Source organism: Thalassophryne amazonica, chromosome 10 (assembly GCF_902500255.1).
Source record: "Thalassophryne amazonica chromosome 10, fThaAma1.1, whole genome shotgun sequence".
Classification (NCBI taxonomy): Eukaryota; Metazoa; Chordata; class Actinopteri; order Batrachoidiformes; family Batrachoididae; genus Thalassophryne; species Thalassophryne amazonica.
In genome coordinates, this window is record NC_047112.1 from 13294125 (window position 1) to 13366213 (window position 72089).

The 72089-nt window shown below is 41.2% G+C and overlaps 1 pseudogene; it reads left to right on the forward strand.

Annotated features, from left to right (window-relative positions):
* The first annotated feature begins 45507 nt into the window (after nucleotides 1-45507).
* LOC117518330 lies at nucleotides 45508-58738 on the forward strand (annotated as a pseudogene).
* Nucleotides 58739-72089: the final 13351 nt, after the last annotated feature.

The window sequence follows — 72089 nt, forward strand, 5'->3', positions numbered from 1 at the left end:
TAGACTCTATCGGCTTTGCTCAAAAAGTAAATGAGTCCACCCACCACTTTAATCATATCTTAGATCTTGTTCTGACTTATGGTATGGAAATAGAAGACTTAACAGTATTCCCTGAAAACTCCCTTTTGTCTGATCATTTTTTAATAACATTTACATTTACCCTGATGGACTACCCTGCAGTGGGGAATAAGTTTCATTACACTAGAAGTCTTTCAGAAAGCGCTGTAACTAGGTTTAAGGATATGATTCCTTCTTTATGTTCTCTAATGTCATATACCAACACAGAGCAGAGTAGCTACCTAAACTCTGTAAGGGAGTTAGAGTATCTTGTCAATAGTTTTACATCCTCATTGAAGACAACTTTGGATGCTGTAGCTCCTCTGAAAAAGAGAGCTTTAAATCAGAAGTGTCTGACTCCGTGGTATAACTCACAAACTCGTAGCTTAAAGCTGATAACCCGTAAGTTGGAGAGGAAATGGCGTCTCACTAATTTAGAAGATCTTCACTTAGCCTGGAAAAAGAGTTTGTTGCTCTATAAGAAAGCCCTCCGTGAAGCTAGGACATCTTTCTACTCATCACTAATTGAAGAAAATAAGAACAACCCCAGGTTTCTTTTCAGCACTGTAGCCAGGCTGACAAAGAGTCAGAGCTCTATTGAGCTGAGTATTCCATTAACTTTAACTAGTAATGACTTCATGACTTTCTTTGCTAACAAAATTTTGACTATTAGAGAAAAAATTACTCATAACCATCCCAAAGATGTATCGTTATCTTTGGCTGCTTTCAGCGATGCCGGTATTTGGTTAGACTCTTTCTCTCCGATTGTTCTGTCTGAGTTATTTTCATTAGTTACTTCATCCAAACCATCAACATGCTTATTAGACCCCATTCCTGCCAGGCTGCTCAAGGAAGTCCTACCATTATTTAATGCTTCAATCTTAAATATGATCAATCTATCTTTGTTAGTTGGTTATGTACCACAGGCCTTTAAGGTGGCAGTAATTAAACCATTACTTAAAAAGCCATCACTTGACCCAGCTATCTTAGCTAATTATAGGCCAATCTCCAACCTTCCTTTTCTCTCAAAGATTCTTGAGAGGGTAGTTGTAAAACAGCTAACTGATCACCTGCAGAGGAATGGTCTATTTGAAGAGTTTCAGTCAGGTTTTAGAATTCATCATAGTACAGAAACAGCATTAGTGAAGGTTACAAATGATCTTCTTATGGCTTCGGACAGTGGACTTATCTCTGTGCTTGTTCTGTTGGACCTCAGTGCTGCTTTTGATACTGTTGACCATAAAATATTATTACAGAGATTAGAGCATGTCATAGGTATTAAAGGCATTGCGCTGCGGTGGTTTGAATCATATTTGTCTAATAGATTACAGTTTGTTCATGTAAATGGGGAATCTTCTTCACAGACTAAAGTTAATTATGGAGTTCCACAAGGTTCTGTGCTAGGACCAATTTTATTCACTTTATACATGCTTCCCTTGGGCAGTATTATTAGACTGTATTGCTTAAATTTTCATTGTTACGCAGATGATACCCAGCTTTATCTATCCATGAAGCCAGAGGATACGCACCAATTAGCTAAACTGCAGGATTGTCTTACAGACATAAAGACATGGATGACCTCTAATTTCCTGCTTTTAAACTCAGATAAAACTGAAGTTATTGTACTTGGCCCCACAAATCTTAGAAGCATGGTGTCTAACCAGATCGTTACTCTGGATGGCATTTCCCTGATCTCTAGTAATACTGTGAGAAATCTTGGAGTTATTTTTGATCAGGATATGTCATTCAAAGCGCATATTAAACAAATATGTAGGACTGCCTTTTTGCATTTACGCAATATCTCTAAAATCAGAAAGGTCTTGTCTCAGAGTGATGCTGAAAAACTAATTCATGCATTTATTTCCTCTAGGCTGGACTATTGTAATTCATTATTATCAGGTTGTCCTAAAAGTTCCCTAAAAAGCCTTCAGTTGGTTCAGAATGCTGCAGCTAGAGTACTGACGGGGACTAGCAGGAGAGAGCATATCTCACCCGTGTTGGCCTCCCTTCATTGGCTTCCTGTTAATGCTAGAATAGAATTTAAAATTCTTCTTCTTACGTATAAGGTTTTGAATAATCAGGTCCCATCTTATCTTAGGGACCTCGTAGTACCATATTACCCCATTAGAGCGCTTCGCTCTCAGACTGCGGGCTTACTTGTAGTTCCTAGGGTTTGTAAGAGTAGAATGGGAGGCAGAGCCTTCAGCTTTCAGGCTCCTCTCCTGTGGAACCAGCTCCCAATTCAGATCAGGGAGACAGATACCCTCTCTACTTTTAAGATTAGGCTTAAAACTTTCCTTTTCGCTAAGGCTTATAGTTAGGGCTGGATCGGGTGACCCTGGACCATCCCTTGGTTATGTTGCTTTAGACGTAGACTGTGTTTCATAATTATTGTATGGCCTTGCCTTGCAATGTGGAGCGCCTTGGGGCAACTGTTTGTTGTGATTTGGCGCTATACAAGAAAAAAGTTGATTGATTGATTGATTAAAGTGGTGGGTGGACTTATTTACTTTTTGAGCAAAGCCAATAGAGTCTAATAATAGATTAAATGCAGTGTTGAGGCTGTCATTCTCAGCATCTGTGTGGATGTTAAAATCGCCCACTATAATTATCTTATCTGAGCTAAGCACTAAGTCAGACAAAAGGTCTGAAAATTCACAGAGAAACTCACAGTAACGACCAGGTGGACGATAGATAATAACAAATAAAACTGGTTTTTGGGACTTCCAATTTGGATGGACAAGACTAAGAGTCAAGCTTTCAAATGAATTAAAGCTCTGTCTGGGTTTTTGATTAATTAATAAGCTGGAATGGAAGATTGCTGCCAAACACTGTACATAATACTTGTACAACATAATACTTTATTATCACAATCAACATTTTTGTTTAAAAAATATCACTCAACACAACTTAAAACAAAATCTGCTGAGGTAGAGGGCTGACAAACCACAATACAAGGGTGCGCTGCTCCGTGTTGTGTGACACAGCGCAGCACTGCTCTTACAGACAGAGAGTAGACTTTGATGAATCTGCGTGCGCAGCAGTCAGTGCGTGCGGGAGAGAAAAAAAGCTTGAATATTGATCTTTTTACACGACGATCGTTCAATATCAATACCAGCATTGGCATCGATATTAGGATTGATCCGCCCACCTCTAGTTTAAACTCAAAATCAGCTTCTTAGTAGCTGAGAGCGTACAGGAGGCAAAATTTAAAGTTATCAGTTATCTGTAGCTTCCGATAAGTTTTTAGACAGTTTATTGGTTTAGCATTAAAAAAAGATAACTTTTCAGTTAGCTGATTACCAATTATCAAAGCTAACTTTTAGGTTAGCTTTGCCCACCACTGGACAGACCCATGGTTGCTATTACACTCAAATAGAACGTCATAGGTGGTCTTTCAAACTATACCACTGCATTTGCCCTTGAGTGAACCTGAAGGTCAGCCATGGTTGGTGAAGTTTTGATCATTAACAGTGATTAAACATTCCCAGATAGGCCTGCGGTTACTTTTAGACATGAATATGAATTCATATGTGGCTTCCAATTTCACATTGAGTGACCTTAAAAATATGAGACCCAGGTTTCTGTGATTACATAGAATATCATTTTTTTTCCTTTCTCATGCAGTATCCCTGTGGTGGTGGGTTTTGCACTCAAGAGTGCCACTATCATATTTAAAATGTAGGATTCCTGGGTGCATTATGATCTGCAAAAGGGTTAGCACTGGTATGATTTTTTTTTTTTTTTTTTTTACATATATTTTTTCTCCTTTTTTAACCACAGAGGTTGCAGAGCTGCAGCTGTTGATGTGTCATCAGTTGTCTTTGGTCAGCATTCCCGTAACAAATTGGACAATTTGGCTTCCCATCTCTCAGCTTTTTCCTGCGTTGGTTGAACTGTCACCTGGATGGATCTTGTATGCCTCATATTATTTTCACAATCTACATTTTGAAGAATATGCAGTGTTGATATACTGCATCATATTTGCCCTCTACACCAGCCCTGATCCAAGACTGCCACACATAGCATCTGACAGCCCCACCTATTGTCTACATTTAAGTCATTAGAGGGTAAATTAAAAAAAAAAAAAAAAAAAAACCTTGCAAGATTGTTGATGATATTCAGAGGAATGTAAAATGTAAATGTCAGCTGTAAATTTGCAAAAATATCAAAGTGCATTAAGGCAGCAACACATATCGAAGTACCGTCTGCCTGGTTGGTAAAGCAGTTTTCAAGATTCCATGTTTTAAATAGGCCAAAACAGCTGCTTCTTCTATTAAGGGTCATATTGTGTAAGAATTTCTGCAGATTTATCAAGCATTCATACATATGCATAGATGTGTTCTTAAACCATGTGCATGAACATTTGTACACAAAGTATGGAATTTATCAAATTGAACTTACTTAGAAAGGGGTATAATGGCATTGGGTCCCAGATGTCGGCCACTCAGGAAGACAACCAATCCATCCCACCCATGAACATTACCATTGACCTGCTGCAGCAATGCCAAATAAACATGCATTCTTGGCCTTATTCAGCCAATGGTCTCATCATGCAAGTGATACTCCTTATTTCAGTTTCCTCAAGTAACTGTTTGTTTGAAATAGTCATTGCAGCAGTACACAAGGATCCTCTCAAGACACCTTGCACCAAAGACATTCAGTCATCCCTTAGGTCACTGGGTTGCATCCAAGTCTCACAAGCATCAGACTTGGGCAGCCAGTACACAGATATGGGTTTGATTCCCAGCCCATGACCTGTTTATGTCCTTGAACAAGACTGCATCATCTCAGTCCACTCAGCTGTGAAAGGGGACCAGCCTTCACAAATGAAGTAACGTATAATTGATGGATTTACATTTGTCCTAGAGAGAGTTGTAGACTCTCATCCACTTCAAGCGACAGATTCTAGAGATCAGCACCAAAGGTCCTACAATGTATATAGGACTTCCATCTTCTTCCACTCATGCTTACAAGACAACATTCTCAAGACAGATTTGCCAAACTCTTTTTCCAGAATAACATTTAACTGAACTTTAGGAGATGAGCACTATGTAAAACCAACTTTCAACTTCATCTGCTGATTTCAGAAGAAGGAAATAATATACCTGGGCAAGAAATGGTTCAATTTCATTTATTATTTATGTAGCATCAAATCACAACATAAGTTGGCACAAGGTGCTTAACAAGGGTAAGGTTGAACCTCAACACCCCCCCCCCCCCCCACCCACCACCACCACCGAGTGAGCACAGTAGTCAGGAAAAACCCCTTCTGGCTTTTATTTTTTATTTTTATTTTTTTATTTTTTTATTTTTTATTGTAAAAAGATTTGGGTCATCAAACTGATTACTTAAAGATGGGGTCCCAAGAGGCAGTTACAGTACCGACAAAATCTATCTGAACTCTCATGCCCCCCCCAATGCCCCTAAATAAACCAAATCATTTTGTGAACTTGGTATTGTAATTTTTTTTTTTTTTTATATCATGCTGAGTTGTTTGAAATATTAATTACCGTTGCAATCTTGAATACCAGGCTGGGTCATGCTGGGTTACATGTTAACTATCTCCTTTCTTTGAAAACTGATGGCCTGACCATTTTTTCCATCACTGACTGTTGCTGCTACAGTAATTAGTTTTGAACCTGACATGGTCTCTTTTGTCGCAGTGTGAAATGATTAAATGAGTGCATTTTCAAATCTCCTGAACGATCAGGAGTATGAACCTTTTCCACATGCATGCTGATTGTTGCTGGTACATGATAGTGTGTGCTGACAAAATACTCATCTTCAACTGCTTAGCCAGGACCGGGTTGTGGGGCTGACAAAATGCCTCATATTTTAATCTGTTCTGCTTTTGGAAAAACGAGATAATACTACACACAGGCATGAAGATAGGAAGGCTTACAGCAATCCGATATTTGACCTTGAGCTTTATCCCAATTTTTGAACTATGGACTTTGCAAGGGCATTGGCCCTCTTAGTCTAAATTGGGTTGAAAATCACATTTTTGGGGTTCTTGACCTTTGCCAAAATGAATTCATTAACGACAACAATTTTGGGATCAACCTTCACCGATATACCAAGTTGGGTTGAGTTTGGCAAAATGTTGACAAATTATACAGTATTTTTTGTTTTTCTGATGCCTGATTTTGTTTTTTCTCTCTGTTTAAGGTGCAGCTCCATCCAGAGATGGGAGATGTATTTGTGCTGGAGACCTTCCTGTCCTGTGCACTAACATCATTTCCTGTATATTCGTTTTGTGAATTGTTCTGTAATTTATGTCTGTAGCATGGCCCAAGCAGAGGGTCACCCCTTTGACTCTGGTCTGCTTGAGGTTTCTTCCTCAGAGGGAGTTTTTCCTTACCACTGTTGCTCTGGGGGTTGGTAAGGTTAGACCTTAATTGTGTGAAGCACCTTGAGGCAACTCTGTTGTGATTTGGCACTTTGAAAATTGACCTAGGTGTATGCCAAAAAAAACAAATATGATCTTTGACTCCAATGATTCACCCTAGGCAACTTGACCTTACTGGGTAACTCTGACATCCACCTCTGAGTGTGTCAATAGAGGAGGACAAAATTTGACCCCAATTACAGCAAACTAATCAGGAGGGCAGGCTTTGACCTATGACCTTGAAAATTTAATCAGTTCTTGCCCATCAGGATATGAATCTTCAGTAAGAATTTCATAACAATATATGAAAAATTGTGGGCTCCATACTGTTCACAAACATACAAAGAGACAGGCAGGCAAACAAACAAACAGGGGCAAAAACATAAACTGTGACCAATTTCATTGTTGGAGGTAATTACGTGTCTCATGTGGCTGGTGACAGATTTTCTACTAGTACTTTGCTTAATGGGTTAATTTGTATGAGGTAATTAGCTTAATTTGTATCAGCTCTCAGCAGCATTTTACATTTCAGTCAGAGTTGAGTGCAAAAGATGAATGCGGAGCAAGATGCTGTGCTTGTGCTCAAGTAAAAAAATAACTTATGAATCCACAAATAACACTCAGAGTGCCATTGTACATGTTGTACTAAAAATCAAAAAGATGCTATAGTAACAGAAAATTACAATGTTCTGCTCTTTCATTAGTCTCAGAGAGTGGAAACAGAGCAGAAATGGACCAAAGTCAACCTTAACAATGTGTCCTAGAGATGGATAACTATTGAAAGCAAAGTGAAAGAATTTCAATAACCCAGAGCTCCAAATCAATATAAAGCAGCTGCAAAAAGCAAAGACAAACCTCCCGCTGTTGTGTTCAATGTGACCATGTGTAAATATATATAAATAGGACTTTGTGCTTAATCAATATACTGAAATACCTCCAATAACCATCAAAAGCCAGGCCAGTTTTTCAGGATTCTTTTTGTTTTTTTTCCAACCCTTATAGCTGTTGACACCCACCTGGTTGAAAAACCAGCCAATCTGTCACCAACCTTTTGGGCAAGAACCCCCTGTCAATAATTTTATATTTTGGCAGTTGATTACATCATCCCCAGGAAAATTGTGTATGGTCCAAATGATGGATCAGTCCATATATTTATATTGTATATAGAGTTTCAGACAAAAGTTTCAATATTTTTTGCCATTTCAACAAAACCTTTACTCATTAGGACCACCACAGCTGCCCCTTGGTCCCCCTGGCCAGGCAACATATCTGATTATATTGATATTTTTCTTTCTTTTTTATGGTGATTAGCACCATGGGGATCTCAAAAAGGTATGTGGACACACTTGGATCCCATTCATGGATTCATGGCACCCTACAGGTGGGGTAAACCCTAGATCTACAAAGTTGACAAAGTGACAAAGTGACAAAGTTTTTGTATTCGGCTCACAAAATATTCAAATAGAAAAAAATGAACAATTCCACAAACAAACACAGACAAAACTAGTGAGTCCGAAAGGGTGTGGGCTGAAGCAAAGCTTATTAGCGCCCACCCCTGCTAGTACAAGTCCAACAATTCTAATCAGTCATATTTACATAAATATAAATTCACTACTACATGTCGACACACAGACATACACATCAATATACTATTCACTTATAATTATATTTATATAGTACCAGATCACAAGAAAGTCGAATCAAGGCACTTTACGCCAGTAAGGACTAACCTTACCAACCCCCAGAGCAAGCACTAGGCAACTGTGGTGAGGAAAAACTCCCTATAAGGAAGAAACCTCAAGCAGACCAGGCTCTTGGGGGTGACCCTCTGCTTGGGCTGTGCCATATATACCTATATACATACGTATATACTTTACAAACATAAATATATACATACATATACACAGTCACTTATATACATATACACCTACCCATATCTATATATCTACATACGCATATACATATCCACACATTCAAATATACAATAAGTCCCACTTATAAATTGAACATTCCATATAAATCAAATTATATTAGCTTCTTTATGATACTTAGACATGATGTTCTTTTTGAGTAGTTTCTTAAATCTTACTAAGGTACTACTAAAGTTGTCATCATATTTATGAAAAATTACCTCATATAATTAGGTATGGGTCATGGAGCTCAGAAGCAAAACACTACTGCACCAAATATAGATTAGGTAGTTCTGACACATTTCAAAAAAAGTGGGGACCCTTAAAGGCCCCTCTACTCTAATCATGATCTTCTTAGACCTTAGCCAAAACAAATTATTTTCAGATGTCCAATTCAAATTTGGTGAGATTGCCGTGAATATTATTCAGTTGATCATTTGTAAATCTGTATTTCCCCTTCTGGCCCTCAAACTTGGATTTGGTTTGTGTTTAAGAATTATCACGAGTGACCCTTAAGTTAAACTATGTGAGAATTTGTGATTCTTTTTCCATGAGATATTTTAATGTCTTTCCATCACCCTTGCTTGTTAGTTGCCTTGCTTGACAAAACAGGAGTGCAGATGAATGAATAAATGTTTCATAAGAACATGTTTTCCAATATTGGGCATATTCTTATTAATGAAGACAGCAGGGCAAAAGTTAGCATGCTTATAGTCGGGGTGCCTGAGGGAGTACAGCAATCACTCTCCTATCAGGGCTTGATCTAGCCACTGTGACCAGATTACATGGAGGCTGAACCCAAGAGGCTGCCTTTATAATTACTTTAGTGATTGGAAAAATAAAAGCCCTCTAACAAGCTCTGTCAATCAAGCATGTACTGTTTTCCACAGCAGTTAATGTTGAGAGAAATGCCTTTTTGGTCTTACTCTGCAGCTTTTCATGGTTTACCTAAAGTTCGCCCATTCAACAATCAGGCAAACAAAACAGTGGAAAATGCATAAAGATTACACATTCATAATGATGAGTTTCAGCTTCAGTGGGTCCAGTGCATTAATAAGAGTTTGCAAATAAGTGTTTGTCTGTCAGCGTGCATATGCATACATGCGTGCATATTTATGCATGTTTTTTTTAGCCCCCGGGTCCAACACAGTTGAAACAAATTAGTTGTGCGACTCCCTGTTGTGCCTTGCTCTGACTAATCCCTATTGGAGGCCTTGAAGGTCTGCTCTTTTGGAGGTGAGACTCTAACTTGATAGCAGAGCTTGGCAGGAAGAAAGGAAGCCTCTCGCCTGCTGGCATTGGCACTGATTAGGTGCCGTGTGTCATATTCTAAACCAGTGCATATATCTTTTACAAGAGCACAATATAATGCAGGGCAAATAAGACCCAACATGCAAGATGGCATTCTGGGTAAAGGAGGACACCTTATTGCCAGCGTGCCACAGGCTACGCTGTGTCTGCAACCCATCATGGATAAAGTTTGATGGAGCGCTCAGTCAGGTCATTCTGTGCAACATCCTCCCAACCATCAATCCGCTGTCTGCGGAAAACACCTCATTTGTCAAGCGAAGAATGATACCATTGTTTATAATAACAGCAAGGTGAGCACTGAATGACTCACTCTGTGCTACGATGATCCAAATGCACCTCAGGTTACAGCAGCATGGAAGTAATTATGGGTTTATTTTTGTCTTTGACACTGATGTACAGACACTCTTGATGTCAAAGCGAAATGCCATCCAAACATTTGAATTGGAATTGTTTTTCTTCAGTGTTTGTGGACTTAATCAGAATCTTCATTTCTTTTTGATTTGGTTTGTTGTTTTGTATTTGGTCTACTTGGACACAGTTCTGATTCATGACAAGTTGGACTTTCCAGATACTTGCAACATACATCGATTTGATGCAACCTGGACACATCATCAGTGACGTTACCTGGGGTCACGGAGTGTTTCAGGACTTTCAAACATCATACACTCTCACCCAGGCAACCCAGCTGGGTTTGATAAGGCCCCAGCTTGTGTCCAGGTAGTGATACCCTACCCACGGCTCTCCTCACCTAATCCATAGCCACCATGAGGCAACTTCTGCTCCCTCGGTGAGCACCTTGATGGCCCTTCCCTTGGCCCTTGTGATGAGGCCCTACACAGAGAATGGCCAGCGAACCCTCTCCTTGTTAGCTTGGGCCCATTTTACCCGAAGATGTTCTGATATTCTGCATGGGTTTGGGGCCTGTGCCACCCAGGCGGCACCAGACCTGGAGCCAAACCACGGCAACCAGAACCTCTGAGTCTCACCAGGGGTGTTCCCTGAGTGCTGTGTCACTGCTACGTACTGCACAGATCTCATCTTGGCCTGGTGGATTTTCAGGTCCCACGGGTTTCTGCACACTTTCCAACAAAGGAAAACAGATGAGTTGAAACCAGGACATGGTGACAGTAGGGCAACTGGCCACATCCTCCCCTCCTACTGGAGGATCCCAAGGTGTCCCAAGAAGGAGCCAAACATTGTACACACCTTTTTTTTCTGTATTATCAGCTCTTTCATTTGACAGTGTGTATGATCATCAAGAACCAGCTTTGGTGGGCGGCTCACAACCTTAGGGCCTGGTCCCACTGGCGTTTAGGAGGATTTGCGTATAGATTGCGCACAAAATTGGCTCATATTTGCTTAACATCTGCAATATGTGTGAAACATGCTTGTATGAGTCGGCCGACACCTGCACACGTCCGCAATTATCCGCAGAGGCACGTTTTTCCGTTGCCAGGATTTTTGGCTGCGGATGACATCCGCCTTACATACTCAATACATACACAATACATACTAAATCTATGTGCTGTATATTCGCCGTCATCTGCTGATATCCGCAACTGACAGGGATTTGTGGCTTGGCAGGGACTGGGACAGTGTGTAAAATGGATATTTTGCGTGCCCATCATGTCCACATCATGAACTAAAATAAGTTGCAGCGACTGCATACAGATTGGCCATGGATAAAGCGTTTTTATTACGTCTGCTTTGCATCTGATTTGTGGTGGATGCAAATCAGATGCGCTGTGTTCACAGCTTTGTTCTACCGGCTGCCACGCGCTCTGCGCTGGATGCTGTGTATATAAAATAATTATTTTGTGGTGGATTAATCATTTTATTCTGCAAATTGGCTGTTGAAAACGGCTCTAATCACCTCCTGAATCACATAGGAAGCTGCAGTCCGAGCCGTTCGCGCACGGAAAGTGGAAAGCATGCAGAAAGCATTTTGAGCCGTCTGAAAAGGTAATTATTTAACTTGTTTACATTGTTAAGGCTTGATAAAACAGTTGTGTGTTTTTTCCTTCTTGTGTGCAGCTGTTACTGTATTTATTTTTATGTTTATAACAGATTTAACTTGTTATAATCCTTGATGCGATCCACTGACATCACCACTCGCTTTGTTCACTGCTTCTTTACTCCACTTGACCTGCATGTCATGTTCGAGATTAGAACGCGCCACATAGCACGACATTTGTGTGTGAAAGATTTTTTGAACATTTCGGAATTCTTCTGTGCGTAATAGCATACACCGGTGCCCCACTGGCATCCTGTCTGCACCTGTTAAAGACGAGTTTACTCTCCAGCACAACACATCACGACCTGTATCGTGAGGAAAAGGCAGTGCACTTTAACAATCAACTTGTCCAATGCAGATGCAGTGCACACGCAACATGTGCGTGATGCATTCATAATATACCCGTAATACTGTTGTGATAATCGCAATGCATCGGATCCGTTTCCTCACTACATGCATTATATAACCGTGATTGTTCATCATATATTTGCTATATATTATTAATATATCCGTAATTCATACATTTGTCATTTTTGGCCATTTTTGTTGCGGACGACAACGAATGCCCGTAATTTGTATACTCAATTCATGCACAATTAATCCTCTCCCCAGTGGGACCGGGCCCTTAAGATGGATGAGTTCCCAAGCAGATCTTCTAATCCCAGCTAACTGAAGGAAAAATGGTCTAGAGGAGGGCAGAAGAAACACTATAAGGACCTCCTGAAGCACAAACTGCTCCACTGACTGGAAGACCTGGGAAGAACAAGTGAGGGACTAACACAGCCAGTGAGCAATGATCCTCACGGAAGTGCAACTCTTGGAAAAAATGTGGACAAATAACTCAGAGGAGAAAGAGGAAGGACAGATATGTAGATTCTGACCAGCAGAAGATTCTCACAGCAACCATATGCAGCGTCTGTCAAAAACAGTACGTGCCAAGACTGGGCCTGTCATCTCCATGTCTACCATCCTATCTGGGAATTGAAGAAAAGACCATCTTCCTTGCTACTGATGGATTGCCATGAGTGCATTTATTATTATTATTTATTTATTATTATTGGCGAGCTTATTTTCTTCACTGCTCTGATTGAGAAAATCCTATTAATATTTATAATCATTACTAATAAAGAATGCATGACCTCGTACTCCTGAAAGTACATTTATCTCTATAGCACATTTTTGTTGTGCCTCAAGATCTCTTCTGAGGTCAGTGTCCAACAAAAAGCTCCAGGATGGCATCCTCATCACATGCCTGAACTTTGTCAGCTGACTCCCTTTTCCCTCAAATTCAAGAGTTTGTCTCAAGGTTCCTCTTTACTCTATCTCTCGGTGGCAGTACAGCCATATAAACTGACTGCTTGTGTCTGACGTCTCATTTTACGTTCACCAAATGTTCAAGGCAATAAATGACGATTGAAACTCAAACTCTCCACTATATCCAGTTTGGCTTCTCCCTCACAACAAAGTATTCATTACATTCCTGATGAGACCGACTCAATCTTCCCGTCAAGGTCTTGATCCATTTTTGCCCTCACTGATGAACCAGACCCCATCAGTATCACATGTAACCTTTTGAATGTGTGATCATTTCACAAATTGCACCATTCCTCAAACCAGCTGGTTCCGCGCCACGGTTACAAAGCTGCCAGAAACAGAGAAATGACATATACTGTCATTTAAATCACTTTGTAGAGTTCTGTATTAGATGGTCTGTCTTAATTATTGAAAATTCTGTGCACGCTCTATATACACCATTTAACACTGGAAATTACCAGTTTATCCTCACCACTCTCCAAAACCACCCAGCCCAACAAATCCAATCAGACCACAGAGGACAAAGTTATGCATGCACTTAAGCTATAAATAGCACAAGAATGATTTACCCTTGAAATGGACGGTCTTGAAGAAAAGAAAGGAAGTCACTTTCTCAACATCAACCCTTTACAGCTAAAAACAAACCATGATAATATATATATATATATATATATATATATATATATATATATATATATATATATATATATATATATATATATATATATATATATATATATTAGCTATTACACCTAGGTAAATAAACACATCAAAAGGAGACAAAGAAAATAAATTAAAAAAAAAAAATACAACCAGCCGTGATGAAATTTGGATGCAACAATGTAATTTTGCCCGAGTAGCACTCTGAGACATGAGGGAATACTTACCCTTCCATCTTCATCCTGTGAGATGGCTGCCACTGCTGCAGCACAGATTTGGGTAAATCGGGACAAAAACATACGGTAGACAGAGAGATGTGTTCCTAATTTATTCAGGAAATGATTCAACAACAGACAAAGCCATTCCACATGCAAAAGTAGTGACCCCATTATTTTGCAAAACAGAGTGATTGTCATCAGTGTGCTTTGGGCGAAGCCACAAAAGTTTACGATGTTTCAAATTCTTATTTCACTGCAACCTGTTGGCACCCGAACCATGGGGTTGGAAGTTAAGACCCCATATGAAAAATGGTCTCAATATAAGCAATCATAAAGCCCGAACACTTGGATCAGTACTTTGAAGAACACAGTTATGGAGTTAAGTGTGGGAGCTCATAAAGTTCATGAAGCCACAGTGAAATTGGTTCTTCAGTGAGATTTTTGCATTTTGGTGGAACGGGATAATGATGCTCACTTTATGAATTTGAATCCTTCTGAGACACCCAATAAATAGATCCAGGTCCTTTGAGTCTTTGAGCCAGTGGCACAGAGTCGGCTGGACTGGAAAAAAGAAATTCGCTTAAATATGTACAATGGTTGCACATAATCAGAAAGATAAGAAAACAAGGCATCCACACTCGTAGAGTGTAAACCTCCGCCCACACTAGTTTCTAATTTCACAAAGTTTTACCTTGGAAGAAATTTTCAAGGCCAAAGTCCAGTTAGAAGTGGATTTTCATGAGCTACAATATAATACAAAATATAGAAGGGCTTTTCAATGTTAAAAAGAATCAAAAATCCACTAAATCTGCAAGATGGCTCAGATGCGGAACAAATTTGGTCTATTCTTTGACAGAATCACTCATTGTAACAAATGAGTGACTGAGACACTTTTGATTGAGATATAATGCAAAACGCACACCACATGGGCTTTTCAACATTAGATTCAAATATCCACAATCAGGATCTGATCCAGATCACACTCTGTCAGGTGATAGTGAATGACAGTCTGCACCTCACTTTCAAATATGACAGTGATTGGGGCACATTTGATTAATATATAATGTTAAATATACATTAAATGTGGCTTTCAATGTTAAATTTCTGTAATCTGGATCAAACTTTGTCAGTTGATAAAGGATACCTCAGAAATATGAAAGAAATCTGATCTTTTTTTTTTTTTTTTTAGAGTTACAATTTTTTTTTTGGTCAGTGTTAAAGATAGGGATTTTTTTTCCTGACTTTGCTCTTTGACCAGCTCTTGCCTATCCTCCAGGCTGTTCACAAACAGACAAGCAGGGGCGAGAACGTAACCTCCAACTTCATTGGCGATGATAATTATTTGAACACATTCTGGTCATGTGCAACTGATTTACATATTTATTCATATCATGTAAATTTAGCAGACCTTTTCTCCAATATCTCCAACTACAACTAAATATAATTGTGGTAGTCTACTGTTTATCTATACTTGGATTTTGGAAACTTAACTTTGCGCTACATCTGGTTAAAATTTTTGAAAAAAGAACTATTATGCGGGAAGCATGGTGGCAAGAAGGTTGTGGGGTTGCTTCTCACCTGTGGCCTTGCTATGTGAAGTTCACATGACACGTTCTACCTGTGTTTGTGTAGATTCCCTCCAGCTTCCTCCCACATCCAAAGACATGCAGGTTAGGTGAACTGGAAACTTTAAATTGTACGTAGGTGTGCTTGCGGGTGTGAATGTGTTTGTTTGTCTATATGTGGTCTTGTGACAGACTGGCATCCTGCCCAGGGTGTACCCCGCCCCTTGTGTTATGACTGCTGGGATAGGCTCCAGCACCCCCCCCCACCGTGACCCTTAATTGGAGTAAGCGGTTGAAGATGAGTGAGTGTGAACTATTAGGCTGTAATGTTAATTCTAAATGTCAGTGTCATACAGCTAAAGTTCATTCCACCAAATCTATATTTCAGTATTTGTCCAATACTCAACTGGATGACGTTATTAAATCAGCATTTTAATCAATGTCTCCACCTATTAAACTACCACTACTGTGTGTGTGTGTGGGGGGGGGGGTGCTGACTGTACTGAAAAGTAAGGATAAAAGTAGGATATGAACTTTGGTTGCACCTGATCAGAATGTCTCTAAATAACAACATATTTTTTTAAAGCTGATGTTCAGTTTTTAGACATGAAAAATGCAAAATCTAATATGGCCAGCAATATCCCAGATAGCAGCTAAAAATATACCAAATGCATTGCCATATTCTGTTTTCCAAAGAAGACTCCTTTGATTGTCTTAAATCCCAAGTATGCTGAGTCCTTGTAATTTTTGTTTCAACAAAATACAAATCAGACAGTTAAGGGGATGACAAGATGACAAGTACATTTGTGTTGACATTTTCAGCAACTGAGGAAATAATTATTTCTTATCTGAAAATGTTTGACATAAGAATAATTGTTCAATACAGAACGTAGTTTTTAAAATCAGAAAAATATAGTTACCATTTGCTCAAACAAACCCCCCTCCCCCTGTGGTAGTTCTGATCCCCCCTATCACTGCAACCACCATTATAGTCTTTCTAATTTGTCTTAGCTGTTTTTTCAACGTAACTTCTAAAGGGCATGAATCATCTTTTTTCTTTGGGGGGGGGGGGGGGGGTGTTTACTTATTTATTGAACCACAGGCTACAGGTGATTTTATGTTCAGCTGACAGCACATTCCGGAACGCTGAAGTCTTGTTTGTGTTACAATACCCTTACACGAACTCAAATATAAATCCATATCAACTTACCATCTGAACCAACAGCTTTTCCATTATTACATTATCTTTATAATCCAGATCCTATAGGTCGCAGACCTCCTTGAGTTTTGTTGAGGAGTGCTGAAGTAAAGACCAGAAAATTGGCTTGTTGCAGCTAAATAGCAGTCATGTGACTCTTCAATTGGTGAAATGGGTTTGTGAAAAGTCTGGAAACACTTTCGTATGACCTTTTTGATTGGTACATTTTTCATGTATGTAACCTCTTCTACAGATATACAGACTACAGTAAATAGTCTTAATTATTTAATCCTGCCAGTGTGATTAATAATTTTTCTTGGTTCTGCTTGTCATTTGTGAAAACTGGGTATCAGTCTGACTCTCTAAAGCAGCGTGGCAGCCTTCATGTTTTGACATAAATGGGAAACTGAACCAAATGTGAGCCCGATCAAAGAGCATGTCAAAGAGCATTAAGTTTGTTTCTGTACCAGAGGTGTTGGACAATGCCAAGACCTTTGTTCCTCCTTCTTCCGGTCTTACTGTATAGTAGTGAGACTTGATCTTGATCTAAGGTGACAACTGGATGTCTTCAGTATGTCATTCCTGCAGAGAATCTGTGGGTACCACTTGATTAACTTGCAGTCAAACAAATGGTTAATTGCTGAGGCTCTAAGGTGCACTGCATGTGTTGTGATGGAACATCAGCAATGACGGTACAGTTATGTGGTGCAACTCACTGAACACAGCCCAGCGTGCAGGTGCATCAGTGCAGCAAGTGGAAAAGGCCAAGGTGACGCTCGTGCATCACCTGGCTGCTGCAGATAGATGGATAATTTTGAGAGGTGGCTTGCTTGAGCGGTTGCCAACCGCAACCCAAGGCGATTCTGTTGTGTGGAGGATGCAGTGACACACATGCTCCCAGAGCTGATTTATGTATTTATATTCAAGTTAATGGTATAAGTTTAAAGAGAACACACTCCAAATAAGAGCACAGAAAATATTTATTCCAACATGTGAATATTCAGTTTATCTTTTTAATGAATAAGTCATATTACTTATTCATTGTTCTGGAAAATCTCCAATCGGGGAGGATTTTTACTGTTTCCTCATAAACGGCTATGGATGTTTATTTTTCAGGATGTGTTGTACAGTAAAAACAGTGAACTCAGGGGGCAGATAATATTTAGTGTGATTTCACAGACTGTATTCAATAATGGGCCTTTGGTGAAATCTCAAGGCTTCCTTCCACCCACTCGATTATTTCAGACTATTTCAATAACTATATAAGAGAATCGGTGCCTCGAGGCAGAATAAATAAATCAAGAACAAAAGGCTAGAATAAGAAAACTGATGAAAACTGATGAATTTATCTCCCCTCTGGAGATTCAAACATAAGTAATTGACGTTGTGTTGGTGTTTTAGCTCTAATAGTGAGTGAAGTATTCCTGGTTGTGCAAAGAGGACATTGGATTGTGCTATATTTCCACCTGTGTCCGCCTGTTACTTGGATTTCTTAAAAAATAAATACATTTGGGAAATATTATTTAAAGATGAATGCAGAAAAAAAAAAGAATTGGATACATTGTAGTGCGAATCTACGATCAGAGTCAAGAGAATGTTTTCATATTTGTTAAATTTCACCTGAAATGATGGAAAAACAGAAATGAAAGTAGAATTTCCTGCAGATATCCTGGAAATGAAGAAAGTGACCATGGTTAGGTTAGAGGTTTAGAGACTGATTGTTGAAAATATGATATTCTGAGTGCCACTTTAGTTTGTTTTATTGCAGTGTTATGTCAAGTCTACCTAGATTTACGATCAGATGCCGTAGAGGAATGGTTTAAAGTCGACTTTCCTTCAGTTTATACATTTGATGCTGCAAATATGAATAATTGCACTTGGATGTGTAAAATAGAAACTATAGCATCAATAATAAATTAATTTATTTCATTTTCTCCGGTTTTGCCAATGCACATCACATATGGATATGCATGTTGATTTGGCACAAAGGTTTGCACTGGTTGTCCACCCTCTATCTAACTATATAAATCCCCCCCCGGGAGGGTGGTATGTGTGTTTCTCATGCTCGGGTCCTCTACCAGAGGCCTGGGAGTTTGAGAGTTTCGGTCCAGTATCTTAGCTGTTCATAGGACTGCACTCTTCTGGACAGAGACCTCTGATGTTGTGCCTGGCATCTGCTGGAGCCACTCTTCCAATTTTCAGGTTACAGCTCCTCGTGTTCTGATTATCACTGGGACCCCTTTGAACTTTACCTTCCACATCTGCTCCAGTTGCTCCTTCAGCTATTTCATTTTCATTTATTTATATAGAGCCAAATCACAAGGTTGCCTCAAGGAGCTTCACACAAGTAAGGTCTAACCTTACCAACCCCCAGAGCAACAGTGGTAAGGAAAATCTCCCTCTGAGGAAGAAACCTCAAGCAGACCAGACTCAAAGGGGTGACCCTCTGCTTGGGCCATGCTACAGACACAAATTACAGAACAATTCACAAAACGAACATACAGGAAATGTTGCTGGTGCACAGGATGGTTTCTGGAACAGATACCACACCCATCTCTGGATGGAGCTGCACCTCAAACAGCCCTTGGTACTTCTCTATTTTCTCGTGCTCCTTCTTTCTGATGTTGCGGTCAGCTGGTATTTGCCATATCAATTGCAACTGTGGAAAGTAGAGGTGGGCGGATCGATCCTAATATCAATAATATTGATACCAGCGCTGGTATTGATATTGAATGATCCTCGTGTAAAAAGATCAATACTCAAGCTTTTTTTCTCTCTCGCATGCAATGACTGCTGTGCACGCAGATTCATCAAAGTCTACTCTCTGTCTGTAAGAGCAGAGCTGCGCTGTGTCACACAACACGGAGCAGCGCACCCTCCCCCCTCTGGTCTTTTGTTGTTGCGCTGTCACGCGACTCAGCTGCACCAGCCAACAGCCATGCAGGTAGGCTCAGCCTGGCCTGTCCACTCAGCGCTCTCCTCGAGTCAGCGCTCTACCTCAGGAGATTTTGCTTTAAGTTGTGTTGAGTGATATTTTTTTAAACAAAAATGTTGATTGTGATAATAAAGTATTTTGTTGTCATGTACAATGTTTGGCGAAATTCTATCCTAGGTCTTTTGGATCCTTTGGATCTATGAAGCTTAAATATGAAAAAGTATCGGTATTGATATCAGCGATACTGGGCCTGTACTTACTTGGTATCGGATCAATACCAAAATTCCCAGTATCGCCCAATTCTAGTGGAAAGTCCACACAAGCCTGCAGAAAAGATTTTGCATGGATGCAGTTGAAGCAGACACTTCTTCTCTCTCTCTCTCTCTCATGATCTCGCTGTCTCTCTTGCTCGGATGTGTTAGATGTAAATAATGTCTCAAATCCGGGTGAATGTGAGGCATTATTTGTAAAGCGCTTTGAGTGTCTGATGCAGATGGAAAAGTGCCTTATAAATGCAGTCCATTTACCATTTATGTAGCTGAATAAAGCATAGCAGTTCAAAAAATATATCAAAATGTACCCATGGGGTCTGCTTCGTCCCCATTAGATTTAAGAACCCACGAGGCTTCAGTGTGACTTGGATTGCATTACCAGTGGTTTTGTACATCCCTGTTTGGAACTTCATAATGCTGAGATTGTCATAAATAATTTGGGGTTCCCCAGAATCTTCACACTGTCACCCAAGAGCATCATCAGAAGATAAGTTCTGTACAACAGAAATGCACAAAAAGTCTGCATTGGCTAATTGTGGCTATGTCATTAATTATTCCAGTCACAACTCCCCCCAGTGTTGGGTTTATGCTTTGCTGAAGCTTTAGGAATAATAGCCTTGCCTTGTCTCATTCCCCCCTTTTCTATTCACACACTCAAGAAAGTCTTATCGGTGAGAAAGTTGTAGGATTGTAGAGTAGTACAAAAGTTTTAATGATGAAAGTGCCAGCAGCAAATTGCAACATGATTCAGTGGAGTCTGCAAGAGGCTTTTTGACAGATGAGACAACCATCAGGAAAAAAGGGGATAGAACCATTCCAGTCGGGCAGATTTTTCCTCAGGAAGAGGAAATAAATGATGTTAGCAATTTATTACCTAAATGCCACTGCGACTTCGCACGGTGCCTTTCATGATTGCAGGGAGGACACTTAAACCATTTTATGGAATCCTTGAGAATTTAAAATCTTTGCTTTTTTAATATACATCAGGGTTTTCTTCTATTTGTGCAGTTCCATTATTCATCTGCCTGCTAATGGAATTAGTCTCCTTAATGCACGGTCGAGCCTTTTTCTCTTCGGCATCCATCAAGCTCACTCTTTTGATGAGAGACAAATGGACGCGCTCACGTTTACTATACATAGACACCTACAACTAATATTTGCACGTGGCACCATTAGATAAACAGTTGCTTAAGTGTGCAATTCTACAGCTCATAAAGACTCTTGGTATCCATTAACGTGAGGTAATTAGTTGTAATTTGCATCGTTAAAGACAAAACAATAGCGTAATCATTTATGAATACTCAATCAGAGGGTAATTACCCAGTCTTGATCTGCATCTTCAGGCTGGAAAAGAAACCACGCAAGACTCTTTGTTGTTTGAAGAAGGGACGGCCTCCGTTTATTCTCTCGCTCGTCCTCCCCCAAACACACTTTCTCAGCTTTAACAAACCCTGAAATTCAGCCTTTTAATGGCTGCTGGCTCACTTAGTTCCTTTCTTTTGTTTAATCTAGAAAAAAGGAGAAGGCAAACAAAAGTTTGCCTTTTTGTTGTAGCCTGTAGCAGTGTGTCTGCAGAAAAAAAGGAAATTATTTAGGGTGTGGAAAGTACAGTATACCCACAATGAATAATTTATTCAGTGGATGTTTACAGTACAAATGTGCACAGTTGGGGTCATACGTTTCCAGACACTCATCATGAGGTTTCAGTTTGAACTGTTCATTTTCTGTGGCAGAATGATTGGAAAAATGCATCTTGAAAACAAAAATAAATAGTGCACGAGCTTTGCTTTGGGACTCTGAAAAGTGACACAAGGTTAACATTAAAGAATTATTCAATGCACCATCATGGCAGGGGTATGCATCCCTCAAGGTACATAATATTATATATATATATATATATATATATATATATATATATATATATATATATATATATACACTCAACAAAAATATAAACGCAACACTTTTGGTTTTGCTCCCATTTTGTATGAGATGAACTCAAAGATCTAAAACTTTTTCCACATACACAATATCACCATTTCCCTCAAATATTGTTCACAAACCAGTCTAAATCTGTGATAGTGAGCACTTCTCCTTTGCTGAGATAATCCATCCCACCTCACAGGTGTGCCATATCAAGATGCTGATTAGACACCATGATTAGTGCACAGGTGTGCCTTAGACTGCCCACAATAAAAGGCCACTCTGAAAGGTGCAGTTTTGTTTTATTGGGGGGGGGGATACCAGTCAGTATCTGGTGTGACCACCATTTGCCTCATGCAGTGCAACACATCTCCTTCGCATAGAGTTGATCAGGTTGTCAATTGTGGCCTGTGGAATGTTGGTCCACTCCTCTTCAATGGCTGTGCAAAGTTGCTGGATATTGGCAGGAACTGGTACACGCTGTCGTATACGCCGCTCCAGAGCATCCCAAACATGCTCAATGGGTGACATGTCCGGTGAGTATGCTGGCCATGCAAGAAGTGGGACATTTTCAGCTTCCAAGAATTGTGTACAGATCCTTGCAACATGGGGCCGTGCATTATCCTGCTGCAACATGAGGTGATGTTCTTGGATGTATGGCACAATAATGGGCCTCAGGATCTCGTCACGGTATCTCTGTGCATATAAAAAGGCCATCAATAAAATGCACCTGTGTTCTTCGTCCATAAGAGACGCCTGCCCATACCATAACCCCACCGCCACCATGGGCCACTCAATCTACAACATTGACATCAGAAAACCGCTCACCCACACGACGCCACACACGCTGTCTGCCAACTGCCCTGGACAGTGTGAACCGGGATTCATCCGTGAAGAGAACACCTCTCCAACGTGCCAAACGTAAGCGAATGTGAGCATTTGCCCACTCAAGTATATATATATATATATATATATATATATATATATATATATATATATATATATATATGAATCTGGTTTGTTAGTTAAACAACTGTGATGATGTAGCGAGGTAAAAAGCAATCAGAGCAGCTCTGCTGAAATTTCCAATTTGCACCATTCAGATTCAGAATAAACCTATCTGGCTCAAACCAGATTGCCAAACCCAGTCTGAAGTGGAGCTTAATGATTGACATGAATAATGCACAGCTCTGACAGCTGGAAAAGACAGCAACTCAGGATCTTTTGGGGGCACATAAGACCAACAGGTCAATTCTGAGCATGGGCAGTGTCTGGGGTGGTACCACTCTAGGTTGCCAGTAGCTAGTATGTCTCTTGTTGACAATTTAATTTAACCGTTATTTAACCCTCTGGGGCCGACGTATACAATGACTAAGACCAAGCTTTACTAAATTATAAATAACTTTTTAATGATATGGGATAGAAACATACTTTTTTTTGCTGAAAAGTTAACTCCGTGGACTTTCGAGCCAGCCATCGGCCATCTTTGTACTACTCATAGAAGCTTCATGATGATGTGCGCAATGTGAGTGTCCAATTGGAATTGGTTTACTATCACATGGTTTTCCAAAATCCAATCGTACGGCAGATTTACCTCACGTGAAAAGCCAAAGATCGTTTTCAGGAGTGATATGTTATTAGTTGGCCTGTTTGAATAGCCCCCTGGATGGTCCAATGCACCCTGCGCCATTACGCACAGTGAAACTGAAAGCAGACGGAGGGCCTCTGATGACAACCACAAGTGCTCAATCAAAGAGTGTGTAACTATCAGGATTGCTCCACTAGTTTGCATGTGAATGTTACTGGATAACTCTGTTGCTTTCTCAGCATAAAGTACTGTTTACCATATCAATGGACAACAAAACACATAGACCATTTTGTATATATTGTTCAAAATGTGCATTTGTGTTTATTGTTTGAACCTTTTTGTTGTACAGTTTTTCACACAAGACCTCAAATTACCTTTATAAAGTGTCAAAACAATTGTTTATTATAGTTTGCTGTGTGTTTTGAATAAATGTGTGTGGAAAATTATTTTTTCGCTTTATTTTTTCCTTGCCTATTTTTGATTGTAAACCTTTATTACACTTATAAAACACAACAAAAACATATATATTCTGAAAGCACAGGTTCCTGAAAAAAGAGACATAAAAGGGAGAGCTGTTAACAGCAATAATAAAACATTTATGCCAGGTGAGTGAACTGTCCAAGAAATGCCCTCGGACCCCAGAGGGTTAACCAGGTTAGTCCCATCGAGATCTCTTTTGCAAGGGCTACCTGGGCAATTATAAAGTTTCCAATCCACCTAACCTGCATGTCTTTAAATGCGGGAGGAAACCGGAGCACCCATCGGAAACCCACACAAACATGCACAGGCCACAGGTGGGAATCGATCCCATGACCTTCTTGCTGTGAGGCAACAGTGCAAACCACTAATCCAGTGTGCTGCCCAATGCAGGGTGCCCTGTGTGCCTGTATCCTTGTTAAACACATCAGGGACACCAAGGGTGGTGCGGAGCTGTTGAGATGGTGCAACTTTGGGTCTCACCACACTTGAAGGTGTATAAAGAGATTACAGATTTCTATTTTAAGCCTCGTCCAGACTGTGAGAGGATGAGGATGTGGTGCTCAGTTCCTCGTGTGTCTGTCCTTGTGCATAACTGAAAAAATATTCAGCCTTTCTAAAAGATCAGTGTTATTTGACATTGAGATAATTTGGACATGTGCTGAGGGAGGACATGCAGGTGGTTGGTGTGACAGAGGAAGATAGAGGACAGGTGAGATGGAAATGATTGATCTGCTGTGGCAACCTCTAACAGGAGCAGCTGAAAGAAGAAGAAGTAACGCTTACAGCAGCGTATCACTGCACGCTTTACCACAAGAACATTCTGCACTCTTTGATTGCTGGCTTACCGCTAAACAAGAAGAGTGTGAATTATAAGCCACACACATGCACGTTGCAGTACACGCCTGCCCTGCTCCTGCTCCACTTGCACCCAGATGGTCCGACCAGGCGGAGGAGCTGTGAGATACGGAGGGCAAAGAGCGTCGACCCAATGGATTCGGACTCCCCAGCTGAGCTTTTAACACAAGCAAAAACTGTCTACATTCACTGCATGTGAGGTGCCAGAGGGAGAGAGGAGCACCGAGGCAGAGAAACAGCTCCCCCCAGTGGAGCTGTGCTGCACACATCAGTAAAAATCCAAGCTTAAATGTGTGAAGGTAAACACTTGGTGTGACACTTGGTGTGATCTGAAACTCTTCTCAGTGCAACAGCAAAATGTCCAAATCAGCACAATTAAAGACAACAACCAATTATCAAAATTTGCAAAGAGCCTTCTTTAAAAAAAAAATACAGATTTTATATAAATACAAATGTTTGGAGGGTAGCAGATCCATTTTGGGTGGGGGGTGGGGGGGCAAGTAAATTATGATTCAAATATGGGAGGATTCTTGTGTAAACAAAGGCTGATTGATGAGTAATGAGAATGCAGAATTAGTTACTGCAGTGCACGGGTCAAGTGAAGTCCTCATAGGAATTGCAGTGTTTCAAAATAAATATTGTGTATTTAAAAATGATTATGAGGGAGTCAGTATTTAGCCTCCCAGACTGCCTTAGAATGCAGGAAGAAAACTATAGATTTTTGAAATTTTCCATGGGGTGTACCCACAGAACACCCTAGTAGGCAAAACCAAACATATTTCTCTCTCTCTCACACACACACACACTTCACCTGCAGCTAGATATAGTATGCATTTGTTTGATATAGTGAAGTAGAAGGAAAAAGAGGCATTCGAGGGTTGATGCGTGCCCTATGCACTCTGCACACCAATATATCAATGTACAAGTGTGTGTGTATATACGAGGTCTATTAGATAATAAACCAACCCTTTTATTTTTTTTTTAACTATATGGATTTGAATGACGTGCGATTACACCAATCATGCTTGAACCCTCGTGCGCATGCGTGAGTTTTTTCACGCGTGTCGGTGACGTCATTTCCCTGTGGGCAGGCCTTGAGTGAGATGTGGTCCCGCCCTCTCAGGTGAATTCCTTTGTTTCACACGCTGCTTGAGACGGGGCGTGTTGCTTTATCAAAATTTTTTCTAGACCTGTGAGGAATATCCGAGTGGACACTATTTGAGAAATTAAGCTGGTTTTCGGTGAAAAGTTTAACGGCTGATGAGAGATTATGGGGTGTTTCTGTCGGTGTAAGGACTTCCCACAGAGCGGGACGTCGTGCAGCGCTTCCAGGCGCCGTCGTCGGCCTGTTTCGACCTGAAAACATCCTAATTTAAGGCTTAATTCACCCAGGACAACGTGAGAGAACAGAGAAGATTCAGAAGAGGCCGGCATGAGGACTTTATGCGGACATTCCACTGTTTAAAGACATTTTGTAATGAAAGACGTGCGCGCAAATTCGCCAAGTCATTTCCGTGACGACTCGGCGAATCTGCGCCGTGACAGGAAAAACACCTCCGTGTTGAAAACCATTTGTAAAATTCAGGCGGCTTTTGATGGCTTTCAATAAGTGAGTAACTGAGAAATTGTTTAACAGCTTGGGCATGTTCCAACTTGCCCGTTAAGGTTTCCAACGGAGGTGGTTTTCTGTCGCGACCCCCCGTGGTCGGGTCCGGCCCGACATGCGACTCTGCCCGCACGTTCTTTCATTACAAAATGTCCGTTAACAATGGAATGTCCGAATGAACTCCTCATGCCGACTTCTTCTGAAAGTTCTTTGTTCTCTGACGACTTCCTGGGTCAACAGAGCCTGAAATGTGGAAGTTTTCAACTTGAAACGGCGAGACGCTGCTGCCTCGAACCGCAGATCGCCGTCAGGTGCCGTGGGCCATCCTTACGGCGACACTACCAGACCAAAATCTCTCATCAGCCGTTAAAATTTTTACCGAAAACCAGCTGAATTTATCGAATGGTGTCCACTCAGTTGTGCCTTACAATTTTTGAAAAAATTTTTACCAAACAAAGCAGCAGTCTCTGAGCCATTCCTAAACAATGAAAAAACGACGAGAGGGTGGGCCACTCCTCACTCAAAGACTACCCACAGGCGAATGACGTAACCGACAGGTGTGAAAAAAACTCTTGCATGCCCACGAGGGTTCAAGCATGTCTGATGTAATCACACATGATTCAAATCCATATGGTTTTTGAAAAAAATAATAAGGTCGGATACTTTTCTAATAGACCTCATATGTGTGTGTGTGTGTGTGTGTGTGTGTGTGTGTGTGTGTGTGTGTGTGTGTGTGTGTGTGTGTGTGTATATATATATATATATATATATATATATATATATATATATATATATATATATATATATATATATATCCATGGAGTCTGAGTGGACTCCATATATATATGGAGTCCGAGTGGACCATGTTCTCGATCTCCATTGTCGATGCGGCTGCTGGTAGCTGTGGTTGCAAGGTCTCTGGTGCCTGTCGCGGAGGCATTCCCCGAACCCGGTGGTGGACATCGGAAGCAAGGGATGCCGTCAAGCAGAAGAAGGAGTCCTACTTATCTTAGTTGGTAGGTGGGACCCCAGAGGCAGCTGACAGGTACCGGCAGGCCAAGCATGCCGCAGCCCGTGCGGTCGCAGAGGCAAAAACTCGGGTCTGGGAGGAATTCGGGGAGGCTATGGAGGAGGACTATCGGTCGGCCTCGAAGAGATTCTGGCAAACCGTCCGACGCCTCAGGAGGCGGAAGCAGCTCTCCACCCACACTGTTTACAGTGCGGGTGGGGAGCTGTTGACCCTTACTGGGGATGTTGTCGGGCAGTGGAAGGAGTACTTCGAGGATCTCCTCAATCCCATTGTCACATCTTCCGAAGAGGAAGCAGAGACTGGGGACTCAGAGGCGGACTCATCCATTACCCAGGCCGAAGTCACCGAGGTAGTTAGAAAGCTCCTCGGTGGCAAGGCTCCTGGGGTGGATGAAATCCGTCCTGAGGACCTTACGTCTCTGGATGTTGTGGGGCTGTCTTGGCTGACACGCCTCTGCAACATTGCGTGGCGATCGGGGACAGTGCCTCTGGATTGGCAGACCGGGGTGGTGATCCCTCTGTTTAAGAAGGGGGACTGGAGGGTGTGTTCCAACTATAGGGGGATCACACTCCTCAGCCTCCCCGGTAAGGTCTATTCCAGAGTACTGGAGAGGAGAATTCGACCGATGGTCAAACCTCGGATTCAGGAGGAGCAGTGTGGTTTTCGTCCTGGTCGTGGCACACTGGACCAGCTCTACATGCTCCATCGGGTGCTCGAGGGTTCATGGGAGTTTGCCCAACCAGTCCACATGTGTTTTGTGGATCTGGAGAAGGCGTTCGACCGTGTCCCTCGGGGCACCCTATGGGGAGTGCTCCGGGAGTACGGGGTCTGGGGTCCTTTGTTAAGGGCTATCCGGTCCCTGTACGACCGCAGCAGGAGCTTGGTTCGTATTGCCAGTAGTAAGTCAAACCTGTTTCCAGTGCACGTTGGCCTCCGCCATGGCTGCCCTTTGTCACCGGTTCTGTTCATTATTTTTATGGACAGAATTTCTAGGTGCAGCCAGGCTGTAGAGGGGGTCTGGTTTGGGAACCACAGAATCTCGTCTCTGCTGTTTGCGGACGATGTGGTTCTGTTGGCTTCGTCAAATCAGGACCTTCAGCGTGAACTGGGGCAGTTTGCAGCTGAGTGTGAAGCGTCCGGGATGAAAATCAGCACTCCAAATCCGAGGCCATGGTTCTCGACTGGAAAAAGGTGCTTTGCCCTCTTCAGATTGGTGGAGTGTCCTTGCCTCAAGTGGAGGAGTTTAAGTATTTCGGGATCTTGTTCACCAGTGAGGGACGGATGGAGCGTGAGATCGATAGACGGATCGGTGCAGCATCTGCAGTGATGCGGTCGCTGTATCGGACCGTCGTGGTGAAGAGAGAGCTGAGTAGGGGGCAAAGCTCTCGATTTACTGATCGATCTACGTTCCGATCCTCACCTATGGTCATGAGATTTGGCTCATGACCAAAAGAACGAGATCGCGAGTACAAGCGGCCGAGATGAGTTTCCTCCGCAGGGTGGCTGGGCACTCCCTTAGAGATAGGGTGAGGAGCTCGGTCACTCGGGCGGAGCTCGGAGTCGAGCCGCTGCTCCTCCATGTCGAAAGGAGTCAGTTGAGGTGGCTCGGGCATCTTTTCCGGATGCCCCCTGGACGCCTCGCTGGAGAGGTGTTCCAGGCATGTCCCACCTGGAGGAGGCCCCGGGGAAGACCCAGGACACGCTGGAGGGACTACATCTCTTGGCTGGCTTGGGAATGCCTTGGGGTTCCCCCAGAGGAGCTGGGGGAGGTGTGTGTGGATCAGGAGGTCTGGGTGGCTTTGCTTGAGCTGCTGCCCCCGCGACCTGACTCCGGATAAAGCGGAAGAAAATGGATGGATGGATGGATATATATGTGTGTGTGTGTGTACATATATATATATATATATATATATATATATATATATATGTATGTATATATATATATATATATATATATATATATATATATATATATGTATATATATATGTATATATATATATATATATATATATCCTTTTTGCTGTGTTTTTAGCAGACATACAATGTATGTTACAATTATTGTCACCCTTTGAAATGACAGTAAATCATTTTCACAGGCAGTTTTCTTGAAAGGCATCACGAGGTAGACACAAACATTTCCACGTCTTGGATTTATGCCATGAACAGAGATCCACTGCATCATCCTTTCTACACCTGCTTCAAGGAGTCACAGTAACAAATATTATTCGTAACTCATCTCCAATTTATCTCGAATATCAATCTATGTAAGCAGGTGGCAGCTGGAGAATGATTTGTCCTTTTGCACTGCAAAAGTTTATTATTATTTATTTTGTACCAAAAACTACTCAAAACAGCAGGTGGTGAAAATTACATCTTGTGTACACAAAATAGCATCCTGACTGCTCAATGTGGCCTTGCTCGATATCTATCTTTCTATCAATGAGATAGATGGCTGAATAATATCCTCTCTGTGGCCACTCCGGGGTGCTGCATCTGAAAGTGTAATTTCTCTTTCCAGTAGTACTGCACTTTTTATTTCTCAATATTTCTTGCACCAAGAGATGCCAACATTTGTTCTTGCAAGCCATTATGCACATCTACATTTGTTGGGCAATTCCATTTAAATGTTTTCTTTCCTCTGATTAGTACATTTAAAGAATTTTGCTTTTTCTGAAGAAGCAAAGTGATGCAGTGTTTCACAAGCAAAGCAAAGACTCTGCAGAATAAATGTAATGTTGTTGAGCGGTACTGCTTTTATCTTGTTTTCTGCCCAAGGAATTCTCTCATTACCCCTTTGATTCATGTTGTGACCAGCAGATTAGGAAGCACAGCCTTCCATAATTAAAAGTGAAGAGCTCAGTCTATAGCAAGCAGTAAATTTAGATTTTGCACACTTTAGAATCCTCAAAATGCTGCAAAGATGAAGCGGTTTATTGTTGGATATTTATAAAAGCATTGGTGTATGTGGGTGAGATGACAGTGCTGTGGTTCTGAGGTTGTGGGTTCAAACCCAACCTGGGGGCGTCTTATGTGGGTGCTCCAGATCCTCCTGCAGTGTAAAGACATGCATGCGAATCAGAAACACTTTGTCTCAGGGGAATTTAGAGTCTTTCATGTGTTGGAATCAGAATCTGGCCAAGCATTTGTTGGATGTAGGGGGCTGAACAAGTAGGAATCAATATTGAACTGAGTACTGGGAAACCAGTGGTCAATAAAATGAGTACTTCATTCTTAAGGGCCCCTTCACACATAGTATGACTCAGGGTGAATCACGGCGGAACAGCTCATATGAGCAAATCACAAGAACATCGAGCTGATGGGCAGATGTGAACGAACCCGCTGCGACGGTTTCATGCACACGGGAACACAGCACGAGCAGCTATAGCATGTGTAACCACATCGCACTGCTACTGTGAAAAAATAAAAAATACACGCCACCCACAGGATTCGAACCTGCAATTTCCAAAAGCTCTGATTGCCAGCCAGAAACGCTACCACTGAGTTACCATCGCTATCCTGTAAAAGGTGTGGGAAAAGGCCTGATATCAAGAAGGACATGGACATATTAAAAAAAAAATACAACCACACACCATATAAAAACATTGCATTTTATTGAAACCCTCTTATCAAGCAGGCAATACAAATATGATCCGTCTGTTCCTCTGTAGATGATCCATGGTCATAGATGTACAGTAATGAAATGACATGAATGCGAAGCATGGCGCTCCCATCATATCCACATCTGCTGTCGGCATTTCCAGCCAGCCCCGCGCATGTGGACGGACGAATTACCTAAACTGCAGGATTGTCTTACAGACATAAAGACATGGATGACCTCTAATTTCCTGCTTTTAAACTCAGATAAAACTGAAGTTATTGTACTTGGCCCCACAAATCTTAGAAACATGGTGTCTAACCAGATCCTTACTCTGGATGGCATTACCCTGACCTCTAGTAATACTGTGAGAAATCTTGGAGTCATTTTTGATCAGGATATGTCATTCAAAGCGCATATTAAACAATATGTAGGACTGCTTTTTTGCATTTACGCAATATCTCTAAAATCAGAAAGGTCTTGTCTCAGAGTGATGCTGAAAAACTAATTCATGCATTTATTTCCTCTAGGCTGGACTATTGTAATTCATTATTATCAGGTTGTCCTAAAAGTTCCCTAAAAAGCCTTCAGTTAATTCAAAATGCTGCAGCTAGAGTACTGACGGGGACTAGAAGGAGAGAGCATATCTCACCCATATTGGCCTCTCTTCATTGGCTTCCTGTTAATTCTAGAATAGAATTTAAAATTCTTCTTCTTACTTATAAGGTTTTGAATAATCAGGTCCCATCTTATCTTAGGGACCTCGTAGTACCATTAGTGATCGATCTCTGCTTCCCTCCACAGCATGTCTTTTTCCTGGTTCTCTCCCTCAGCCCCAACCAGTCCCAGCAGAAGACTGCCCCTCCCTGAGCCTGGTTCTGCTGGAGGTTTCTTCCTGTTAAAAGGGAGTTTTTCCTTCCCACTGTAGCCAAGTGCTTGCTCACAGGGGGTCGTTTTGACTGTTGGGGTTTTACATAATTATTGTATGGCCTTCCCTTACAATATAAAGCGCCTTGGGGCAACTGTTTGTTGTGATTTGGCGCTATATAAAAAAATTGATTGATTGATGATAACTAAGCATGACGGACGGTGCAAACTATTCCTTTTGAGAGCCCTATTAACCCAAACAATAAGTTGCATCATTTTTTTTTTTACTGAAATTGGGATAACTTTAACTTTTGACCCCTGTGCAAACTGAAACTGACCTTTGTCACCATTTGTGTTGTTTTTACCTCATAACTCCAGAACATTCAGTCCAAACTATACCTTTTTGGCAACATTATGATCAGACAAATGTAGTATATTTTTTACATGATTGAAGCATTTTTACATTTTGACTTCTATATAATTCATCATTGACCCCTAGTTGGCTGCAGCTACCACCCTGGGATGGTTATACATTTTTGTGTAGGCCATGGTACACTGAGGCTGGAGTCTAAGTGACGATTCATCACCTTAAGTGATACTGAAAATATGCTTGGCCCATGGACTATAAGGGCAACAGCAATCTGACATTTGACTCCAATGATCCTGACCTTTATCCAAAATGACTGATCTCTGGTTCACCTTGCCAAAGCAATTCTGGAAACCATTACAGGGTGTGCCACATTTTGTCCAAACTGCATTGAATATAAATGTTTACCTTGACCTTTGACAAAATTAACTCTTGATGGTCAAATATGCGCACAGCCTTCACTGGCATACCATGTTTGGTTGAAACCAGCACAAGAAACCGGGAGGAGTCAGCCCACAAAGACACACGTAGACATGAATTTGCCCTATTGATTAACATTTGGCAAATTTGACCTCGCCTTGGCAATTACAGGAATCACGTGTGTAATGCACCAAGTTTGGTGGACCGGGGGTTAAACAAAACGTAATTTTGACTGATAACCTCAGTGACCTTGACCTTTGCTCAAACAAAACCTTTAAGGGCAATTCTGTGTGTGACTTTCATCTACACATCAAGTTTGGTGGATATCACCCAGACTATCTGGGGAGGAGTAGAGGAGCAAAAAGGCAGATAAACCAACATTTTGATCTCCATTGACCTTGACCTTTGACACAACAAATCCTTTCAGGGCAAATTCTGGGATCAACCTACATGCTCATAGGAAGTTTTGGGGAAATTGGTGAATGCACTATGTAGGAGTAATGGAGCAAATGCAAACATTTCCCAAATTATAGTATAACATTAATAAACCACCTAGTGGTTTGGATGAATGTGTTTTTTATTGAAACCATAAATTAAATATGGATTCAATACATTTCCAATTGGTTTCAGCCAATCTGATGAGTCTGTGCTGCAAGGCATGCTGGGATTTTGAGTCTTTGGAACAAATATCACCAAGACCGACTTGGTGAGGCACACAGATGAGGTCCTTATACACATTTTGTTTTAATCTGCATATTGTGCAGCACATGAAATGTGGAGCTGAGTTTGATAGTTTTTTAGCCAGTTAGAAGGTCTGTTTATTTCAAATAATGATTAAAAGACATTAAAAATTGTACTTACTGTATTTACTTTTCCGTGGGTCAAATATTTCCATGTATAATTTTGATAGCATTGACTTTTAATTGTGTAGGTTGACTCATGATTCATTCTTTTTTTTTTTTTTTTTAAGAAATTGTTAAAGCACTAAAAGCACACCATGTGACAATCAGACAAATTAAATATTGCTCAGCAGGATGAAAAATGTTTCAGCCAACTTCTTGATTCCCTGCAGCAGATAACAACTGAAGAAATACTTATTCTATTACTTACTTTAAAATATTTGTTGCATTTCTTTCTATTTTTAGTAAGATTTTTTTTTTTAATATTTGAGAATGTTTGGTTGATTTTTATTCAGACACGTGCACACGGGTTGGAGTTTCCATATTCTGATGGCTATTTGGAGTTTAATAGCATTTCTCTATGGCGTATTGATTGAAGCTCATTGCACCAGTTCCATCTTCTTACTTGAAGGAGCAGACATTTCTCATTATGACAGAAGGCTTGTTATCCAGATCTGCTGCACAATGTAATGGATTCTTCCTGGGTCAGTGTTCCAATACTTCCACAAGGTTTCATGAAAATCACTTCAGTAGTTTTTGAATAATCCTGCTGAAGGAAGGAAGGAAGGAAGGAAGGAAGGAAGGAAGGAAGGAAGGAAGGAAGGAAGGAAGGAAGGAAGGAAGGAAGGAAGGAAGGAAGGAAGGAAGGAAGGAAGGAAGGAAGGAAGGAAGGAAAGAGGCTGAAACCATTACTTCTGGAGGAATACGTAACTGGGCCATAAAGTCTCTGTGTTTGAATATAGTTCATACATCGTTATTAATTATCTTATCTGGGAAAAACTCAACACTCCAAAGAAATGGCGATTTGATGAAAGAGTAGCAATTTTTGGAATATCTGCCATTTTTGTCTTCATTTTTGTCTTGAGCAAACCAAAGGACATTGCTGTCCGGTTTAATTTTCAAAATCTAACATGCAGTCGGTTATTGTGCATCAGACAACCTTCCTATGTTTAGAATATTAATTTGGATGTTGTGGGAACAGGAGGTATTCGTACAATGTCTTTTTCAAGTACTAGATGGTAATGAATATGTTTCATAATACTGGTTTTGAAGTGCTTATTCATCTGTAAGGTCAGCCACCTGAGCTTCAAGTAGAGTTTTCAATTCACCACACCACAAATATTATGAGCGAAGCAGCGCAAAGCTCACTCATGGTACAGGGCATCCTAAACAGGAAGTGCCAAAATTCTAATCCACAGTAAAACAGGAAATGTTCAAATGTCAGACACTACCTGGATTGACAGATGAGATCCCATGGAATCTGGCGGGAACTCAGTGAAAAGCTCACACTCAAACAGGAACTTCCAAATTCTCAGTCACTTTGAAACAGGAAATGTCAAATGTTGAACACTTCCTGGCATGGGCAGAGAGAGAGCAGAGGCTGGGGTTTCACTGGACTCCCCTGAAATCTGACTGGACACAGATGATTGACATGTGACAGCACCATACGTCTGGTTGAAAGAGCTGCATTTTCAAACTAGTGAGTCACATTAAGTAGTAGGTTCTTCCTGTCCAGTAGTTTGTGCTGTGTACCACAAAAAGTTCTAATCCACTTTAGTAGAAGAAGAAAAATGTTTGCTTCAGATTTGAACTGAACACATTATTTGAACTATGGACTTCTAATAACACCAAACTTATATTGGTAAGCAAATGACTGTATTTTATACCAGAAATGAGGTCCAGGTTGTTAAAAGTAGCATTTCTCCTTTAATTTGGGTTGCATTATATACACGTTTAAGCTAACAGACAGCAGCTGGTTCATGCTCTGTGGGCTTATTAGTGCAGCAGATAACTGAAACAATCCTTCAAATGGTGATACAGGCATCAAATTCAGTACAAATACAGCTGGAACCAAATTAATGGAGCAACTTTAACTTATGACCCCTGTACAAACTGACCTTTGTCACCATTCTTACTGCTTTTACCTCATAACTCCATAACATTCAGTCACTAATTGTCCAAACTATACCTTTTTTGGAATCTTTATGATCAGGCAAATAATGTGGTGTAGTTTTCTGTATGACTGGAGCATCTTTTAATTTTGACCCCTGTGTAATTCTTCAATTGACCCCTACCTGGCTGCCTATTGAAAATTCAAGAGGCCAATCAGTTTTTTCAAGAGTTAATGTCTATGGATTATTTGTGCCAATTTGATGCTTGTATCACCATTTGTAGGATTCCACTCGAAATATTCTCTTATCTGCTGCACTATATATGAGACGTAAGATGCTGCTCCTCAGTGTTTCTCATTTGCCCTCAAAAGTATTGGAACATGGTATTTCACACATTTTAATTTGTTTATTCCATTTCAAATACATTTTTTTTTCTCAAATTATCTTCCTTAATTCAAACTGAAAGCAAATCTTTACAACTTGATATAAATGAATTAAAAATCTAAAATCCAGCTTCCTGATGAAGTGCTGTAGAGGAGGATTTTCTTAAAAAGAAGACCTGAAAGTTCAGCTACAATTTGACAGAAAGTACATTTGAGATGAAAGCCTAGATTTGATGTTTTGGTGAAAGAAACTTTTCATAATTGATGTAAATAAAGTCCAAGGCTAAGGTATACATATATATCTTTAAAAAAAAAAAAAGAAAGAAAGAAAGAGAGAGAGAGAGTAGAGCCACTGAGGTGCCTGGTCTTGAGAACCAGTGATGGTAGGTTGAAAAGCTTTTTTATACCATGTGAACTTTCCCTACCCACCTAAGCGGTTCAAGAATATGGACAGCATGTATACAACCCCTGGCAAAAATTATGAAATCACCAGCCTCAGAGGATGTTCATTCAGTTGTTTAATTTTGTAAAAAAAAAAAGCAGATGACAGACATGACACAAAACTAAAGTCATTTCAAATGGCAACTTTCTGGCTTTAAGAAACACTATAAGAAATTAGGAAAAATAATTGTGGCAGTCAGTAATGGTTATTTTTTTAGACCAAGCAGAGGGAAAAAAATATGGACTCACTCAATTCTGAGGAATAAATTATGGAATCACCCTGTAAATTTTCATCCCCAAAACTAACACCTGCATCAAATCAGATCTGCTCGTTAGTCTGCATCTAAAAAGGAGTGATCACACCTTGGAGAGCTGTTGCACCAAGTGGACTGACATGAATCATGGCTTCAACATGAGAGATGTCAGTTGAAACAAAGGAGAGGATTATCAAACTCTTAAAATAGGGTAAATCATCACGCAATGTTGCAAAAGATGTTGGTTGTTCACAGTCAGCTGTATCTAAACTCTGGACCAAATACAAACAACATGGGAAGGTTGTTAAAGGCAAACATACTGGTAGACCAAGGAAGACATCAAAGCGTCAAGACAGAAAACCTAAAGCAATATGTCTCAAAAATCAAAAATGCACAACAAAACAAATGAGGAAGGAATGGGAGGAAACTGGAGTCAACGTCTGTGACCGAACTGTAAGAAACCGCCTAAAGGCAATGGGATTTACATACAGAAAAGCTAAACGAAAGCCATCATTAACAACTAAACAGAAAAAACAAGGTTACAATGGGCTAAGGAAAAGCAATCGTGGACTGTGGATGACTGGATGAAAGTCATATTCAGTGATGAATCTCGAATCTGCATTGGGCAAGGTGACGATGCTGGAACCTTTGTTTGGTGCCGTTCCAATGAGATTTATAAAGATGACTGCCTGAAGAGAACATGTAAATTTCCACAGTCATTGATGATATGGGGCTGCATGTCAGGTAAAGACACTGGGGAGATGGCTGCCATTACATCATCAATAAATGCACAAGTTTACATTGATATTTTGGACAATTGAAAGGATGTTTGGGGATGATGAAATCATTTTTCAAGATGATAATACACCTTGCCATAGAGCAAAAACTGCGAAAACATTCCTTGCAAAAAGACACATAGGGTCAATGTCAACGAGCAGATCTCATTTGATGCAGGTGTTAGTTTGGGGGATGAAAATTTACAGGGTGATTCCATAATTTTTTCCTCAGCTCCCAATTCAGATCAGGGAGACAGACACCCTCTCTACTTTTAAGATTAGGCTTAAAACTTTCCTTTTTGCTAAAGCTTATAGTTAGGGCTGGATCAGGTGACCCTGAACCATCCCTTAGTTATGCTGCTATAGACGTAGACTGCTGGGGGGTTCCCATGATGCACTGTTTCTTTCTCTTTTTGCTCTGTATGCACCACTCTGCATTTAATCATTAGTGATCGATCTCTGCTCCCCTCCACAGCATGTCTTTTTCCTGGTTCTCTCCCTCAGCCCCAACCAGTCCCAGCAGAAGACTGCCCCTCCCTGAGCCTGGTTCTGCTGGAGGTTTCTTCCTGTTAAAAGGGAGTTTTTCCTTCCCACTGTAGCCAAGTGCTTGCTCACAGGGGGTCGTTTTGACCATTGGGGTTTTACATCATTATTGTATGGCCTTGCCTTACAATATAAAGCGCCTTGGGGCAACTGTTTGTTGTGATTTGGCGCTATATAAAAAAAAAATTGATTGAATTGATTGAAATGAGTGATGCCATATTTTTTTCTTCTGCTTGGTCTAAAAAAGTAACCGTTACTGACTGCCACAATCTTTTTTTCTTGATTTCTTATAGTGTTTCTTAAAGCCAGAAAGTTGCCATTTGAAATTACTTTAGTTTTGTGTCATGTCTGTGATCTGCTTTTTTTTCTACAAAATTAAACAACTGAATGAACATCCTCCGAGGCCGGTGATTCCATAATTTTTGCCAGGGGTTGTATAAGTGACATTTACATGACAATATTGAGATACAATAATTTGGCCATATTGTACAGCGCTACTGTCAACAAGCTGAAAACTTTGAATATTAATTTACATCTACATTTTTAAAAAAAATTTAAAGTGGCAGCGGGTTAAGAGGGCTGTAATTGGGGGGTCAGCTGAAAAGCAAAACAAAGAAAAATGCTTAAAAGTGTGAGGAGTATGGGGGGCAGAGCTCCTCCACAAGCTGAAAGGCAAAATAAGGCAAACTCTTAACAAGGCGCCCCCAGGCATGTGAGAGGCAAATAAAGAAAAACGCTGAAGGTTTTTGCTATGGTAATGCTCTGCTGAACCATTTACTCAAAATAAAGTCTGAAGGACCTAAATGACATGGTGAGATGCTGACGAGCTTCACTCATTCATGTCCGTGTCATATGCATATTAGAATTGTATATAATATCTGCATCAAGTATGAATGATGCACAGAAATTTTATTTTAAATATTAATATACTAGTGTTTTAGGAGGCACAGCAATGGAACAGAAAACCTAATTAACATTGAAAAAAATACATATAAACTTTGAGCAGTTGAATAAATTAAATAACGCTTTAATAGCTGTAATAACCTTCAGCTTCAACCTAATCATACATAAATAAAATATGTAAACTCGTGCTTCGCCTTCGTATATGGATGATCAAAGTACTTCACATTAGCAAATGAAATTGAAAAAAATACCCCCCACGGTGTTACTATATATATATATGGATAGCAGCATAACTAAGGGATGGATCAGGTGACCCTGAACCATCCCTTAGTTATGCTGCTATAGACTTAGACTGCTTGGGGGTTCCCATGATGCACTGAGTGTTTCTTTCTCTTTTTGCTCTGTATGCACCACTCTGCATTTAATCATTAGTGATTGATCTCTGCTCTCTTCCACAGAAATGTCTTTTTCCTGGTTCTCTCCCTCAGCCCCAACCAGTCCCAGCAGAAGACTGCCCCTCCCTGAGCCTGGTTCTGCTGTCGCCAAGTGCTTGCTCACAGGGGATCGTTTTGACCGTTGGGTTTTTTCCGTAATTATTGTATGGCTTTGCCTTACACTATAAAGCCCTTTGGGGCAACTGTTTGTTGTGATTTGGCGCTATATAAATAAAATTGATTTGATATGATTTGATATATACACGAGGTCTTCCACCATTCGGAAGATTCAGATGGCTTTCGGTGGCTTTTCAGTCGTGTGACTCCGAGAAATTGTGGACGAGGTGGGCATGTCAGGGCATGTCCTGTGAGGCTTCAATACGAAGGCGCTTTTGCTGCACCATCAGCTTCGTGCCGATGAATTTTGCTGCAACTCTTTTCATAGCCAAATCATCTTTCACAGTGGAATGTGCTGAAAAAGTGCTGATGTCCACCTCTTCCACAATTTCTCAGATAGTCACAAGACGGTCCCACATCACCACAGCATTCACGTTGGAAATGATCCGGTCATTTCAGCATGTTGACGCCAACCGGAGCGTGGCTTGCTCTCCACCGTTGTGCAGACGTCTTTAAACCGGTTGTACCGCTCCTTAATCTGTGTGATGCCCATAGCATCGTCACTGAAAGCCGTCTGAATAATCCGAATGGTTTCCACCTGGCTGTCGCCCAGTTTCTGGCAAAATTTGATGCAGTCGCGCTGCTCCAGTTGCTCCGCCATTTCCTTGCAAAGAAAAAACGATGACAGACTCCACCCATCCTCACACAAAGGCTGCTTACAAGCAAATGATGCAACCGACAGGCGTTAAAAACTCACGCATGCGCATGAAGGTGCAAGGTTGGCTCATGCAAGCACACGTGATTCAAATCCATCAGGTTTTTGCAAAAAATAAAAAGGTTGGATACTTTTCTAACAGACCTCATATACGAGGTATGTCAATAAAGTATAGGTCTTTTTAATTTTTTTCAAAAACTATATGGATTTCATTCATATGTTTTTACGTCAGACATGCTTGAACCCTCGTGCGCATGTGTGAGTTTTTCCACGCCTGTCGGTGACGTCATTCGCCTGTGAGCACTCCTTGTGGGAGGAGTCGTCCAGCCCCTCGTCGGAATTCCTTTGTCTGAGAAGTTGCTGAGAGACTGGCACATTGTTTGATCAAAATTTTTTCTAAACCTGTGAGGCACATCGAAGTGGACACGGTTCGAAAAATTAAGCTGGTTTTCCGTGAACATTTTAACGGCTGATGAGAGATTTTGAGGTGATACTGTCGCTTTAAGGACTTCCCACGGTGCGAGACGTCGTGCAGCGCTCCCAGGCGCCGTCGTCAGCCTGTTTCAAGCTGAAAACCTCCACATTTCAGGCTCTATTGATCCAGGACGTCATGAGAGAACAGAGAAGTTCAGAAGAAGTCGGTTTCAGCATTTTATCTGGATATTCCACTGTTAAAGGAGATTTTTTTAATGAAAGACGTGCGGACGGATTGCAGCTTTCGGCTCGCAGCCGCTGCGACGCTCCGCCACAGGAAAATACCTCTGTTGGAAGCCTTAAGGACAAGTTGGAACATGTCCAGCTGTTAAACAATTTCTCATATACTCACTCCACTGAAAGCCATCAAAAGCCGCCTGGATTTTACAAATGGTTATCAACACGGAGGTGTTTTTCCTGTGCCGCCGCACCGCGCTGGCTGCGTCCCGTCTTTCATTAAAAAATCTCCTTTAACAGTGGAATATCCGGATAAAATGCTGAAACCGACTTCTTCTGAAACTTCTCTGTTCTCTCACAACGTCCTGGATCAATAAAGCCTGAAATGTGGAGGTTTTCAGCTTGAAACAGGCTGACGACGGCGCCTGGGACCGCTGCACGACGTCTCGCTCTGTGGGAAGTCCTTAAAGCGACAGTATCACCTCAAAATCTCTCATCAGCCGTTAAAATATTCACGGAAAACCAGCTTAATTTTTCGAACCGTGTCCACTTCGATGTGTCTCACAGGTTTAGAAAAAAGTTTGATCAAACAAAGCACCAGTCTCTCAGCAACTTCTCAGACAAAGGAATTCTGACGAGGGGCTGGACGACTCCTCCCACAAGGAGTGCTCACAGGCGAATGACGTCACCGACAGGCGTGGAAAAACTCACGCATGCGCACGAGGGTTCAAGCATGTCTGACGTAAAATCATATGAATGAAATCCATATAGTTTTTGAAAAAAATAAAAAGGACATACTTTATTGACAGCCCTCGTATATACAGTGAGGAAAATAATAATTTGAACACCCTGCGATTTTGCAAGTTCACCCACTTAGAAATCATGGAGGGGTCTGAAATTTTCATCTTAGGTGCATGTCCACTCTGAGAGATATTCATTCATTCATTCATCTTCTACCGCTTAGTCCAATTAAGGGTTGCGGGGGGCTGGAGCCTATCCCAGCAGCCATAGAGCGTGAGACGGGGTACACCCAGGACAGGACACCAGTCTGTCACAGGGCCACAAATAGACAAACAAACACAGACACACCCACACACACACACCCATGGACAATTTTAAAGATTCCAATCCACCTAACCCGCATGTCTTTGGATGTGGGAGGAAACCAGAGCACCCAGAGGAAACCCATGCAAACACGGGGAGAACATGCAAACTCCACACAGAAAGGCCACGGGAATTGAACCCACGACCTTCTCGCTGTGAGGCAACAGTGCTAACCACTAATCCACCGCGCTGCCCTGTGAGAGACATAATATAAAAAAAAAAATTTAAAAAAATCCAGAAATCACAATGTTTGATTTTTTTAATAATTTATTTGTATGTTACTGCTGCAAATAAGTATTTGAACACCTGTGAAAATCAATGTTAATATTTGGTACAGTAGCCTTTGTTTGCTGTTACAGAGGTCAAACGTTTCCTGTAGTTTTTCACCAGGTTTGCACACACTGCAGCAGGGATTTTGGTCCACTCCTCTATTCGGATCTTCTCCAAATCATTCAGGTTTGGTGTTTCAGCTCCCTCCAAGATTTTCTATTGAGTTCAGGTCTGGATGGAAGCTGCTTGCCTGTTGTCCTGTAGTCCATCCCAGCCTTGTGCAGGTCTACAGTTTTGTCACTGTTGTCCTTAGACAGCATTTGGTCTTGGCTATGGTGGACAGGTTGGAGTGTGATTGATTGAGTGTGTGAACAGGTGTCTTTTATACAGGTAACAAGTTCAAACAGGTGCAATTAATACAGGTAAAGAGTTCAGAATAAGAGGGCTTCTTAAAGAAAAATTAACAGGTCTGTGTGAGCCAGAATTCTTGCTGGTTGGTAAGGGATCAAATACTTATTTGCAGCAGTAACATACAAATAAATTATTAAAAAAAAAATCATACATTTTGATTTCCGGATTTTTTTTTTTTTTTTTTTTTTTTAGATTATGTCTCTCACAGTGGACATGCACCTAAGATGAAAATTTCAGACCCCTCCATGATTTTTAAGTGGGAGAACTTGCAAAATTGCAGGGTGTTCAAATACTTATTTTCCTCACTGTATATATAAATGCATTCTTTTTTTGTTTGGTTTTTTTTTTGTTTTTGTTTTTTTGCAGTATCGTGGTATACTTTTATTTCTGACATTTATTGTTTGATTATTTGACTATTTTGGTTAGTGCATTGATTCTTGACAAAACCATTTATAATTATAATTATTATTAGTAGTAGTAGTCATGGTAGTTGATGATTTATTTATTTTATTATAAATCCAAGTACCTCCTAAACTATTTAAAAAAATTAACTTACAGTCCATAAAACCAGGAATGTAGTAGCTGTGGTTGTTCAGAATTTAATGTGCTTGTTGGAAAAAATAATGAATAAATAAACTAACATTTTCAAGTCATTCATCTATGAATGTTACATAGTTCATTCCTGTTTTGCTGCACCAAAAGGGACCTCACAGTCCACCTAGGAGACTTTGAAAGCAAGCATTCTAATGCAAACCCACGGATGAAATGAAAAGCTAAAGCGGCGCCTGGAGCCCCTTCTGCCGACACTAAAGAATATGAAGTACAGGGTATTAATATAAAAAGCAGAGGTGGAGGCTCCAACACCAACCCTGACGTGTAACGATTCCACTGTGTCTCTGTTGCTGCGGCTTTCAGCAGCTATCACTCTTGTTCTTGATGAATCGGTGACCTCTGCACACACTAAAGGAGTCGTTCAGCACTCTGAAGATGTCAAGTCATAAATATGAAATGTGTGTGATGGTATCGGGGCAGCTCAGACGCGTGAATCAAACGGTCTGGGAACGACTTCATTTTTAAAATCGTCACATTCAGCCGCACGGAGATTCTCTCCGACTGTACCAGTGAGTGCATTAACCTGAAAACTGTGATACAGAAAGACTTTTAAGGACTTTTTTGAGACTTTCTGCTTCCGAACACACCGAGAAGACATGATTTGTTTTTTTTTTGTTTTTTAACAATAAGACAGCAGATATGTTGCAGCCGAGTTCATATATGACAGGTTTTTGTTTTTGACATCGTACTCTCGGCTCCTCCGGCTGGGTAATTACGGGTGCAAATCCCATTCACAGGAGAGTTTTATGATACCGTTTCGTGTTTTCCAGGCCGACCCCGGCGAGTGCCCCATGGAGGACTTGCAAATCAAGCCGGAAAACGAGGGACAGGCGGAGAGGTAGGCCCGCTTAGCTGTCAGCGTTGTCCCTCGTCTGCCTTCATCCGCCGCCTCCCTTTTCCTCACGATCACAGCACTGCCATTTGTGCTGTCATCAGTCATTTTCATGGCCTCATCCCTCTCTCGCTGTTAGACGAGTACATCGCACCTCACCTCTGCCTGATAGCTGAGCATCTGCTTCCTTTTGCCACCAGTCGTCTCAGGAGAGTTTGGGATGTGTGCACACGTGTGGAGATTCTGTATCAACTTATTAAAAAAAGAAAAGTTGTCCCTGCTCAGGTGATTGGCTGATGAAGGAGCAACACGTCCGCAGTCGATGAGGTCAGAGCGGCTTTCCGTAATTATTGTATGGCTTTTGCCTTACAATATAAAGCGCCTTGGGGCAACTTTTTGTTGTGATTTGGCGCTATATATACTCAACAAAAATATAAACGCAACACTTTTGGTTTTGCTCCCATTTTGTATGAGATGAACTCAAAGATCTAAAACTTTTTCCACATACACAATATCACCATTTCCCTCAAATATTGTTCACAAACCAGTCTAAATCTGTGATAGTGAGCACTTCTCCTTTGCTGAGATAATCCATCCCACCTCACAGGTGTGCCATACCAAGATGCTGATTAGACACCATGATTAGTGCACAGGTGTGCCTTAGACTGCCCACAATAAAAGGCCACTCTGAAAGGTGCAGTTTTGTTTTATTGGGGGGGGATACCAGTCAGTATCTGGTGTGACCACCATTTGCCTCATGCAGTGCAACACATCTCCTTCGCATCATCCGTGAAGAGAACACCTCTCCAACGTGCCAAACGCCAGCGAATGTGAGCATTTGCCCACTCAAGTCGGTTACGACGACGAACTGGAGTCAGGTCGAGACCCCGATGAGGACGACGAGCATGCAGATGAGCTTCCCTGAGACGGTTTCTGACAGTTTGTGCAGAAATTCTTTGGTTATGCAAACCGATTGTTTCAGCAGCTGTCTGAGTGGCTGGTCTCAGACGATCTTGGAGGTGAACATGCTGGATGTGGAGGTCCTGGGCTGGTGTGGTTACAGGTGGTCTGCGGTTGTGAGGCTGGTTGGATGTACTGCCAAATTCTCTGAAACGCCTTTGGAGACGGCTTATGGTAGAGACATGAACATTCAATACACGAGCAACAGCTCTGGTTGACATTCCTGCTGTCAGCATGCCAATTGCACGCTCCCTCAAATCTTGCGACATCTGTGGCATTGTGCTGTGTGATAAAACTGCACCTTTCAGAGTGGCCTTTTATTGTGGACAGTCTAAGGCACACCTGTGCACTAATCGTGGTGTCTAATCAGTATCTTGATATGGCACACCTGTGAGGTGGGATGGATTATCTCAGCAAAGGAGAAGTGCTCACTATCACAGATTTAGACTGGTTTGTGAACAATATTTGAGAGAAATGGTGATATTGTGTATGTGGAAAAAGATTTAGATCTTTGAGTTCATCTCATACAAAATGGGAGCAAAACCAAAAGTGTTGCGTTTATATTTTTGTTGAGTGTAAATAAAATTGATTTGATTTGATTTGATTTGAAAAGAGAATTTTCCAGTAGAGTGCTTTTGCAGATGAAATGATGAAGGTAAAAGTGTGGTTATCTTGTGGAGCGAGGGCGAAGAGAAAAAGACGTCATGCGACATGCGTGGACTTGCACCTGTTGGGCATTTTGAAGCAGACAAACAGAAGCCTGAAGAGCAGGATCAGGGTGTTGTTAGGCAAGAATTCCCATAACAACTTGCAGTTCAGAAAAACACTTCAATCTGTCTTTTTTGGCCAAAGAAAACACATGTTGTAAGTATTGCTCTTCAAACTGGTTTTGCATGGTGAGACTTGGGATAAACTGTAATTTAGACACAGAGGATTTGGATTTTTGAATTATTTATTTCTCCTCTGGACACTTTTGTTTTTCAGTACCGGCTGCCGTCCTGTGATTTTGTTGCTGGTTGCTGAGGGCTTTTCTTATCTAGAAGTGTGCAAACGGTGTTTGTGATGCAGGGAGCGGGGGGGGGGGGGGCTTCTACAGTCTGTGCACTTTTTATTCAAGCTTTAACTCTGCTTCTTGGTGTGAACACCTCCAGCTTTCGTGTTTTTTTTTGTTTTTGTTTTTTTTTCCTCCCCAACAAAACAGGAATAAGGTCCAAAGCTGAGTGACGATTCTCTGAGCTGAGTACATGCTGAACTGTGTGTGATGTAATAAAGGGTCTTTTTAACCTGGCATCACTTAAAGCTTCAGTTCAAAGCCGTACTGCCGCAGCACCGTCAAAAGACTGGGAAGAGCTTTGAGGTATTCTTGAGGCAGCTCCTGGTGGCTTCTGGTCTATTGGTGGCTTCTGGTCTATTGGTGGTGTTTCCCAGCAAAACTTCTCTCTGAATACCTTGAGTTTGCAAAGACCCAGCTGGTTTCTAATGTTTACGCCTTTATTACACACACACACACACACACACACGTTTGACTTTCATTCAGCTGCACACAAAGTTTGTGGCACTAGGCTGTGCACAAACGCCCAGATGACACTTATCAAACTGAAGTTTTAGAAGTTGTCGCCAATGCCTCCAAGGCTTTAAGGGCACCTGAGGCTATTTGCTCCATTTGTTGTTTTCTCACAATCTGTTCCGGACTTATATTGAACATTTTTCTCAATTATAACTAAACAAGAAAATCAATCAACTTGCAATTTGATGTTTGCTACAAGATCCCACTAAATAATCCACACACACCAGGGATCCAAAAAACACACAGCGTCCTATTCTGATAACTACAATATAGTGCAGAGTCAAAAGTGCACAATGCAAGTAAGTGCATTTGTGGCATGACCAAGTCCACTTAAATGTTTTTAAGTTGTTTGATGTTGCTGACATTGAGCAAAGCCCTTCAATATCTGTGTCTATATCATCAAACAATAATTCAAAATTGAATAATTGTTGCAGAACCTCAAAGTAATAAACTATTTCACAATTGTCATTATGATTCTTTTTACAACAATATTGTAATAATGTAAAGAAAGACGTTTTTAGCCCTTCACCCTCTATGCTATACTCTCCATTTTCTTTGAGATTTAAATTATAGTTGAAACTTAGAAATAAAAGACAAATTGTTGAAGAAACAATATTTTATCACTGTGCTTCCGATTTTATTTTTTTGTTGTTGTAGCGATGAAATGTAAATTAAACTGAAATTGTAGCAGGCATATTTGTCTTTTGAATTAGAGATCAGTCCCACATACATTTTTTTGGCATAATTGAGAATCACAGCTGTGTCACACAGCTTTTCTGGCCTTTGTTTGTGAAAAAAACTGACCAATTTAGGATTTTAGTATTGTGAAATTTACATTTTAAATACTCAGGTAAGCTAATCACAATGCTAGGAATACTTGCAAAATAGGTCTCCACGGTTTGCGCCCTTCAAGGATCAAAAGCATCGATTCAAACTGGGAATGGTGGCGCCACCAGTACCAAACTGTAGCAATGCTAATTTGCGGAGTTTTATTTCACACGGTTCTGTCTTTCAAGGGTCGAAAGGATCACTTTGTCTATCATCGGATTGTAGCTTTTTACAACAATGTTGTCCGGTTTGTGGCTTTTTACCCTATGGACAGATTTTTTTGTGCCATTTCCGGTTTGTGCCTTCGTCTACCATAAGAGCAAGTTTTGCCACGCTTCACTCGAATTACATGTACAGTGGGGCACGAGGGACAATTTGTCATGTATAGCTATAATGACCTGGTCCTGAAATTGGCGCACCACCCATTCTTAGTTCCAGACAAAGCTCTTATCTCATAGTGACTTAAAATAATGCGAAATAATGACACATGCAAAGGAAATCTCAAATGGCAAGTTTGATTTTTTTTTTTTTTTTTCTCACATCACAATGACTTAACAGCCTTGTATGGAATTGAGAACAGGTTGCGGTCCTATTTTGGGACCGGTCTAATCCAAGTATATTTCCACCATTCAGAATATGTGTCATTGTCTTTAAGACACAGAAGTGAGAGGTTTTCTAGTGAGGAAATGGATCTGCATTGCAAGTGGCTCAACCATCCACCACACCTGATTGAAGTGAAGCGGTTTGTTCCTGCAACACCTTCTCCATTCTGTTAGACAGAAACAGATCCTCTACTGTACCTGGGCCACCCAGTGAGGAAGAAAAACAGCCTAACATATGCTACAACTCTTTGTTTTATGAAATTACTTGCTTTCGATCAGGTGTTTGGTGGTCTGGGGTGCAATCATGATTTGCTACCAGACAACATAAATGCACCGATGCTGGGGGCTGACCACAAGTCATTTTAAGGCCAACATTGAAGTTGAAACTTAAACAATATGAGTGTTGAGCATATAAATGTTTGTTGCATCATTTGGACTCTTTTGTGATGGCATGCAGTACTGTGTGCTGGGTGGAAAACCAGCCTCCCATTAAAGATTTATCACTCAGTCTTTCTAATTTTCAAGCGCTTCGTCCAATTAAGGGTCGCAGGGGGCTGGAGCCTATTCCAGCAATCATAGAGCATAATGCGGGGTAGATTTATATATTTACTAGAGCGTTATCCATGGGGATTCACAGGCTCTGGTTTGGGTAGTGTTTATAAATAGTTAGCTGACATTTTTCAAGGGTGGTAATAAATTATGAAAAGTTGAATGAGTTGGAATGGCATATGAGTCCAGAATGTTTTTAGAATCTTAGACCTCAACAGTTTTTAGAAGAACGCAAACATTTCCTGTTAATGTACTATAAATTGTTTAGGTTCCTGTTATCATATACACACTGTTGTTGTTGTTGTTGTTGTTGTTATTATTATTATTATTATTAGTAGTAGTAGTAGTATTGTTATTTTATTTTATTATTACTTTATTTTGTCATTTCATTTTTAAATGGACCACAATGGAAATAAGTGTTTTCACTTTCTTGTGTCATCCATGTATTTTTAACGTATTTACAATAATATTATGTACTTAGATTGAACTTACTAAAGTCACTCACATACTCACTCACACATTTAATATAAAGATGATTTACTGCACCCTGCTGGAATGGTGTGAGTCAAGAATGTAATTATCACATTGGTCAGTGTTGTTGGCTAATATCCGTAGTTCTCGAACTTTCCAACGATCAACTTTTCATTTTTGGCGGCATTCATCCTTGACCCAAAATACATAAGCATACCAAATGGCAAATGTCAGTGCCTCAGTTTGTCAGTGATCAACGTTATACACACACATGCACCCGCACAGAGCTTTTTGTCTTTTCTGCATCCTGCCACAAGTAGGTACTTTTATTTTTACACTGACAAACAGATACGGTGGCAGACAACATCAAACGCAGTACAATTTTCACTCGTAGCGGCAACATGACACATAACTCAGTCATGGTCATGCTGACATGACACTTAACTTATCTGACAAAACCAATTGAACTACAAAAACAAAAAAAATAAGTAACACTAACAACACTGTTAAACTAACATGAACCACATAACAGCATTTAAAACCTCAAACTCCTGTGATGCATTGTAGCGCAATGTCCATTGTTCACTGTTGTTAGCTAATATTGTTAATTTCTCCAAAAATATTAGTCCCTTCAACTTTCTGTTTTCACAGAGTTTCATCCTTTACAGAAAATACATCAGCATATCAAACAGCAAATGTCAGCTCTTCCCAGTTTCTCCATGATCAAAGACATGCACACCATGCATACACGCGTGCATGCGCGCACACATGCACACACACACACAGAGGCTACTTGGCTATTATAATATATATTGGCCTCAATTTGCTTCCATTTTCAACAAATGAGGAAATTTGCCGGAGAATCAGTAAGAGGGTTTTGCTCAGAGAACAGTAGGTCTCAGTCACTGCATGTTCTACTCCCATGTGGACTCTCATCTACTTTTCCATATACATAGATATAAGTTTAATATCTATAGTTTGGCCGCAGCGATGAGTGGAGCCACCACGTGCCTTCAGAGTCATGCTTGCACAGCCGCTTCACCCCAATCCACTAAAATCACAGAAAACAATCTGCAATGCATTTTAATTTTAGCTATAACCTGCTATCAAAATAACTGAGCAGCCAGATCCACATTCAAGGAGAAATGATGTCAGGGTCACTCAGACATCAGAAACACCACAGAGGACAAATGTTTGAGTCTCTCACTACTCCAACTAGACCTGATGAAGCTTTTCGGAATGAAGAGTCAAACGCCTTAAAGGAAGTAAACAAAACTTATTTGGACACCAAGACCTGGACAACAAAGTAAAAAGCAAAGCCACATGGAAAATTAAGGGGAAAGACACATTACCAGGAGGTATCTGGGGATGTGATGGTCTAGTGGTTAAGCGTTGGGCTTCAGACCAGAGGATCCTTGATTCAAAACGCAACCAGACCAGAAAATCTCTCAGGGTCTTTGGCCAAGGTCCTTAATTCCCTAATTCCTCCTGGTATGTAGTGAGCACCTTGCATGGCGGCACCCTGACATGGGAGTGTGAATGTGACCCTTACCAAAAAACAGTACTGATAAGTATATAAAAAGTAAACTGGAAGTATACTTGAAACATACTTGCATGTATTACTTTTTGGTAAGGGGAGGCATAATTGTAAAGTGTTTTGAACTTCTGATGCAGATGCAAAAGTGCTATATAAAATGTAGTCCAAATTACATCTGATTCACGTTTTGTGGATCACGATGTAGCCCAGTGTCATCATTTGTTTTGTTTTTTTTAAACATTTCATACTCCTCCAATTGCTCACAATATTCAGTAGTTCTACTTTTACCAGAGTTACACCCATTTTCAGTCCCAGGTTTTTGTGGTTCCGTCTTCACAAAAAATGTCCATAATCAGGTGTCATATTATAAGCAATAGGAGACCATCTTAAGATAGAAGAAAGTTCTCTCTTTGACAAAACACCCAAGATGTTTACCAACCTTCTCTGTGACACTGTTTCTGCAGGGCTCCTGCTGACGATGTCGTGGCATGGGGAGAGTCAATCGACCACCTTCTGGAGTCTAAAAGTAGGCCTCTTGATGTATTTTTACTACACTCTCTCATGCCCTCTGCTGTGCTCTCTGTTCTCTGGCCTCTTTTCACCCTGTGGAGCTCAGAACAGCTCAGGCCTGCACATCATTCTTTAAGTGCCTGCGGGGTTGGCTGGCAGGGCGAAGAATATATATTCTTGCTTCGACTTCATCAAATCCATTGTGGAGATATATTTAAGGAGGATGACACCGGCTTGAGATAAGAGGTCTGGTGTGAGCTGCCAGTGCAGATAGGGCGATTCCAGCCGGCTAGTGTTCAATTACAATACCGGCAAACGTTGATGGCTTTCACTTGACTGTACTCCAGGCGTCTATTTGAAGATGACTAAAAGGGCGGATTTATTCACTCTCTTTCTCTGTGCTGTCTTTTCTTATTATTATGTGGCTGAAAAGGATTCCAGCTATCTGTAAGATTTAAGCATGTTGTGTCCTGCATCAAGATTAAGGGTCCTCTCGGAGATTAATTTTATCAGGCACCCGAGTTGCTCTGCTGGAAGAAACGTAATGACAAATCGGTAAGCAGGAACCACATGATAAATAGTTCTGTATGCTTCAGCTTCAAACTGATGGAAATCATAAAGCTTTGCGCGACGTGTGCTTGCAGAGGCGCCGCTGTGATCGAAGGGTCGGGTCTGGATGGGGAGTTATTAACAGACGGAAACACGGAGCCTCTGGAAATGTTTTTTGTTTCTTGTTGATTGCCGTCAGTGCACCAGCTGTGATGACTGTGGAAGCGATTTGGGCAGATAACCCCACCGGTGCTGTCAGCTGTTTGTTTTTGCTCCCATACAATGCGCTAAGTATTTCACACCTGCGTTACAAGCAGTTTCACAGTCTCGCTCAGAACAAAAGCTGCAGTTTGTGAGACAGAGATAATGAAGAATATGAGATGAAATGTTTGCAGGCCTCCAGAGTACGCACAAGATTCTTACATCATGTTTTTGTTTGCTCTCACGCTGAAGACAGAGCTTCAGATTATGTGCTGTTAATTACACCCGTGTGGAGCGATGTCGTGGTGTTTCTTTCAGTCCAGAGTCATTCACTCCGTCTGTCTGTGTGCAAACCAGCTGGCTCATGTTTGTTCAGATTTGGACCAAACTTGGAATGACTGAGTGTCAACCAAGGACAAAGTGATATTTATTTTGACAGAAATCAGTTTAAAACTCATGACTTCAATGTCAAATGTTTGTACATGTGGGAAAAGCAGGTGGCTCTGTGGAAAGGAGTTGAGTGACTAATGTGCAGATGGGTGTTCGATTCCTGGGGCCTTGTTTATCAAACTGCATAGAAAAGTTCTAAATGTTGTCGTGCATATATATATATATATATATATATATATATGAGAGCATATCTCACCCATATTGTCCTCTCTTCATTGGCTTCCTGTTAATTCTAGAATAGAATTTAAAATTCTTCTTCTTACTTATAAGGTTTTGAATAATCAGGTCCCATCTTATCTTAGGGACCTCGTAGTACCATATCACCCCAATAGAGCGCTTCGCTCTCAGACTGCAGGCTTACTTGTAGTTCCTAGGGTTTGTAAGAGTAGAATGGGAGGCAGAGCCTTCAGCTTTCAGGCTCCTCTCCTGTGGAACCAGCTCCCAATTCAGATCAGGGAGACAGACACCCTCTCTACTTTTAAGATTAGGCTTAAAACTTTCCTTTTTGCTAAAGCTTATAGTTAGGGCTGGATCAGGTGACCCTGAACCATCCCTTAGTTATGCTGCTATAGACGTAGACTGCTGGGGGGTTTCCCATGATGCACTGTTTCTTTCTCTTTTTGCTCTGTATGCACCACTCTGCATTTAATCATTAGTGATCGATCTCTGCTCCCCTCCACAGCATGTCTTTTCCTGGTTCTCTCCCCAACCAGTCCCAGCAGAAGACTGCCCCTCCCTGAGCCTGGTTCTGCTGGAGGTTTCTTCCTGTTAAAAGGGAGTTTTTCCTTCCCACTGTAGCCAAGTGCTTGCTCACAGGGGGTCGTTTTGACCGTTGGGGTTTTACATAATTATTGTATGGCCTTGCCTTACAATATAAAGGGCCTTGGGGCAACTGTTTGTTGTGATTTAGCGCTATATAAAAAAATTGATTGATATATATATATATATATAGTATAGCAAATAAAATCAATTTTACAGCAAAATTGTGCAAATGCTGATACAAACACCAAATTTTGCATGATGATTCCCAATGTAGTACTTACCAAATCTGGTCAATTGGCCACTAGAAAATTCAAGATGATGGCCACCAAAGTGACCATCCAAAAACTACTTTTTGCATTGACGTGCACTTATCACAATGGATCTGTTTTCCAACATCAGTGAAATGTTATGTGTCGGACGCAGCTCGGAGAACCGACCAGCGTTTGAAGGACCCAGTATGAAATAAGCAGAGCACGGTACAAAGGCTAACTGAATTTAATACATAACAGTGATAATACAGAAAGGTGCGGTCTGGCGTGGTGCGCTCCCAGCAGCGCTAACGGTCCGGAGCCAGAAGCTGTTTCGGACCCAAGGACCCCGCCAACACCCCCCAGGTGGCCGCAACAACCGAGTCTGTGAAAGAAGGAACCATTATGTGAGTCCACACTCTACACACAGAACACTTAAAGGTGTACAAACAGCAAACACTTCCTGGCTTGATTGCTGATCAGCTTCCAACCTGCAGGCATGGAACATCCAGTTCACAAAACTCCACCGCAGTGGAAGCTGATACATGACTAACAAACAGCTCAATACAATAAGGTGTGAGGGACACCACATTTACTGACTGTATAACTGTTAGTCACAAAATCTAACGTACCTCAGGAAGTGTGCTGACGAGCGTGAGACCTCACCCCCTCCTCTTTCACAGACTGTGCATCAAACCTGGACGTTTCTCAGCATCCGCTGCTGATGAGATGGCTCCCGAGACGACGATCTCACCCGTCTGGTCACAAGGTCGAGTCTCTGGCAAATACACACTGTGCACTCCAGTCTTAAATGCCAACATGCTCCAATCCAGCCAGATGCACCTCAGCTGTGAGTCCTGACGAGTCGCAGGTGATCAGGGTGAGGTCCTGACAGCCTCAGCAACACAGCCACTCAGTCCCAAATGCACGCCACCTGGGAGGAAAACAAAAAGACAAACAAACCGGCAGCCAGGCCCCCCCAGCCATATAACAGTACCCCACCCTCACGGGAAGCCTCCCGGCGACCACACACACCTGGCCCAGGAGAAACACCCCCCTCCAGGGACCATGGCTGGAAAACCGCGTCTGCGTTCGTCCTCCAACAGACTGGTTGAACTGGCTGCATCTTTGCCCTTGTTTGACAGTCTCAGCACAGGTGTGGCCAGGAGTTCCTACACCTGTGCGGTCAGCCTTTAACCAAACATGTGTGATTAGTCATAACACAAAACAACCAAAACACCCCCCCCGCCCCAGGGGACCGTCCCATCAAACCCCAGGGAAGGGGAAAAAGGAAAAACAACCCAAACCCAAGCCTACAAACAAAAAACCAAAAACACCCCCCCCCCCCCCCCCCCCCCCCAGAGGACCGCTCCATCAAACCCCAGGGAAGGGGAGAAAAGAAAACAACCCACATGTAAGCTCACAAACAAAAATGCCAAATACCCCCCCTCCTCCCCCCCAAACGACACGCAGGGACCAACACCCCCCAGAGGGCCACCCGCCAGCTCCAGGAGTAATAACCACGGCCGAGGTCCCTCTGGGATCCACCGTCACCCACGGGGACCACCAGCGCCCCCCAGAGGACCACTCGTCAACCCCAGGAGACGCCTCCCCCCACGACCAATGGACCCAGCCCCGGCCGTCCACGGCTAGATGGACCCAACGCCTTTTCCCCCCCAGAGGACACCACAGTCAAACCCTGAGGGCGGAAACTGGGGGAGGGAAAACACAAAAAAAAAAAACCCAAACCCCCCCCCCTCCCCTCCCGGGTGCAGAGGCCACCTGGGAAACGCCCAGCACAACCTAACTGCACCCCTCCAGCAATGCCGACACTACGGCACACCCGGCTGGAGTCAGAGGAGAAGAGAGGGCATAACAAAAAACAAAGAGAAAAAACAACCCAAATACCACCCCATCACCCCCCAGGGGACCGTTCCATCTAACCCTGGGGATGTGAAACAAAAAGGAACAAAAGAAAAAAAAAACAGACCAACACACAGTTGTTTGGGTCCCCGTTTCTTCTTTTTTTTTTTTTTTTTTTTTTTTCGTTCTTGTTTAGCAAAGGCTACAGGGTCACACCCCCAGACAAATAGTGGACAACAAAAAAGAAAAGCCCACACAAAAACCAACTCAAAAAACACCCACACAAAATGAACTAACACAAAACAAATCAGTGAGTTATACCGTCAAGCTCAACCAAATGGAACACACCTGTTCCTACTCCAGAGCTTGACGGTACCGTGATTCAGTCACCACAAGGGGGAACCAGAGTGCTAAAAATGAAAAAACCCCTTGGGCGACAGAAAAAAACAAACGAGCTGCTTTTGTGTGCGCAGCTGAGTGCAACACACAACCAAAATGTGCTCAACTAAATAACGCCGGAGCTGATACAACAGACGCAGTAGTTACCTTTATCCGGGGAAACGGGGCTACGACTGTAACACAGGAAGCCCAGCGACCCGTGCTAACAGAGCTCCGCCGTGCGCGTGAACCCATTACAAACGCACTCTTGCAGCTCCCGTTTACACCTCCCATCCGGTCGGAGTGTGACGCGAAGCCATCGCCAGTCACACTCCACCACGATCCACGGATGAGGCACAACACAGGAACACGGCTGCAAGAGAGCACAAATTAGTATCCAGTAATGGGTCTCAAACACGCACCTTCCGGGCGGAGAGCCCCGCAACTGATCCGGATAACCACTGAACGTCTGCTGCCGCCTTCCCGGCGCGTTACCGTCTCTGCTAACGCTGGGTCCGTGATGTTTGGCCAGAGACTACTGTTATGTGTCGGACGCAGCTCGGAGAACCGACCAGCGTTTGAAGGACCCAGTATGAAATAAGCAGAGCACGGTACAAAGGCTAACTGAATTTAATACATAACAGTGATAATACAGAAAGGTGCGGTCTGGCGTGGTGCGCTCCCAGCAGCGCTAACGGTCCGGAGCCAGAAGCTGTTTCGGACCCAAGGACCCCGCCGACACCCCCCAGGTGGCCGCAACAACCAAGTCTGTGAAAGAAGGAACCATTATGTGAGTCCACACTCTACACACAGAACACTTAAAGGTGTACAAACAGCAAACACTTCCTGGCTTGATTGCTGATCAGCTTCCAACCTGCAGGCATGGAACATCCAGTTCACAAAACTCCACCGCAGTGGAAGCTGATACATGACTAACAAACAGCTCAATACAATAAGGTGTGAGGGACACCACATTTACTGACTGTATAACTGTTAGTCACAAAATCTAACGTACCTCAGGAAGTGTGCTGACGAGCGTGAGACCTCACCCCCTCCTCTTTCACAGACTGTGCATCAAACCTGGACGTTTCTCAGCATCCGCTGCTGATGAGATGGCTCCCGAGACGACGATCTCACCCGTCTGGTCACAAGGTCGAGTCTCTGGCAAATACACACTGTGCACTCCAGTCTTAAATGCCAACATGCTCCAATCCAGCCAGATGCACCTCAGCTGTGAGTCCTGACGAGTCGCAGGTGATCAGGGTGAGGTCCTGACAGCCTCAGCAACACAGCCACTCAGTCCCAAATGCACGCCACCTGGGAGGAAAACAAAAAGACAAACAAACCGGCAGCCAGGCCCCCCCAGCCATATAACATGAAATCCAAGATGCCATCTAATTTTGTTTGAGTCAGTGTGCCGTAGCTGATGCCACACTTCCCTATGCTTGACCAAGTCCTCTCATTGTTCGTGGGGGATCTCAAGGTGTTTTCAAGACAAGTGGGAAATGTAATCCTTCCGGCATGCCCTGCATCTTCCCTGGTGCCTACTCCCAGCTGGACATTCCTGGAGGACCTACCAAGGGAGATGAGCAGGGGGCATTCTCAGCAGATGCCCAAATCACCTCATGCTGGCAACTTTTGATGTGAAGAAGCAGCAGCTTTACTCAGTCCCTCCCAGATTTGAAAGCTTCTCACGTTGTTCCTGCGTGTAAACCCAAATAGGCACCTCATTTTGACTGCTTAAATCCATGACCTTGTTCTTTCAGTCATTACCCAATAGACCTGTTCAGAATGTCAAATGTTACAAAATCTTTTGGGCCACATGTTGTTCTTGTTCCACTAATTAAATAAAAAGGTCTGTGCCAAATTTTATTGTAATCAGACATTGTTTAGGGGTCCCCCACAAAGCAAAGATTTTCCCCAAATAAACAATGTAGTAATCCAGTAATGTTCTCCTCTGGGTGACCAATCAACCACCACTTTTTGTGATTAGAAGCCATCACATGTACCTGTAAAAGAACAATAATGGCATCAGAGTCTTCTCTCATTAGGGTGATGTTGCCTTGCCAGCAGAGGGAGAGGAAAATGTGTCACTCTAGGGGTCCTCTAAATCTTATCTGATTGAGTTCAAATTTGGTCTGCACCAATAAAACCCCAAGTGGAACAAAAACATGTGGCCCGAAGTCTCTCACAACTTTTTTTTTTTTACTATATAACATGAACAGCCCTATTACCCAATGCTCATGACCATAGGTGAGGATAGGAGCATAAATGCAGAGTTGCTTTCTGGCTCAGCGTTTTCTTCATCTTGACAGTCAAGTACAATGTTCACAAATATGCCGTAAATGAGGGATGCTGGACATCCTTCAATACTATTGTAAATAAGCCTGATTTTTTTGTTTGTTTGTTTTTGTCCCGTCTTTTGTTCCATGAAGAGCCACATGGTATTTCACTATGGTTCAGTATTAAAGAAACTGGCAAGAAAATTCATGGATCCACCACTTGATCCAAAAAATTCAATGGGGTCTTCTTTGTCCAATACTCCAGTGACTGGTAGAAGGGTGTAATACTTTTGTCCCATCCCGTGGACAGCCAAACAAACATAAAAATGGGAATAAAGACATAATCTTGGCAGATATAATTGTAACCATAATGTTGTGTTCTTCACTTAGAACCAGTTTTGTGACCTTGTTTTGTAATAAGTGTCTGAAATGAAGCTTGTGTTTCAGCCGGCCAGCTGGTGTTTGAGGACTTCCTGAGGTCAGAATACAGCAAGGAGAACCTCTTATTCTGGTTGGCCTGTGAAGGCTATAAGACAATCACCAGTCAGACAGAAATGACTGTTTCTGCCAAGAAGATCTACTCTGAGTTTGTCTGTGTTGATGCACTGAGACAGGTACAGTTTTGTAAAGTCAGACATGAAAAGCTTGTTTTCTGAAACTCTGCCTTTTGGCTCTCTTGTATTCTGAATCACATATATGAAGAACAACATTCTTGCTGTCAGTGTGAAAAATAGTCACGTAAAAGTTGCTATTTTCTGAACACAGATAAACATTGACTGTGTGACCAGAGAAGAAATCCGTGAAAACATCTCCGAGCTTTGATAGGGCGCAGAGACTGATATACGGCCTGATGGAGAACAACTGTTATCCTCGATTTCTCAAATCAGAAATGTATCAAGCTCTGCTGGAACAGGCTGAACATCAGTGAAAGCCGCGTGATGGAAAAATGCTCTGCATGATGGATTCTGCAGTTCAGACTATTGGCCTTCTGGTGTCAGATTAAACAAATGCTCATCTGTCAGACCAAACAGAAGCAAGAGGAGATACAGAGCTGTTAGTGTGACCACTGACATCAGCTGGAAGGCAAACTGGATGTAAATAATGGATTAAGGAACATTTGAAGGGTCTTTGAGATGTACAGGATGGTGAAGAAAAATGTACAAAAAATACCAAAGTATAAAGTTTTTACTTGGCCTGTGTCGAGTCAAGGACAATATTTGTTCATGTTTCTGCAGAAATAATTCAAGGGAATGACAAAAATAGGAGTTTTGACATTCTCTATCTACAGAGCTTCTGTTTAAAGGTCTAAAAGCAGAATGTAAACATCAGATCAATAACCCAGTTCTATGACAGCATATAATATCAGTGTTTTTAGGTTTAAGAGAACCAAACAAAAAAATAAATAAATAAATTATCCCAAATTATTTTTTACAAAAAATAAACAAAAAAATAAATGTTGTTCAATTTAAATAAAAGCAAATATGATGGAATATGATGAATATTAAATTAATGCACTGTACACTGGCATACTCTGATTTCTTATGGACTGACTTGAACTGCAAGAGACATTCACTGACTTTGAAATGTTCTTGCATCCAGCACATGGTCTTCAGCCAGTTGGCTATAAAAGTAATCATTGAGTTTTATATTATTTAGTTTAATGTACTGTTTTTTGATTTAACATCTAATGCAGGACTCCCATTGCCGATTTCTGGCCCTGGTTGCCATCCTAATTCCAAAAACAATGAAATCTGGCCCTGTTTTTACAATAGCAGGCAATTTTTTTGTGTGTGTGTGTGTCATGAAATTGTATATTGATGATAACTGGTTAGTGATTCTAGTACTTATGCATACAAATGCATAGTAAATTTTGCAGAGCAAAATAAACTGTACTGGAACTAAATTTGGTCCAATTCCAAGTGGGTGAGAGTGTCGGCACAAACATTCGGAAAATGGGGTGTCAGCACTCGGTGGCGAGTATGCTGTGTCCGAAAACAGCCGGTGTCCTGACAAGATGAGTTACTTGTCACTTGTGTGTGTGGCTTGTCTAGCTGCTCGAACAAAATAGGTCAAAAGATCTGTGGTTATCTCGTTTCTTGCTTTGTGAATTATACCCAAGATTTTGCTTTCTAGGTAGTCCTTGCATTTTCTTTCTTCTTTTTGTTTTGTAATTCTTACTTTATATTTCTCTGTATTTTGACAACACTTTTATTGTAAGAAAATGTATACTTCCTACAAGATGTATGTTTTTCTATATATTGTTTTATTGTGTACAATAAAATAAATATATAAATACATCTTGTCTTGCTGATGGCCACAAGCTTCAGAAAAGAAGAACCAGGGCTGTAAATCTGCGAGAATGACATGAACTGAGTGCCATAAACATATGTTCATTCATATTACAGGGGGAATTTCCCAATTTCAGAATTTTACTGTATCATTTGTTCTCTGTTTCTAAGAAAAAAACAAATCCCTCATCACTTTTTTTTCTTTTTTCAGATGTCAAGGATGATAAACTATTTTTTAATGGGACCTGTGTGTGTGTGTGTGTGTGTGTGTGTGTGTGTGTGTGTGTGTGTGTGTGTGTGTGTGTGTGTGTGTGTGTGTGTGTGTGTGTGTGTGTGTGTGTGTGTGTGTGTATATACACAATGCATATTTTAAAAAGTTTCACTGCAAAGCAGCCTTAGGAACAACTAGGTCCCACTTAAAAAATAGTTTATCATCCTTGACAACAGAAAAAAGTGATGAGGGAGGAATTTTGTTATTATTCTTTTGTTAAAAACAGCTTGCACACATAAGCGACAGTAGTGCAAGTTTCACTGCAAAGCAGCCTTAGGAACAATTAGCCCCCCTCAAAAAAAAGGTTATCATCCTTGACATTGATGAGGGATTTTACTGCCATAATTTTGGTTTATGTATTTTATTTTTGCATTATGCATATTTTACATTTTTGTCACTACCTAGCGCTCTGTAAACTTTGCTTGTCTTCAGCCACAGCATACTCTCCACCTAGCACTGACACCCCCTTTGTCGTATGCCAACAATCCACACTCAACCACCCCCATTTTCTGAATGGTTTGTGCCGACACTGCACACTCAACCTGTGTGTTAGTCTCACCCATTCCAAACAGAGTTCAAGAAACTCATTCACAGCAAGATAGAGTTGATTTTACACTGTGATAGACTCTTTTTCTTGTAGGTAAAAAACCTGATTTGACAAGACGATAGAGCTGATTTCACACTATAATCGAGTTTATTTAACTTGTAGGAATGGGATCCATTTTATTCCCCATAGAGTGCATTTTACTCTGCAAAATTTGCTGTGTACTCCAGCCTACGTGCTGACTCTGTGGTTATTAATTATACTATCGCATGACACAAAGCTAAAATATTAAAATGTCAAAACTGTCTTTTGTTGAAGAGTGCAACATGTATTCTGTGGGATTTGCAGAGCAGAACCAGAAGGAGGCTTTTGATCAGGGAGTGGTAGGTCCCTGTCACTGCTTGTTCTACATGCATGCCCACTGTTATCTACTTTTACTGCATGCCAGAGTTATGAGCAGACCTGTGCATCTCAGAGGGCTGTGCTAATCTGAGGTGTGCATGATCGCTGCTCGCTCCTGTCAGTGAAATCGCTCACCACTTTGTTATAATGTGCATAGATGGTGATGAATATATTGTATGTGTATTGTATATGTGTAACATGGCCAAAATGTCATAACTGATGTTCCCTTCACAATGCAAGTGCTACTCCTCATCTTGATCTCCCTAAGTAACCATTCATGTACTGAAGTATACTTCAAACAGCACTACTGCCACAGACATCCAGGCGCCATCTTAGGACAACGGTTACGTCAAACTTTGACATAACCGTTGGGCAGAAAGCACCAGGAACCTAAAGACTTTGATCTTTGATTTCCTGCAAAGGTATTGGCATTGCTAAACACCTCTATGTTCATGAGTTTGTAAGCTTATTGTAGCCATGTCTTGATGTTAAAGTTTTATGATACAGGGATGTAAATGTCTCAGACCAGGTTTTTGTTCATAGGACCCAAGGGTGTCATGGGTAATATTTTGGGGTTTAGGTTTGATCTCCACATTATTTTGGTTTTTGGTCTAATCTCCACTTTATTCTTCTGTCTTTGGCATTATTCTCTCTGTGTTAATATGACTCTCAGTGTTATTTGGCTAATTCTCCTCCATGGTAAATATTCTTTGGCACCTTTACATTGACGTTTCTTATGTGTTCATTTTGTGTAACTTAACTGTTTTTGGCCTTCTGTTTTCATGTTTCTGCACTTCTCTGCACTTCTATGATTGACTATGTGGTGGTTTACGTAACCATTGTTGGAGTGTTCCCTCACTGCCAGATAGTATGTTTGTCCAGGTTTCTCATATTACTATTATACCTCTTATTTCCAGTGTTTTTGCCTTCATGAATTTTGTTACTGACCTTTTGCCTGTTTTTGGATAACACTCTCCCTGAGAAAAGACTCCCTGAGAAAGACCACCTGTTGGACTCATCTCCTTTGTGCCTGTCTAAGGCCAAGCCTGTTACCAGCTGTTTAGAATGGAGTTGCTTTTTTTATTATTATTAAACTTGTTTTTACTTGCTTTCAATTGTGGTTCTCTGCGATGGGGTCCATTGCAAAACTGTTTAAAAAGGGACCTGCAAAAACCTGTCAAGTGACCTGGATAAGGTCAAACAAAACAAGCGGGCCCAAGGGAGATATATATAAAACAATACAATCTATAAATCTCCTGCATCTGTGCACATGTGCATTTGTCCTTGTCCAGTGATGGCGCCATTCATCCATCTGAGTGAAGTCAGTGCAGCATTTAAGGTTTCTTATGTGATGCAATACCTTTTCTATTTGAGTGACTCCACCTTGATGTCACATGTAATATTATCAACACTCAACAAACAAACTATAATGTAATTCATGTACAGAGCCTGTCATCCATCACATGCTATTGTTTCTGTTGGCCATACATCTTACAAAAGTTTAAGAATGGCAACTGTAACACTTCTCTTAATCCCTCCAAATAAGTTATTTTGGCAGTATTCTCTGATGTTTTTTGTTCTTGTGTTGGTCCTACAGCTGTTGAACCTCATTGAGACAAACAAATGGGCAACATGCTCATGTGTGTTATATTCTATAGATGTTTTCTGAGTGCATAAGTGGGCATGTGTGTGTTTTATTGAATCAAATGTAACTATAAGGTCATAACTGGGAGGATTTGTACAAATATTTTTTCCTCAAAGGTTTGTTTGAGGATCAGGTGCCAGTTCTGGTCTAGGAGAATACATTGGTATCCGCTACACCATGACCCCCTCCCCCAGGTCCTGGATAGCAACCACCCAGGCAGCCAGCCGGACCATCCCCACCTCTCGAAAATAAACATTCTGTCACAGCAGACAGGTGAACCATGAGAGTGTTCTTGGCCTTTGCAAGTTACTGAGATCCTCAAAACTGAGGCAGGTGTAGTTTGGGGTAATTTTAAGTTGAAGGGACAAACTGTTCAACATTAGGCTCATCGCAAATACATGAAAGACAATAAAATCTGTTAACTAGGGGTACAACGGATCACAAATCTCAGTCTTCTGAATGGATCGTGGCTTTTAGCCAAGGATTGGATCATCTTTCAGATCAGGGAAAAAATAGAACTTTGGTCTCCGTTTATCAAAGAACTATAAGAACAATGAAAACAAAGATGTTTTGCCCACGGTTCTGAATGAAAACGAGGTGTACAGTTTTGTTTTTGTTTTGTTTTTTTGTTTGTTTGTTTTAGCACAACTCGCTGCACCTGATCTGATTCCTGCAGACTGGTCATGCCAAATGCTCCTAAGGATGCACATCATTCAGTAGACGTTTTTATTATTATTATTATTTTCTGGAGCTGAGTGGACACCTAACTACCATCTGCACTGGCTCAGAATGAAGTGAGTCTTTCCACGCTTTTAGATTTTTTTTTTTTCTTTTTGTTTTTTTCTTTTTTTAAGGCATTTTGTGGGTCAGTCTGATCGTGGGTTTTGTTTGTTTCTGTGCTGTGTTCCATGTCTGATCTGTCACCCGTGTGGCATTTGGCCGTTGGAACAGGGTGACCAAAAAAAAAAAAACGGAACCCATAAAAATTGTAATAAATCCTACAAAGATCCAGCACATTTCAAGAAATTTCCTTAAACTTAAACTTCAGTCTGTGTATGATCAAGTTTCAGTAATCTTTGTCACTTTAAATAAAAGTCATGACCTTTCAAATTTATGCTCCAAATGGTTTGACTTGTTGGTGACTTGTTGTCTTTTCCTTGGTTGACCAAGACTTGTTGGGGAAGACGACTAGAACAATAGTCTTTGTAGGATTTATTAGAATTTTTATGGGTTCTGGGTTTTTTGAGGGGTCACCCTGCGTCTGTGTCCTTCTTGTGTGTGTATTTGTACGTGTTTCCCAGGTTATGTCTGTGTCTTGTATGTGTGCGTATGCATATTCATCTGCTGTTAGTCATCCGTGTGGGATCTGTCATGTGCACCTCTGTTTCCCCTGCCTCCAGTGTGTGTGTGTGTGTGTGTGTGTGTGTGTGTGTGTGTGTGTGTGTGGTCCTTGTGTGTATCTGGAGTATGTGTATGTTCACCCCAGTTCGTGGGTGTGTTTCTTGGTGTGCACCTGTAGCCCTGCAGCCTGTGTGTTTGTGTCTGTGCCCTGGCAGTGTGTGCATATCTGTTTATTCCCAGTTCCTCATTTTGGTTTTGTTGTATTCTGGGTTATGGTTTTGGTCATGTTTTTGGTCCTGATTATATCTTGTCTGTTTATTTTTGAAGTTCGTTTTCACTTTGTTCACTTTTGTGGTTGTCTTTTATTTCTGTGTTGGCATTTTTTCTTGTCTGCTGTTCAGGCTGATTGTTACATCTGCCAAGGATGCATTAAAATCACTGGTGTTTATTCATTTGTCTGTCTGTCTGTTAGCAGGATTACATCAAAACTATGGAAAAGATTTTGATGAAATTTTCACCACAGATACATATGAGGCCATGGAAGACTCCATTAAATTTTAGAGGTGATCCAGATCTTGAGTCTGGATTAAGATTTCACTTTATACAGGCTTTGAAGGATTACGCCAAAACTACTTCACGGATTCACACCAAATTTGCACCATAGATAGATATTAGGGTATGGAAGACTCCACTGAATTTTGGAAGTGAACTGGATCCAGATTGACATACGTCAGAAATCTTGGCTTGTTCTTGTTAATTATTTTTTGACTCACTTGTTGCTCTACATCTGGTTATTGTCTGAATAGTTGTTTTTCTCTGTGTATTCTGTTATTCACCTGCATCTGTTAGTTCCACCTTCCGTTTTTTTTTCTTTTCTACACACCTGTTGTCCATTACTTCCGTTAGTCTTTATAAGCCACTCTTTGTTTTCTGTTCAGGTGCAGGTCCATTGTATGGTTATGGTGAGTGTTTTGTGTATTAGTCGTTTCCTTGAGTGGTGTCCAAAAAATGAGGTGGGCTTCATAGATAATTGGCAAAGCTTCTGGGGAAAACCTGGTCTTGTTAGGAGAGACGGCATCCATCCCACTTTGGATGGAGCAGCTCTCATTTCTAGAAATCTGGCCAATTTTCTTAAATCCTCCAAACCGTGACTATCCAGGGTTGGGACCAGGAAGCAGAGTTGTAGTCTTACACACCTCTCTGCAGCTTCTCTCCCCCTGCCATCCCCTCATTACCCCATCCCCGTAGAGACGGTGCCTGCTCCCAGACTACCAATAACCAGCAAAAATCTATTTAAGCATAAAAATTCAAAAAGAAAAAATAATATAGCACCTTCAACTGCACCACAGACTAAAACAGTTAAATGTGGTCTATTAAACATTAGGTCTCTCTCTTCTAAGTCCCTGTTGGTAAATGATATAATAATTGATCAACATATTGATTTATTCTGCCTAACAGAAACCTGGTTACAGCAGGATGAATATGTTAGTTTAAATGAGTCAACACCCCCGAGTCACACTAACTGTCAGAATGCTCGTAGCACGGGCCGGGGCGGAGGATTAGCAGCAATCTTCCATTCCAGCTTATTAATTAATCCAAAACCCAGACAGAGCTTTAATTCATTTGAAAGCTTGTCTCTTAGTCTTGTCCATCCAAATTGGAAGTCCCAAAAACCAGTTTTATTTGTTATTATCTATCGTCCACCTGGTCGTTACTGTGAGTTTCTCTATGAATTTTCAGACCTTTTGTCTGACTTAGTGCTTAGCTCAGATAAGATAATTATAGTGGGCGATTTTAACATCCACACAGATGCTGAGAATGACAGCCTCAACACTGCATTTAATCTATTATTAGACTCTATTGGCTTTGCTCAAAAAGTAAATGAGTCCACCCACCACTTTAATCATATCTTAGATCTTGTTCTGACTTATGGTATGGAAATAGAAGACTTAACAGTATTCCCTGAAAACTCCCTTCTGTCTGATCATTTCTTAATAACATTTACATTTACTCTGATGGACTACCCAGCAGTGGGGAATAAGTTTCATTACACTAGAAGTCTTTCAGAAAGTGCTGTAACTAGGTTTAAGGATATGATTCCTTCTTTATGTTCTCTAATGCCATATACCAACACAGTGCAGAGTAGCTACCTAAACTCTGTAAGGGAGATAGAGTATCTCGTCAATAGTTTTACATCCTCATTGAAGACAACTTTGGATGCTGTAGCTCCTCTGAAAAAGAGAGCTTTAAATCAGAAGTGTCTGACTCCGTGGTATAACTCACAAACTCGTAGCTTAAAGCAGATAACCCGTAAGTTGGAGAGGAAATGGCGTCTCACTAATTTAGAAGATCTTCACTTAGCCTGGAAAAAGAGTCTGTTGCTCTATAAAAAAGCCCTCCGTAAAGCTAGGACATCTTTCTACTCATCACTAATTGAAGAAAATAAGAACAACCCCAGGTTTCTTTTCAGCACTGTAGCCAGGCTGACAAAGAGTCAGAGCTCTATTGAGCTTAGTATTCCATTAACTTTAACTAGTAATGACTTCATGACTTTCTTTGCTAACAAAATTTTAACTATTAGAGAAAAAATTACTCATAACCATCCCAAAGACGTATCGTTATCTTTGGCTGCTTTCAGTGATGCCGGTATTTGGTTAGACTCTTTCTCTCCGATTGTTCTGTCTGAGTTATTGTCATTAGTTACTTCATCCAAACCATCAACATGTTTATTAGACCCCATTCCTACCAGGCTGCTCAAGGAAGCCCTACCATTATTTAATGCTTCGATCTTAAATATGATCAATCTATCTTTGTTAGTTGGCTATGTACCACAGGCTTTTAAGGTGGCAGTAATTAAACCATTACTTAAAAAGCCATCACTTGACCCAGCTATCTTAGCTAATTATAGGCCAATCTCCAACCTTCCTTTTCTCTCAAAAATTCTTGAAAGGGTAGTTGTAAAACAGCTAACTGATCATCTGCAGAGGAATGGTCTATTTGAAGAGTTTCAGTCAGGTTTTAGAATTCATCATAGTACAGAAACAGCATTAGTGAAGGTTACAAATTATCTTCTTATGGCCTCGGACAGTGGACTCATCTCTGTGCTTGTTCTGTTAGACCTCAGTGCTGCTTTTGATACTGTTGACCATAAAATTTTATTACAGAGATTAGAGCATGCCATAGGTATTAAAGGCACTGCGCTGCAGTGGTTTGAATCATATTTGTCTAATAGATTACAATTTGTTCATGTAAATGGGGAATCTTCTTCACAGACTAAAGTTAATTATGGAGTTCCACAAGGTTCTGTGCTAGGACCAATTTTATTTACTTTATACATGCTTCCCTTAGGCAGTATTATTAGACGGTATTGCTTAAATTTTCATTGTTACGCAGATGATACCCAGCTTTATCTATCCATGAAGCCAGAGGACACACACCAATTAGCTAAACTGCAGGATTGTCTTACAGACGTAAAGACATGGATGACCTCTAATTTCCTGCTTTTAAACTCAGATAAAACTGAAGTTATTGTACTTGGCCCCACAAATCTTAGAAACATGGTGTCTAACCAGATCCTTACTCTGGATGGCATTACTCTGGATGGCATTACCCTGACCTCTAGTAATACTGTGAGAAATCTTGGAGTCATTTTTGATCAGGATATGTCATTCAAAGCGCATATTAAACAAATATGTAGGACTGCTTTTTTGCATTTACGCAATATCTCTAAAATCAGAAAGGTCTTGTCTCAGAGTGATGCTGAAAAACTAATTCATGCATTTATTTCCTCTAGGCTGGACTATTGTAATTCATTATTATCAGGTTGTCCTAAAAGTTCCCTAAAAAGCCTTCAGTTAATTCAAAATGCTGCAGCTAGAGTACTGACGGGGACTAGAAGGAGAGAGCATATCTCACCCATATTGGCCTCTCTTCATTGGCTTCCTGTTAATTCTAGAATAGAATTTAAAATTCTTCTTCTTACTTATAAGGTTTTGAATAATCAGGTCCCATCTTATCTTAGGGACCTCGTAGTACCATATCACCCCAATAGAGCGCTTCGCTCTCAGACTGCAGGCTTACTTGTAGTTCCTAGGGTTTGTAAGAGTAGAATGGGAGGCAGAGCCTTCAGCTTTCAGGCTCCTCTCCTGTGGAACCAGCTCCCAATTCAGATCAGGGAGACAGACACCCTCTCTACTTTTAAGATTAGGCTTAAAACTTTCCTTTTTGCTAAAGCTTATAGTTAGGGCTGGATCAGGTGACGCTGAACCATCCCTTAGTTATGCTGCTATAGACGTAGACTGCTGGGGGGTTCCCATGATGCACTGTTTCTTTCTCTTTTTGCTCTGTATGCACCACTCTGCATTTAATCATTAGTGATCGATCTCTGCTCCCCTCCACAGCATGTCTTTTTCTTGGTTCTCTCCCTCAGCCCCAACCAGTCCCAGCAGAAGACTGCCCCTCCCTGAGCCTGGTTCTGCTGGAGGTTTCTTCCTGTTAAAAGGGAGTTTTTCCTTCCCACTGTAGCCAAGTGCTTGCTCACAGGGGGTCGTTTTGACCGTTGGGGTTTTACATAATTATTGTATGGCCTTGCCTTACAATATAAAGCGCCTTGGGGCAACTGTTTGTTGTGATTTGGCGCTATATAAAAAAATTGATTGATTGATTGATTGTTGCTCCCGGGTCATAAGTATTTTGGTACCTTCACTCTCCGCGGTTTCTCTGTGTTTTTGTTCATCTGCACTCCTGTTATCCTCTGTATGTTTCACATTGTCTCAGTCTCTTGGTTTCTGTGTCACTCTGGACCATTAAAGCACCTTGTTTTTTATATTCCATCTGAGTCCTGGCTGACCTGCTTTTGGGGTTTACTTTGACTTGGTTCCTGGCATTCAATTGTAACACTTACTGCAGTTTATACTTACAGTATTGTAAGTACCTTAATGTAAACTTGTGTTGTCAATCATTTGGGTATATTTTTAAAACTGTTTCCTATTTTGACCCTTACATGTGTAGATCATGTTAAATGTGTCTAGAGCATGCTGGAACCAGGGTATTTGCACTCCAGATATGTGTGAATGTGGCTTAGACTGTGACAGAGTAAAGCCAAGATATCCGGTTAAACAGCCACAGGAAACTGACAGTGATTTTGATCTACATAAAACCTCCCTGAAAGCTCAGGAATTACAATTTCTCTCATTTACTGTTAGTGCAGGAGACTTTTTTGGAATAAGAAAAGGAATGCTTTGCTGCTTTGTTTTTTATTTAGAATTTCTTACTCCAGGGATATCTGTGATTTATAATGATGCACAACGAAGAATGAAGCTCAGCTGGATCAAGAATTAGTCTTTACATCTTCAAAGAAATGCAAAGATGAGACATTTTGTTGCTTGTATTTGTGTTCCATTTACAGTTTTGGTGTTGACCTGATGCGACTGTGCATGTTACTCATTTGTGCACAATTTTTGATGGACCCAACAGTGACTTTGTGTGCATCTGCAGAGTGTTGTCAGTTTGTACAAGGTAGTGTTGCACAAAGCTAACTTTTGCTGAGCTGATTGGAAGTCCGGCATTATCTGATTCTATTTCTGGCCCCTGGAACTCGTGGTGTGCTTCAGGTTAGATACGAGAGAGCAGGCGGTTTGAAAGAGAAGGCCGATAAGCTGCAAAGATACAAAGACTGTGTTGTGTTGTGTGTGGCAGGGAGGAGCAGTAAAGATAGTCGACTTCAGCAAATCAGTCCAGGAAGGAAAAGTCACTTTGTGTCTTCTTTTTTGACAATCTGTATTCTGGGGTGGGACGAGAAACTTTGCCCTTTTGGAAAGACTCACAATGTATGAGCAAACTAACTGGCAAGTGTTTGTATTTTTCAGAGCATAAAGTTGCACCTGTTTAAAAAATGTCTTTTGAAGAGGAAAAAACTTTTTTTTTTCTCTATCAGTTCTTTAATTTGTGATTTTTGTGCATTGTAAAGTACATTTATGATTATTGGAGATTATTTTTGTTTAATGCTTTGATTCTTCGAAGTCCTACAGAAATAGTAAGTAGTATTAGTAGTACCTGTAGTAATGATTACAGGATTTGTTTTTGGAATCTAAAGTCTGAGTTGCACTGCGACGAATTGGGGAAATGTATGAGTAACCGATAAGAAATGTTGATATCCATTCATGTCCGTTTTTGTCCCATACAACTGTTTTATTCATTCAGAGCGGGAGAGAAAGAGACTGAATAAGCTGGTCGGGAAGTCTAGCTCTGTCCTGGGCTGTCCTCTGGACTTTCTAGAGGAGGTGGCTGAGAGGAGGGTGTTAGCTAAGTTCAAATCCATCATGAACAACTCCTCTCACCCTCTGCACCGGAGTGTAGTGGAGCTGAGCAGCTCGTTCAGTGACAGACTGAGGCACCCTCAGTGCAAGGAACGATACCGCAGGCCGTTCCTCCCTGCTGCTGTCAGACTGTACAATAACACTGTGAAATAACCACATGCAATAATATGTCCACAAATCACGTGCAATATTAATATGTCCACAAATCATGTGCAATAACAACTCGTTTACATATCCCTCCACTAATGTCATCTTATCACATCTAAATTCCACTTCACATATTGTAAATAAGATGCTCCTATTTTTTTCAATTCCAATCATGTTTATATATGCATATATATATATATATATATATATATATATATATATATATATATATATATATATATATATATATATATATATATATATATATTCTATTTCTACCTCATTCTCTTATTTTATTGTATTGTTACAAGTATTATTATTGTTTATCCTTGCACACGCTGTTTGATGCACATTTTCCTCTATTCGCACCCATCTCGTGTGTTTTTTTTAAGAGCTGACGTAACGTGAATTTCTCCACTGTGAGATCAATAAAGTCTTATCTTATCGAATACGTCTGAAAGTTCTGTGTGAGCTCAAATTGTTGAGATGACATCAGACGGAGAGCTTCCCCATGGTTGCAGGTTTGTTTATCGTTTTGTGCTGTACTGGTTCGTTAGCATGCCAGTGGACGTCCAGTAGACATTAGTTTTATCTGTGTATTATTCTCTTCTCATCTGGGAGCATTTGGTGGTTGTCCATTCATTCCATCAGAGCCCCAAATCCACCAGAAAATGACCGATTACGTGATTTTTTGTTTTTTGGTTTTACCGTCTGTTACTAATCAGTAAATACTGTAAATAATTTCCTCAACCTCATGGTACATTTTTCTTTTTTTTTGCCCTATTTTATGCACTCAGGTCCATTCTTAGTGCCCGATGAATCTCCCTTGGGCCCCACAGAAAAGCACTCATCCAGCAGTCTATCCCCATCTCCCAAAACCAAAAGTAGCCAAAAGCTGTGGTATCTGCAGCAACTAGGTGATACGTAGGCATCGCTTGGTCTTTGCTTGCTGCAGGGTTCATCTGCACCGATGGACCTGTGTACAGGAAACGCACCACATGGCCATACTGTCATAACTGAAGTTCCACCACTGTGTAAGTCCTCCATCTTCTCTGGGTCTCCTAAAGTCGCTGAATAGAGTCCAAATTGAATGATCTCATAGTAAAACAAGAAGCACCAGGTCTATGAAAACCATGCATGTAGAAAATAATATTGTAGTGGTTACATACTGTTACTGCGACAGAAACAAAGAGAAACAAACACCCTGGAAATCGTGGACTAATTAACAATTTTTCCTTGTTATGATACATTTTTTCCGATTTTGTCTCCATTTGTGGAAGTGAAGGCTCTCAGTTGTCCAGGTGGTTTCCATAGTAGAGCAAGCTTGAATCTTCGACTGGACTGGGTTACTTGACGCGAGGACATTTCTGCCATTTGAAGCAAAACGTCCTCGCGTCAAGCAACCCAGTCCAGTCGAAGATTCAAGCTTCTCTTCCATTTGTGGAAGAAAAGACATACAGGTTAAAAATGAAACAAAAAATATATGCAGTGTAAAAGGCAACCTTCTTGAAACATCATGTCGGAGTTACACATTTTGTCATGTACAGCCCCGCCCCCTTCTCA